This window comes from Rutidosis leptorrhynchoides, chromosome 8, assembly GCF_046630445.1.
Source record: "Rutidosis leptorrhynchoides isolate AG116_Rl617_1_P2 chromosome 8, CSIRO_AGI_Rlap_v1, whole genome shotgun sequence".
Taxonomy (NCBI): domain Eukaryota; kingdom Viridiplantae; phylum Streptophyta; class Magnoliopsida; order Asterales; family Asteraceae; genus Rutidosis; species Rutidosis leptorrhynchoides.
In genome coordinates this window covers 220111996-220184084 of record NC_092340.1, presented here as the reverse complement: position 1 = coordinate 220184084, position 72089 = coordinate 220111996, and the positions used below count along the sequence as shown (strand labels likewise).

General features: G+C 33.8%; 1 protein-coding gene across 3 annotated transcripts; it reads right to left on the bottom strand.

Annotated features, from left to right (window-relative positions):
* Positions 1-48518: 48518 nt before the first annotated feature.
* LOC139862855 (type I inositol polyphosphate 5-phosphatase 10) lies at positions 48519-53065 on the bottom strand. Of its 3 annotated transcripts, XM_071851486.1 has the most exons (11): positions 52949-53065; positions 52494-52572; positions 52297-52378; positions 51788-51851; positions 51591-51695; positions 50917-51511; positions 50463-50656; positions 50257-50365; positions 49596-49744; positions 48922-49048; positions 48519-48829 (listed from the first exon to the last, which is right to left on the bottom strand). In XM_071851486.1, exons 2-10 carry the CDS (start codon positions 52521-52523, stop codon positions 48928-48930), a joined length of 1449 nt encoding a protein of 482 aa, XP_071707587.1. In that variant the 5' UTR covers positions 52524-52572; positions 52949-53065; the 3' UTR covers positions 48519-48829; positions 48922-48927. The 3 variants fall into 3 exon arrangements, with proteins under 3 accessions (XP_071707587.1, XP_071707588.1, XP_071707586.1); XM_071851487.1 differs by lacking the exon at positions 52494-52572 and having other exon boundaries at positions 52949-53056; XM_071851485.1 differs by lacking the exon at positions 52949-53065 and having other exon boundaries at positions 52494-52689.
* Positions 53066-72089: the final 19024 nt, after the last annotated feature.

The window sequence follows — 72089 nt, the reverse complement described above, 5'->3', positions numbered from 1 at the left end:
TATATATATATATATATATAATATATTTATACAAATATAGTTTAAAATAAATATACCGTTAAATTTAGTTGTATCCCTGTAGAACGAACCAGACTTACTAAAAACTACACTACTCTACGATTAGGTACACTGCCTATAAGTGTTGTAGCAAGGTTTAGGTATATCTCATTCAATAAATAAATAAATAACTTGTGTAAAATTGTATCGTATTTAATAGTATTTCGCAATAAAAATATATCTATTTCGTATACACCTCGCATAACATCAAGAATTTTTGGCGCCGCTGCCCGGGAACTTCAACAACGCCGAAAGTGAAACGCGTTAAAAAAATTTATTAAGTTTTTAAGCCATTTTTGTAAAAATATATTTATATAAGTTTTAAATATTAAAAACAAAAATATAAAAACAAAAAAAAACGCCTGAAATGAAAACTGAACCTGCATGCCATGCGACCACATGGTTTTCTCACCTAAACCCCATACGATCGCATGGGGTGGTCTGACAGAACCTGGTACACAATTAATTACGGAGTAGGGTTTAATTATTTTTATTATTATTTATTAATTAGGGTTTAATTTTTTATTATTAATTAACTAGTATTTAGTTTTAATAATAATTTGTAATTTTAAGTTTATGTATTATTATTAATTATATAGTTTAATACTTTTATAAAATATAATATAAAAATAATATTTTTATAAAAATTGTATTTTTATCAACTTAGTTCATTTTTGTATTTTGTATTTTTATTTATAATCGTTTAATTCGTAATTTGTATTTTTTATCGTTCGTAATTAGTTTTAAACTTAGTTTTTGCCGTAGTTATTTTATATTTCTAGATTTTTAGGCTTTGCTGTAAAATCCCTTAAGTGCTTTTTCTTTAGATTAAGATTTAGGCGCTTTAAAATTTTACGACGTCGCTTATCGCTTTTGTTTTAAATAGATTTTAGTGCCTAATTAAGTAATTGCCGTTTTGGATATAGAATTTCTTTTAAGTTTTAATACCTTTAGACGCAACTTTTAGACTTAAGTTTTTAGAATTCTAAGTTTCGACGCTATATTTTCTTATTTTTATTTTTCGACTGTTTGTTTTTCGACATTTGTTTTTCGACTCTTGTTTTTCGATGCAACCTTTTTCTTTCTCATTTCTACGCTCTAATTTTTAGGACATAGATTTTATTTTCTTTAAATTTCGACGAAAAATTATTTTAAACGGTTAAATTGATAGACATCCAAAATTTTCTGGTTCGTAGTAATAGTTGGATTTGTTAGTGGCGAGTTGTGGGCTTCCGATTTAAAGGGTCCTGGCTACCTGCTGCATCTATTGGCTATTCGAAACGTGAGCAAAATCAGGAAAGTCTATTAATTTGATAACTTATATAATTTTTATCTTTATAACTAATAGAATATTCAGTGAATGCACCGAGCAAAACGTTCACCACCTTTCATATGTTCACCACCTGTAACTCGATCAAGACATCTAGCCAATATTGTCGCCGTTGATTTTTCTTTAGAATCGTCATCTAGTCGACCAAGTACTCCAATTCAAATTTCCGATAATCCATTTTTTTAACCCGACCTCACAATTGAGAATCCAGAGGATATTCAGGGACAATTCAGAGATCCTGAACCACTAATCATTCCTCCTGAACCACAAATCACTCACCCAGAGATTGTCGAGAAAGAAACCATTAAGTCAGAATCCTCTAGTGATTCAGATTCAACAAATTCAATCATGGAAATCTAGAACCTCTAAGTATGGAAGACCGAATGAGGACTAAACGTACTGGCCAAGGTCACGCAATTACTCAACCAGACATTAGTGCGCCAGATTATGAAATCAAAGGACAAATCCTACACATGGTAACTAATCAATGCCAATTTAGAAGTGTGCCGAAGGAAGATCCAAACGAACATCTTCGTACCTTTAATAGGATTTGTACTCTATTCAAAATAAGAGAAGTTGAGGATGAACAGATCTATCTCATGTTATTTCCCTGGACATTAAAGGAAGAAGCCAAAGATTGGTTAGAATCATTACCTGAAGGGGCGATTGATACATAGGATGTCTTAGTTGAAAATTTTCTTAAACAATTCTTTCCGGCATCTAAAGCCGTGAGACTTCAAGGAGAAATTGTTACGTTTACGCAAAAGCCAAATGAAACTCTATATGAGGCGTGGACAACATTTGAAAAATTGTTGAGAGGATGTCCTCAACATGGTTTAGACACTTATCAAATAGTACAAATATTCTACCTAGGATGCGACATTACTACACGCAAAGACATCGACATAGCAGCTGGTGGTTCCATTTTGAAGAAAACCGCAACTGAAGCTTATAAAATTATTGATAACACTGCTTCCCACTCACATGAGTGGCATCAAGAAAAAGACATCGTTAGATCATCTAAAGCGGCTAGAGACGATTCTAGCCATGACTTTGATTCCATTTCCGCAAATTTAGATGCTTTCGAGAGACGAATGGAAAAGATGACTAAGGATATTCACGCAATACGAATTAGTTGTGAACAGTGTGGAGGACCACATTTGACAAAAGATTGTCTCAGTATTGTACAAACAATGGAACAAAGAGAGAATGTTTCATACATGAACCAAAGGCCTGGAAATAATTATCAGAATAATTATCAACCGTCAAGACCAAACTACAATCAAAATCAGAATTATAATCGAAATATTCCATACAACAACCAACAAGGTCCTAGTAATCAACAAGTATCTAATAATACTTACAATCAGCAAAGACCTATTTTTCAAAATAAACCACCACAAACCGATGATAAAAAGACAAATTTAGAAGACATGATGTCGAAGCTAGTTGAATCTCAAACTCAGTTTTTTACATCTCAGAAACAAACCAATGAACAAAATGCTCAAGCATTTAGAAATCAACAAGCTTCTATTCAAAATCTGGAACAAGAAGTGAGCAACCTAGCAAGGTTAATAGGTGAAAGAAAATCGAGAAGTCTACCTAGTGATACAAATGCTAACCCCCGGAATGAAACAGCTAAAGCCATTACCACGAGAAGTGGTATTACACTTAAATCACCTGAAATGCCTGTAGTTTCTGATGACGGTATTCCTACAACACAAGCACCACAGCCTGAGCAAGATAAAGAAAAAGAACCGATAGTTGAAAAGGTTAATGAAGATAACACAGTTAAGGCTAAACCTTATGTTAAACCATACCAACCACCACTTCCTTACCCGAGTAAAATGAGAAAAGAAAGACTTGAAGCCAAGCAATCCAAATTCTTGGATATATTTAAACAAATAAATGTCAATCTTCCTTTCATTGATGTGATTTCAGGAATGCCTAGATATGCTAAATTCTTGAAAGATCTAATCACAAATAGAAAGAAAATGGAAGAACTCTCGGCTGTTACTATAAATGCTAATTGTTCTTCAGTACTGTTAAATAAACTACCAGAAAAACTCTCTGATCCAGGAAGTTTCACAATTCCATGTTTTCTGGGTAGTCTTAGTTCAATAGAAGCATTAGCAGACTTAGGTGCTAGTATTAATTTAATGCTGTATTCACTATACGCTAAATTAGACCTTGGAGAATTGAAACCAACAAGAATAAGCATACAACTAGCAGATCGATCAGTAAAATATCCTAGAGGGATAATGGAGAACATGCTAGTTAAAGTTGGTACTTTAGTATTTCCAGTAGACTTTGTTATTCTAGACATGGAAGAAGATTCTCGAGTTCCTCTCATACTAGGAAGACCATTCTTAAACACGGCTAAAGCAATAATAGACGTGTTTGGTAAGAAACTGACCCTAAGTATAGAGGACGAGAGTGTTACCTTTTCTGTTGATAGAGCCATGCAACAACCACAATCTGCAGATGATACATGTTATTATATTCAAACTATAGATTCACATGCATAATTGTTAGAAGAATTTCCAGAATTACAAGGAACAGGAGAATGTTCTTTAGGAGAAGAGACTGAACCAATTGATGAAGCTGAAATGTTAGTCGCACTCATGGCTAATGAATATGAAACAACAACAGAAGAACTTCAAATGCTAAAAGAAGAAGACAGATATTGATACAAATCATCGATAGAAGAACCACCGATATTAGAGTTAAAGCCACTTCCAAAACATTTGGAATATGCTTATTTACATGGTGAATCTGAATTACCTGTAATAATATCGTCTTCTCTTACGAAAAATGAAAAATTTCAACTCATTTCTGTGTTAAAAGCTCATAAACCAGCTATTGCATGGAAGATTCATGACATTAAAGGAATATATCCTTCGTATTGCACACACAAAATCCTTATGGAAGAAGGTCATAAAACATATGTGCAACGCCAACGAAGACTAAATCCAAATATGCAAGATGTTGTTAAGAAAGAAATTATTAAACTGCTAGATGCAGGTTTAATTTATCCAATCTCTGATAGTCCATTGGTAAGCCCAGTTCAATGTGTACCTAAGAAGGGTGGCATGACTGTCATCACAAATGAACAAAATGAGCTTATTCCTACTAGGACTGTAACAGGAAGGCGTATCTGTATTGATTATATAAAATTAAATGACGCCACCAGAAAAGATCACTTTCCCTTACCTTTCATTGATCAAATGTTGGAAAGATTAGCCGGGAATAATTACTATTGTTTTCTTGACGGTTTTTCCAGATACTTTCAAATTCCAATCGCACCCGAGGACCAAGAGAAAACCACTTTCACGTGCCCATATGGTACTTTTGCTTACAAACACATGCCATTTGGACTTTGCAACGCCCCTACAACCTTTCAAAGGTGCATGATGGCGATTTTTCACGACATGATAGAAGAATGCATGGAAGTTTTCATGGATGACTTTTCTGTCTTCGGTGATACTTTTGAAACATGTCTAGTTAATCTTGAACGAATGCTTATTAGGTGCGAATAATCAAATCTAGTACTTAATTGGGAGAAATGTCATTTCATGGTTAAAGAAGGCATCGTTCTTGGTCATAAAATTTCAAAGGAAGAAATTGAAGTGGATAGAGCTAAAGTAGATGTAATTGCTAAACTTCCATATCCCACCAATGTTAGAGAAGTTAGGAGTTTTCTAGAGCATGCCTGTTTTTACCGACGTTTCATAAAAGATTTTTCTAAAATTGCCACTCCGATGAATAAACTCCTATAAAAGGATGCTCCATTCATCTGTTTGGATGAATGCATCAAATCTTTTAATATTCTTAAAGAAAAACTCACTAATGCGTCGATCATGATAACTCCAAGTTGGAATCTACCATTTGAACTCATGTGCGATGCAAGTGATTTTGCAATGGGAGCCGTTTTAGGACAAAGGATTGAAAAACGATTTCAACCTATCTATTACGCTAGTAAGACATTAAAAGGAGCACAAACGAATTACACAACTACTGAAAAAGAACTCCTTGCTATTGTCTTTGCTTTTGACAAATTTCGTTCATATCTTGTTATAGCTAAAACGGTGGTCTATACCGACCATTCTGCTCTTAGATACCTATTTTTGAAATAAGATGCCAAACCACGATTAATCCGTTGGATCTTACTCTTACAAGAGTTCGATATTGAAATCCGAGACAAAAAGGGAGCAGAAAATCTCGCCGCTGATCATCTTTCTCGTCTTGAAAATCCTGAATTAGAAGTTCTAAATGATTCGGCTATACAAGATAACTTTCCTGATGAATATCTTTTGAAAATCGATTATAATTAAATTCCATGGTTTGTAGACTATGAAAACTACTTAGTATGTGGATTTCTTGAAAAAGGGTTGTCGTACCAAAAACGAAAAAAATTCTTTAGTGATATAAAATACTATTTTTGGGAAGATACACATTTGTTTAAAAGTTGTCCCTAATGGAATAATATGCCGATGCATATTCGGAGATGAAGCTAGTCAAATCTTAAACCATTGTCACACAGGACCAACAGGAGGGCATTATGGGCCTCAACTCACGGCAAGAAAAGTCTACGACGCTGGATTTTATTGGTCAACAATTTTCAAAGACGCACACCTTCTCTGTAAATCCTGTGATGCTTGTCAAAGGGCTGAAAAAATAAGTTAACGTGATGAAATGCCACAAAATGTCATTCAAGTATGTGAAGTATTTGACATTTGGGGTATTGACTTTATGGGTCCATTTCCAAAATCTCATAATAATCTCTACATTCTCGTTGCCATTGATTATGTATCTAAATGGGCGAAAGCACAAGCTCTCCCAACTAACGATGCACGAGTTGTAGTCAATTTTTTAAAACATCTTTTTGCAAGGTTCGGAACACCGAAAGCTTTAATAAGTGATCGGTGTACTCATTTTTGTAATAATCAACTTGAGAAAGTTCTCAAAAGATATGGAGTAACTCATAAAATCTCAATCACTTATCATCCACAAACAAGTGGACAAGTTGAAAATACCAACCGAGCTTTAAAACGTATTCTAGAGAAAACCATAGGATCAAATCCGAAGGAATGGTCCATGAAATTGGAGGATGCACTTTGGGCTTTTAGAACAGCCTACAAAACTCCAATTGGAACCACACCTTTTAGACTCGTTTATGGAAAAGCATATCACCTTCCAGAAGAAATTGAACACAAAGCATTTTGGGCTTTGAAAACATGTAATCTTGATTTGCATGAAGCCAGACGTCTACGGTTAAGTCAACTAAACGAATTAAAAGAATTAAGACATGAGCCATATGAAAATTCGTTAATCTATAAAGAAAGAACGAAGAAATGGCATGATAAAAGAATCAGAAGTTCAAAAGAATTTAAGGAAGGAGACAGAGTTCTTCTTTTCAATTCATGATTCAAGCTATTTCCTGGAAAATTGAAATCAAGATGGTCTGGACCATTCATAGTCAAAAGAGTTTTCCCATATGGAACAGTAGAGTTAATAAATTCAAATGGGATTGAATTTAAGGTTAATGGTCTCAGAGTTAAACATTACATAGATAATCCAATGGAAGTTGAAGATGAAGTTAATCACAATTTCGACACCACAGCTAACTAAGTGTGGGAAGATTCGAATCTTTTAAGGATAATATATATTTCTGTTATGAAATGTCCCGTTCATATTGATTATAAACATTCCATATTAATTGATTTCTTCGCGAGGTTTTGACCTCTATATGAGACGTTTTTCAAAGACTGCATTCATTTTTAAAACAACCATAACCTTTATTTTATCTATAAAGGTTTAAAAAAAGTTACGTAGATTATCAAATACTGATAATCTAAAATATACCGTTTACACACGACCATTACATAATGGTTTACAATAAGAATATATTACATCAAAAATAAGTTTCTTGAATGCAGTTTTTACATAATATCATACAAGCATGGACTCCAAATCTTGTCCTTATTTTAGTATGCAACATCGAAAGCTCCTAATAATCACCTGAGAATAAACATGCTTAAAACGTCAACAAAAATGTTGGTGAGTTATAGGTTTAACCTATATATTATCAAATCATAATAATAGACCACAAGATTTCATATTTCAATATACATCCCATACATAGAGATAAAAATCATTCATATGGTGAACACCTGGTAACCGACATTAACAAGATGCATATAAGAATATCCCCTATCATTCCGGGAAATCCTTCGGACATGATAAAAACAACATCGAAGTACTAAAGCATCCGGTACTTTGGATGGGGTTTGTTAGGCCCAATAGATCTATCTTTAGGATTCGCGTCAATTAGTAGATCGGTTTACTAATTCTTAGGTTACCAAGAAAAATGGGCATATTCGTCTTCGATCATTCACCCATATAATGTAGTTTCATTTACTTGTGTCTATTTCATAAAACATTTATAAAACTGCATGTATTCTCATCCCAAAATATTAGTTTTTAAAAGTGGGACTACAACTCACTTTCACATATTTTTACTTCGTCGGGAAGTGAGACTTGGCCACTGGTCGATTCACGAACCTATAACAAATATGTACATATATATCAAATTATGTTCAAAATATATTTACAACATTTTTAATACGTTTTAATGTTTTAAGTTTATTAAGTCAGCTGTCCTCGTTAGTAACCTACAACTAGTTGTCCACAATTAGATGTACAGAAATAAATGGATATATATTATCTTGAATAAATCCACGACCCAGTGTATACACGTCTCAGGCTAGATCATAACTCAAAGTATATATATTTTTGGAATCAACCTCAACCCTGTATAGCTAACTCCAACATTACTGCATATAGATTGTCTATGGTTGTTCCAAATAATATATATACATGGGTCGATATGATATTTCAAAACATTTGCATACGTGTCTATGGTATCCCAAGATTACATAATATATTAAAATATATGTATAATACAATATAAGTTAGCTAGGATATGATTTGTATAGAATTGTTACAATATTCCCGTAGCTACAATAATCAAAAAATATCCAATCTTGTTTTACCCATAACTTCTTCGTTTAAAATCCGTTTTGTGTGAATCAAATTGCTATGGTTTCATATTGAACTCTATTTTATGAATCTAAACAGAAAAAGTATTGATTTATAGTCGGCAATATAAGTTACAAGTCATTTTTGTAAGAGGTAGTCATTTCAGTCGATAGAACGACGTCTTGATGACCATTTTGAAAAACATACTTCCACTTTGAGTTTCATGTTCATAAGAAAAATCATTTTCCCAGAAGAACAACTTTTAAATCAAAGTTTATCATATTTTTTAATTATCAAACCCAAAACAGCCCTCGGTGTTACTACGACGGCGTATGTCCGGTTTTACGGTGTTTTTCGTGTTTCCAGGGTTTAAATCATTAAGTTAGCATATCATATAGATATAAGACATGTGTTTAGTTGATTTTAAAATTCAAGTTAGAAGGATTAACTTTTGTTTGCGAACAAGTTTAGAATTAACTAAACTATGTTCTAGTAATTTCAAGTTTAAACCTTTGAATAAGATAGATTTATATGTATGAATCGAATGATGTTATGAACATAATTACTACCTTAAGTTTTGTGTATAAACCTACTAGAAAAGAGACAAATGGATCTAGCTTCAAAGGATCCTTGGATGGCTTGAAAGTTCTTGAAGCAGAATCATGACACGAAAACAAGTTCAAGTAAGATCATCACTCGAAATAAGATTGTTATAGTTATAGAAATTGAACCAAAGTTTGAATATGAGTATTACCTTGAATTAGAAAGATAACCTACTATAAATAACAAAGATTTCTTGAGGTTGGATGATCACTTTATAAGATTGGAAGTAAGCTAGCAAACTTGGAAGTATTCTTGATTTTATGAAACTAAAACTTATAGAATTTATGAAGAACACTTAGAACTTGAAGATAGAACTTGAGAGAGATCAATTAGATGAAGAAAATTGAAGAATGAAAGTGTTTGTAGGTGTTTTTGGTCGTTGGTATATGGATTAGATATAAAGGATGTGTAATTTTGTTTTCATGTAAATAAGTCATGAATGATTACTAATATTTTTGTAATTTTATGAGATATTTCTTGCTAGTTGCCAAATGATGGTTCCTACATGTGTTAGGTGACTCACATGGGCTGCTAAGAGCTGATCATAGAAGTGTATATACCAATAGTACATACATCTAAAAGCTGTGTATTGTACGAGTACGAATACGGGTGCATACGAGTAGAATTGTTGATGAAACTGAACGAGGATGTAATTGTAAGCATTTTTGTTAAGTAGAAGTACTTTGATAAGTTTCTTGAAGTCTTTCAAAAGTGTATGAATACATATTAAAACACTACATGTATATACATTTTAACTGAGTCGTTAAGTCATCGTTAGCCATTACATGTAAATGTTGATTTGAAACCTTTAGGTTAACGATCTTGTTAAATGTTGTTAACCCAATGTTTATTATATCTAATGAGATGTTAAATTATTATATTATCATGATATTATGATATATTAATATATCTTAATATGATATATATACATTTAAATGTCGTTACAACGATAATCGTTACATATATGTCTCATTTCGAAATCATTAAGTTAGTAGTCTTGTTTTTACATATGTAGTTCATTGTTAATATACTTAATGATATGTTTACTTATCATTATCATGTTTATATATAATGTAACAATATCTTAAAATGATTCATATGTAATTAGTAAAACATTGTTATAACGATAATCGTTATATATATCGTTTTCAAGTTTCTTGATTCAATAGTCTCATTTTTATGTATATAACTCATTTTTAAAATACCTAATGAGATACTTACTTATCATAATATCATGTTAACTATATATATATATATATATATATATATATATATATATATATATATATATATATATATATATATATATACATATACATATACATATATATGTCATCATATAGTTTTTACAAGTTTTAACGTTCGTGAATCACCGGTCAACTTGGGTGGTCAATTGACTATATGAAACCTATTTCAATTAATCAAGTCTTAACAAGTTTGATTGATTAACATGTTGGAAACACTTAATCATGTAATTAACCAATTCATTTAATATATATAAACATGGAAAAGTTCGGGTCACTACATGTTAGAATTAGATTTTCTGTTTTCGTGTAGTTCTCAAAAATGGAATCCGAATGGTCTTTCCCTAACAGACCCTAAAGAAATTGTCTTCTCCCTCCATTATGAATTTTTATTTTTTTTAGGTTTTACGAGATGAAGAATTCCTTTGATCTTAACCATGGTCTACTACTACACGCTATGATTACTAAACGTAATAATAACATCTTCCCGAGTGAACTGGTATCATTCATAAGAGGCAAAATGGACGAAGTGAGGAAAGAGCTCAGGAAAGATCATCATAAGACACATTTTGGTAAAGGAAAATCAAAATCCGCAACAAAAAGAAGAGCTCGACACCTTGAAAGATGTCATAAATGCGGAAAATGGTCACACGAAGGTAAACGTTCGAACAATCAAACATATTCAAATACCGAATTTGTTACTCTATGCAGAGAAGGACCGTTCATAAGTTTAGAAGAAAAGTTATTGAAGAATCGAGGTTACGCTTATGTAGCTATGGAAAACCAAATCACACGACTCTCCTATGAGTCGGCTAAAGCAGGTCTCTGAGAATTCTATCTCACAGGTAAGTATGTACAGTTTTATTTTTATTTTATTGCTTTTAACCTTTTGATAATAAATGATGAATCGTTCGCTATAAAGTATTAAATTGATATTCAATAAAATTAGGTGTGCGAAACCAAAATTATTGATATCATACAAAAATTTATTACATCACTGCGAAATTTACCGTTTATTCATAAGGTATAAATATCTGGAATCAATCAATCCAAAATATTTCAGAAATTCGTCAGGAGTAAAACTAGGTAATTTAGCCGAAATTACTTTACCCAAAAAAGGGCGTATATTTTTAATAATATTTGATTGATTAAAGTAGGATAAAAGAACAAAAAGATTTTTAATTTTATTTTTTTACCTTGTTTTTAAAATTAATATATAAATATTTTTAAAATTAATATTGTAAATTTCTAAAACCAATATATTTAAGTTTTTAATATTTTAAAAATTAATATTTTCAATATAAGTTTGTAAAATTAATGTATATAAATATTATTAATATTTATATGAAATTTTAATATGCATTTTAAATTTAAGTTTGGTGTGAATTTAAAAACAAAAATGTACTTTATTTCATTAAGTTAAAAATTAGATATTTAAAATTCGTCGTGAGTTGAAAACTAGGACGTTGAACCGAAATTGCTTTACCCGAGGGCGGGACGAGAAATTTTATTATCACTATTTTTAATTTTATTAATCTAAAGTATGCCAAAAACATTAAAAAAAACTCAAAAATCTTTTCTTTTAAAACAAACGCTTCAAAATGACAAATTTCAAAATTTTGTCGAGGGACGAACTAGGTAAACGTACCGAAACGCCCTCAATCTAAAAAGAAATAAAATTTTAAATAAAGTAATTATTTGTTTTATAAGTTAAAGTTTTTATATAAAAAAAAACCCTGGACCCCATGCGATCGCATGGGGTTTACACTCAATAACCATGCGATCGCATGGAGCCTAAAATCTGGCCAGGATCAAAAGCAATCGAGCTGTGTTCTCTGTCTCATAACACCCACACACACAAATACGAAAATACTCTCAAAACTCTCCCTAAAATCATCATTTATAAACCAAATTCAACAAAATTTAGTGCTATAATCCGCTATAATCATGCCTTTCTTCAGATGGGGAAGCAAAAAGGTAGAAATTTCACCCCTAAACTCTTTAATTTCTCAGTTTTAGTGATAATTACAACTATTTTACCTAATTTAATTTTGATGATTTCTAGCTTAATTAGAGTTAAATTGTTAGTATATTATGCATGTATAACCTAGATATATGCTATTTAACATGATTTGAAGCCTTAAACTTCAAAAATTTTAGAAATCTAGGGTTTGTGTTCTTGAGCAATTTGGGGCTTTTTGATATAAACAGGTTATGGCCGATTTTTGTTATGGATTATTGCTAAATTAAGTAGTGTAACATGTTTAGGTAGCTAAATGATCCAAACTTTGATCTTAAACATGATTTTTGAGCATCAAAGAGGACTTTTTAAGTCTAAAATTCATGAACTTGATTAAATTGATGTAATTGCCATTTGAAACTTGTTTAATTGCAAGTAATGGTTATTTTAGCATGTTATTTGAGTTGAATGCTTATGAACTTTGTATACCTTTTCATATATACTTATTTGAAAATTTGTAAAATTGATAAAAATATGAAAATGAGTATAAGTTTAATATGAATTAAACATGTTATTGTAATTGTTTTAATTTGTTACTTTGCTAACACTAATGCATATTTGGATGCACAAATTTTGTGTTTAATGTGTTTTGCAGATAAATATAGATACAGACGGTGCATCATCATCTAGACATCATAAACAAGAACCTGAACAAGAACCTGATCAAGAACAACTATCGGAACCACAACCTGAACAACATAATGATCAACACATGCTATATTATGAGCCGGAACCACTGTTTTACGCTCATTATCGTCAGTTTCAGCCTCACCCGAGGATTGTGCACCCACTTATCGATGACCAACAGTTACATCCCAACCTAAGATTCGATCGTTGTTGGACAGAATACCCAAAATTTCAAAAGAACATGCACATTCTTTACCGCAAAAATATTGAAATGCCTCGGGTAATCGATTGGGAGCCTTTGGAAGAGGTTCACCTAGCCGAACCGGTTAGGGATTTACTAGTCCAGAGGTATGGTAGCTCTACATTTAACGATTTTATCCGCTTATTTACTACGCGTAGAAATATATATAGAGAATGGTGTGTTGAATTGCTTAGCACTATAGAGTTAAATAATGAAGTTACTATGATAGGAGATAAAAGATTTATTAGATTTCTTTTAAGAGATACAATGTATAGAATGTCCATGTTGGACATGGCTAGAGCTCTATTAATCTACACCCCCGCTGAGATTATTACACCTGATTGTAATAGTTTAATTACTGAAGGTGAAAGAGTAGATAGGAATTTTGACGCTAACGCCATATGGAGACGTATGTCAAAATTTAGGGAATTTATGTGGGGTGGAAGACACACCTACTTAGATATTGATAGATAAGAGCTTCGGATAATACATAGATTCTTAGCGAACTCGATTACACAACGGGGTAGAAATAAAGAAAAAATTACCCTAAACGATTTATTTTACCTTAAGTGTATTCGAGACCCGAGGAGCTTTGTTAACATTCCTTATTGCGTAGGCCACTATTTATCTAAAATGGTTGAGGGTATGCAAGCAGGAAGTATTATATGGGGTGGACTTTTTGTTACTCTCATGGGAGAGTACTTAGGTGTAGATAAAGAACATGGGGGTCCGATGGTGGAGATTGAGGAACAAGCTGAGAGCATAGGCTTACAGGTTTATCAAAGTGCCAAGGTACTAAAACGGAGGCACAATATGCCAATACCATATCATGGCACCCATCCACATGTAGAGAGAGGTTCGGATGAGGAGATGGAGGAAGTAGATGACATTAGGGATGTCATTAGGGATAGTTATACTGATGTCTTCCAGCATGTAGATGAAGTAGAAATGAATAACCAAGATAGGCATCATCAGTATGAGCAGTGGCAAGACGCGAATGAGTATGAGACTTCCAGGCGACACCAACACGATAGCTGGCAAGTTCATCAGCACCAAATCATGAGCCATCAATCATATCAGGTACCAAATAACTACATTCTGACTCGACCTGCTTACTATCCACCACATCAGCCCGACATGCGACCACCCTTTGACCTGTACGACCCCAATCAAGCCTACCAGAACACCTATCACCAACCATGGAACCCGAGCGATGATATGAACTGGAACCCCTATCCAAATCAATAGTGTTCCATTGGTGATGTCTTATCTTTTATTATTTTTTTTATCTAGTTATGTTTAAACATATAACATTTTGATACTTTAATGTAATGTTTAATATTTTTATTATTTTGTACTAATATTTCATTTTTGTAATTTGAAAATGGGATATTAAGTCCCATTTTAAATTACCATGCATGTTTATAATTGTATTGTATGTATTTTATCTCATGTACACAACAGGGTAAAACAGCGCATTTTCAAAGACTGGCATTAAGTTCAACAAAAGCAACCAATTTTGACGACAAGATGTAAAATAAATGTGAAATAACAACTGCATGAATGATCAAATGATGTGCACCATTTATCATTCAACACAAATAACAATATGTTTGGAAACTTTGGTAAAATTTAATCATTTTTCTACGCTAATCGCCCTCAATAATTTAAATTGTTACTGATTTCTTGCAAATGAGGGCATTGCAAGATCTTAAGGGTGGGAAGGGATTAAATTCTTTCGGTTTTAAATTTTTTTGACTTATACACTTGGTTGAATAGCCACCGTTAAACTTTACTAGTAATGCAGTAGTTGTATTAGAATCTAGTGCTCTCTGATAATAAAGAACAACCCTAGTCTTATATACTGACTACCCACTTCTAGTAAAATTTTTAAAATTTTTTTTAACTAAATGAACTCAAAATCATATTTATACATATTTATGAACGATAAAACTATGTGTTAACACCAAAATTATTGTTACCTTGGAAAAGACATAAATTGAGAAACAACCCAAAACGCTTGAATTCATTTAAAATGGAATAGAGGGGAATAAAAGGGCAAAGAAAGAAAAATAAAAGTCAAGTGTAGGAAAAATTTACCAAGTTATTTAGAACAAATATCACATATTTTTCTACAAATAAGTGAAGATACTTTTATTTTGCACGATATTAATCAGTTTTACCCAATTTATTGTAATATAAATAGAATTTATAAGGAAGTACATTCTTCCGAGAAAAAGACACGCGCTTCTTGATTTAGGTCAGGAAGTTGTCGTCCAGACCAGTTGTAGAGTCTACAAAAACCTTGAAAAGTTTTCTCGAAAGTCAGCTAGAAATCCACGGACCTCAGCATCAAACAGGGTCACCAAGTGATCAGACTTATCCTAACCTTGAGAGGATCTGTCTCGTACAATGGGGGGCACCGTGCAAATTAGCTTATAAGACTAATAAATCAGATCCCCAGAAAGGATAATCTCCTTAAAGATCAAAAAAATCAGCTTTTAAGACTGAAATTACTCAATCCTTGAGATTGACCTTAAAGATTGAGAATTTAAACTCACGGAATTCAATGATATCTAAACTCGAGCTTGAACGAGAAAATATTTTGATCAAAATTACAAACCGATTTATTTTCTAAAACCCTATTTTCAATGCGTTCGTTACCATTGAACGAAAAATCCTAGGAATTCACCTGGAATTCATTATGTCACCTGAATCAAATCGGGTGTCAACCGTAAGAACGGTGGTTAAATAGCATGGTCGAAGACAGGACCTTGTGTCAGACCGAAAAACTATAGGGTGATCTTTACTATTGCTCCTACAAAGGATAGTAATTGCATTCGATACTCTTTTGACCATAATTATCTGCATGTCAAGGGACATTGCCTTAACAGTTGCTTGTTCAACGCTTTCCTTTACAACTGGATGGTAGTTTACCGAAAGGTAATATACGGAACAAGTAAACTAGACGTGTTGCTTTCCTAATACAAGGTTAGCAAGTGGGTGACACAAAACCATAAGTTTTGAGCTAAGATTTTCAAATCTGAAATCCACAAAACCCACAAAAACATTTTACAAACACCGGTGAAGGGTTATTCCGGAAAACTTGTCTAGGGTAAAATCTAGCTTGAAATTTTCAAAAGATAAAATGTTTTCATAAAGATCCAATTTCCTTAAGGATCTAAATTTTCATAGTCATGTGGGACTGTAAACCACATCATTACTATCATTGTTTATACCGCCGTATCAAAATCACTAATGTATAAAGTGTGAGAATAAAAAGTGATTCGAGTGAAGTGTGATTTAATTTCAAGTTCTGTATTGCTTGAGGACAAGCAACGCTCAAGTGTAGGGATATTTGATAGTGCTCCAAATGAACATATATTTAGGCACAATATCCTTCCAATATAGAAAGCTTTTAGTTGCAATTGTTCTATTTTTATGTAATATTCGTTTAAATAAACAAGTGCGAAGACAAAAGAAGAAAACGACGATTTAAAGACGCAAATGACCAAAAAGCTCAAATGTATAAGATATAATTCAAGTGGTTCAATTTAATGATGAGAAACGTCTAAAAATTACAAGAGTGCAAGCCGCGAAACGCAAAGTACAAGATATCTACGTGTACGAAAAGACGTTCCAAAATCCGGAACCGGGACATAAACCGAGCATCAACGCGTGAGTCATCGGACCTAAAATTAAAAGTCTACTATGCACAAGAATATAATATAATATATATTATATTATATAAAATTATATATATTATATTATATATTATTATAATACGTCGAAAACTAGAATACAAAGTGATTGAGCTGGATCCAGCTGGCCATGTGATCACATGGCCTGGCTGCTTTATTCCCATGCGATCGCATGGCAGGGAAATGGTGGCCAGGTTCAATAAAAGGCGCCAGTTTCAGTCGAGTTACACACTCTCTTTTCATTTCTTTTTCTGTAAGAATATATATATATATATATATATATATATATATATATATATATATATATATATATATATATATATATATATATAATATTAAGTTTAAATTAAGTTTAATAATAATTGGGTTAATGTAAGAAATGTTTTAAGGTTTTGTAAGTCGGAACTCTGTCCGTGTAACGCTACGCGATTAATCACCACTGTAAGCTATGTTCTTCCTTTTTAAATTAATGTCTCGTAGCTAAGTTATTATTATGCTTATTTAAGCCGAAGTAATCATGATGTTGGGCTAAATATTAAAGACGGGGTTATTGGGCTTTGGATCATAATTGGGGTTTGGACAAAAGACCGACACTTGTGGAAATTAGACTATGGGCTATTAATGGGCTTTATTTTTGTTTAACTGAATGATAGTTCGTTATATTAATATAGAGATTTACAATTTGAGGTAATTATAAACAACCACATACACTCGATCGGACACGATGGGCGGGATATTTATAATTACTAATAATCGTTCATTTAATCGGATACGGGAATGGATTAATAGTCAATGGACTCATTAAAACAAGGGTGGATTACGTATAAGGACACTTGGCATAATTGTTAACAAAGTATTAAAACCTTGGATTACACGCAGTCGATATCCTGGTGTAATTATTAAACAAACTATTAAGACCTTGTTACAGTTTAAGTCCCCAATTAGTTGGAATATTTGACTTCGGGTATAAGGATAATTTGACGAGGACACTTGCACTTTATATTTATGACTGATGGACTGTTATGGACAAAAACCAGATGGACATAATGAATAATCCAGGACAAAGGACAACTAACCCATGGTAGTAAATTAAAATCAACACGTCAAACATCATGATTACGGAAGTTTAAATAAGCATAATTCCTTTATTTTATATCTCATCGCACCTTTAATTATCGTACTTTTAATTATCGCAATTATATTTATCGTCATTTTATTTATCGCACTTTAAATTATCGCACTTTTATTATCGTTATTTACTTTACGCTTTAAATTAAGTCATTTGTATATTTAATATTTTACATTAGGTTTTAATTGTGACTTAAGACATAAAATCGACAAAACGGTCACTAAACGGTAAAAAACCCCCTTTTATAACAATAATAATATTACTTATATATATATATATATATATATATATATATATATATATATATATATATATATATATATATATATATATATTATACAAATATAGTTTAAAATAAATATAGCGTTAAATTTAGTTGTATCCCTGTGGAACGAACCGGACTTACTAAAAACTACACTACTCTACGATTAGGTACACTGCCTATAAGTGTTGTAGCAAGGTTTTGGTATATCCCATTTAATAAATAAATAAATAACTTGTGTAAAATTGTATCGTATTTAATAGTATTTCGCAATAAAAATATAACTATTTCGTATACACCTCGCATAACATCACATTCACTAAGCTTTCATAGCTTACCCTCTCGTTGTTTACCTTTTTACAGGAATTGTGTTGTGAAGCTAGCTAGTTGATAGACTAGTTGCGTAGGAGCGCTTGGGCTCGATGGGGTAGCTTTCGGATATGGATGTGGATTGGGGATTTGGTAGATCCTCTGGATTATGCTCTTGGTATCGGGTTAGGCTATTGTGTCTTAACCGTGGTGTTGAATAAATGTTTTGAGGTCGTATTGTTTGGTTGTGTCGAGTCAAACCTTGAATGTGAAATACATTCTCGTAAGGATGTATGATGTCAATTGTAAACCAAGAGTCGAGATAAAATGTTAACGTGTTGTTATGATAAATGGTATTCGGTTAAACTATTTGAAATGGTTTATGTAAAGTGGATATTTAATGGGACCTATCTTATACAAAAAAAAAGGTGCTCCGTTTTTGGTTAAACAGATTGGGGTTGTTACAGTGGGTGTTTGATCGGCGTGCTGGTAAACTGCTAGATAATGGATGGCGTGCTGAGTGGTGTGTTGCTGGGTAGGGGTGAGATATTTTTAATTTCTTTTTCATTTTTCTTGATTTTAATTTATTTTGTTTAATTACTGTATATTATTATTTTGTAAATTATAAAAAAGAAACAAATAAATTATATAAAACACACTAAAATTAAAAATAAAATAATACGATTACATAAATCCTATAAAAAAATTACACTAATAAAAAAACCTAACTTAATTTATTTTTAAAAAGTCCTAAAAATTTTAGAAACACAATACAAATATAAATAATAAAACTACTCGTCGTCATCATCATCCGACAATTGAATTAAGTCGGTGTACTCTGCGAGAAAGGTCTTCTTCATCTTCAAGCAACGTTTCTTTTCCTTTGGGTTCCTTATGTTTGTGATGTCAAAGGACGAAATCCCTTTTGTGGCTTCGAGTGCGGCTTTCATACGTTGTGCCTTGGTGATTGTGTCAATTTGTTCAAGCTCTTTCTTTGCAACTCCGCTCTTGAACGTGTTAACCGATTCACATAACTCCTCAAATCTTGAAGACTTTGTAGAATGGGAGCTTTGTGATGCATCAGAAGATGTGAAAGTTCTCTATTCCTTCCAATGATCCGTTCAGTCGGATCATCACCTAAAAGCACATTATCATGATGATCATCAGTGATATCAATCATTTGGACCATGTCCTCCTCATCCTCTCCGCACACACCTTTACCATAAACAGTTCTGAAAGGACCCATTCACATACATTATAAACGATTCACAATAGTTGATTACATCCCGAGGTATTTGACCTCTATATGATATATTTTACAAACATTGCATTCATTTTTAAAAGACAAACTTTATTCACATCTAAAGTTGACGGCATGCATGGCATGCATACCATTTCATAATTCATCCAACTATAATTGACTTAATAATAATCTTGATGAACTCAATGACTCGAATGCAACATCTTTAGAAATATGCCATGAATGACTCCAAGTAATATCCTTAAAATGAGCTAATGCACAGCGAAAGATTTCTTTCAAACCTGAGAATAAACATGCTTTCAAGTGTCAACCAAAAGGTTGGTGAGTTCATTAGTTTATCATAATCATTCATTTCCATTATTTTAATAAACCACAAGATTTTTATTAAACATAATTCCAATAGCAGAATCCTCTCGTCTGCATAAAGGTAAAATCATTTCCAATAATATAATAGACCACAAGATTTTCATTTTTTAATAAACATAATCCTCAAGCAGAATCGTCTCGTTTGCATTAAGGTAAAATTATTAATATGGTGAACACCTGGTAACCGACATTAACAAGATGCATATAGAATATCCCCAAAACAGAATCCTCTCGCCTGTATAACAGAATCCTCTCGTCGGTATAAAACATATTTCAATTAATCAAGTCTTAACAAGTTTGATTGCTTAACATGTTGGAAACATTTAATCATGTAAATATCAATCTCAATTAATATATATATAAACATGGAAAAGTTCGGGTCACTACAGTACCTACCCGTTAAATAAATTTCGTCCCGAAATTTTAAGCTGTTGAAGGTGTTGAAGAATCTTCTGGAAATAGATGCGGGTATTTCTTCTTCATCTGATCTTCACGCTCCCAGGTGAACTCGGGTCCTCTACGAGCATTCCATCGAACCTTAACAATTGGTATATTGTTTTGCTTAAGTCTTTTAACCTCATGATCCATTATTTCGACGGGTTCTTCGATGAATTGAAGTTTTTCGTTGATTTGGATTTCATCTAACAGAATAGTGAGATCTTCTTTAGCAAAACATTTCTTCAAATTCGAGACGTGGAAAATGTTATGTACAGTCGCGAGTTGTTGAGGTAACTCAAGTCGGTAAGCTACTGGTCCGACACGATCAATAATCTTGAATGGTCCAATATACCTTGGATTTAATTTCCCTCGTTTACCAAATCGAACAACGCCTTTCCAAGGTGCAACTTTAAGCATGACCATCTCTCCAATTTCAAATTCTATATCTTTTCTTTTAACGTCAGCGTAGCTCTTTTGTCGACTTTGGGCGGTTTTCAACCGTTGTTGAATTTGGATGATCTTCTTGGTAGTTTCTTGTATAATCTCCGGACCCGTAATCTGTCTATCCCCCACTTCACTCCAACAAATCGGAGACCTGCACTTTCTACCATAAAGTGCTTCAAACGGTGCCATCTCAATGCTTGAATGGTAGCTGTTGTTGTAGGAAAATTCTGCTAACGGTAGATGTCGATCTCAACTGTTTCCGAAATCAATAACACATGCTCGTAGCATGTCTTCAAGCGTTTGTATCGTCCTTTCGCTCTGCCCATCAGTTATTGGATGATAGGCAGTACTCATGTCTAGACGAGTTCCTAATGCTTGCTGTAATGTCTGCCAGAATCTTGAAATAAATCTACCATCCCTATCAGAGATAATAGAGATTGGTATTCCATGTCTGGAGACGACTTCCTTCAAATACAGTCGTGCTAACTTCTCCATCTTGTCATCTTCTCTTATTGGCAGGAAGTGTGCTGATTTGGTGAGACGATCAACTATTACCCAAATAGTATCAAAACCACTTGCAGTCCTTGGCAATTTAGTGATGAAATCCATGGTAATGTTTTCCCATTTCTATTTCGGGATTTTGGATTGTTGAAGTAGACCTGATGGTTTCTGATGCTCAGCTTTGACCTTAGAACACGTCAAACATTCTCCTACGTATTTAGCAACATCGACTTTCATACCCGGCCACCAAAAATGTTTCTTGAGATCCTTGTACATCTTTCCCGTTCCAGGATGTATTGAGTATCTGGTTTTATGAGCTTCTCTAAGTACCATTTCTCTCATATCTCCAAATTTTGGTACCCAAATCCTTTCAGCCCTATACCGGGTTCCGTCTTCTCGAATATTAAGATGCTTCTTCGATCCTTTGGGTATTTCATCCTTTAAATTTCCTTCTTTTAAAACTCCTTGTTGCGCCTCCTTTATTTGAGTAGTAAGGTTATTATGAATCATTATATTCATAGATTTTACTCGAATGGGTTCTCTGTCCTTCCTGCTCAAGGCATCGGCTACCACATTTGCCTTCCCCGGGTGGTAACGAATCTCAAAGTCATAATCATTCAATAATTCAATCCACCTACGCTACCTCATATTCAGTTGTTTCTGATTAAATATGTGTTGAAGACTTTTGTGGTCGGTATATATAATACTTTTGACCCCATATAAGTAGTGCCTCCAAGTATTTAATGCAAAAACAACCGCGCCTAATTCCAAATCATGCGTCGTATAATTTTGTTCGTGAATCTTCAATTGTCTAGACGCATAAGAAATCACCTTCGTTCGTTGCATTAATACACAACCGAGACCTTGCTTTGATGCGTCACAATAAATCACAAAATCATCATTCCCTTCAGGCAATGACAATATAGGTGCCGTAGTTAGCTTTTTCTTCAATAACTGAAACGCTTTCTCTTGTTCATCATTCCATTCAAATTTCTTCCCTTTATGCGTTAGTGCAGTCAAGGGTTTTGCTATTCTAGAAAAGTCTTGGATGAACCTTCTGTAGTAACCAGCTAGTCCTAAAAACTGGCGTATGTGTTTCGGAGTTTTCAGGGTTTCCCACTTTTCAACAGTTTCTATCTTTGCCGGATCCACCTTAATACCTTCTTTGTTCACTATGTGACCGAGGAATTGAACTTCTTCCAACCAAAATGCACACTTTGAAAACTTAGCATACAATTCTTCCTTCCTCAATACTTCTAACACCTTTCTCAAATGTTCACCGTGTTCTTGGTCATTCTTTGAGTAAATAAGTATGTCATCAATGAAAACAATGACAAACTTGTCAAGGTATGGTCCACACACTCGGTTCATAAGGTCCATGAACATAGCTGGTGCATTAGTTAAACCAAACGGCATGACCATAAACTCGTAATGACCGTAACGTGTTCTGAAAGCAGTCTTTGGAATATCATCTTCTTTCACCCGCATTTGATGATACCCGGAACGTAAGTCAATCTTTGAATAAACAGACGAGCCTTGTAGTTGATCAAATAAGTCATCGATTCTCGGTAGTGGGTTGCGGTTCTTGATGGTAAGTTTGTTCAACTCTCGGTAGTCGATACACAACCTGAATGTACCATCTTTCTTCTTGACAAACAAAACAGGAGCTCCCCACAGTGATGTGCTTGGTCGAATGAAACCACGCTCTAAAAGTTCTTGTAATTGCCTTTGCAGTTCTTTCATCTCGCTGGGTGCGAGTCTGTAAGGAGCACGAGCTATTGGTGCAGCTCCTGGTACAAGATCTATTTGAAATTCAACGGATCGATGTGGGGGTAATCCCGGTAATTCTTTCGGAAATACATCGAGAAATTCTTTTGCAATGGGAACATCATTGATGCTCTTTTCTTTAGTTTGTACTTTCTCGACGTGTGCTAGAACATCATAGCAACCTTTACTTATTAGTTTTTGTGCCTTCAAATTACTAATAAGATGTAGCTTCGTGTTGCCCTTTTCTCTGTACACCATTAAGGGTTTTCCTTTTTCTCGTATAATGCGAATTGCATTTTTGTAACAAACGATCTCTGCTTTCACTTCTTTCAACCAGTCCATACCGATTATCACATCAAAACTCCCTAACTCTACTGGTATCAAATCAATCTTAAATGTTTCGCTAACCAGTTTAATTTCTCGATTCCGACATATATTATCTGCTGAAATTAATTTACCATTTGCTAATTCGAGTAAAAATTTACTATCCAAAGGCGTCAATGGACAACTTAATTTAGCACAAAAATCTCTACTCATATAGCTTCTATCCGCACCCGAATCAAATAAAACGTAAGCAGATTTATTGTCAATAAGAAACGTACCCGTAACAAGCTCCGGGTCTTCATGTGCCTCTGCCGCATTAATATTGAAAAATCTTTCGCGGCCTTGTCCATTCGTGTTCTCCTGGTTCGGGCAATTTCTAATAATGTGGCCCGGTTTTCCACATTTATAACAAACTACATTGGCATAACTTGCTCCGACACTACTTGCTCCGCCATTACTCGTTCCGACACCATTTGTTCCTTTCGTTCTATTAACCCCTGGTCGGTAGACCTCACACTTCACCGCGCTATGACCATTTCCTTTACACTTGTTGCAAAATTTGGTGCAGAACCCCGAGTGATACTTTTCACACCTTTGGCATAGCTGCTTCTGATTGTTGTTGTTGTTGCGGTTATTATTGTTGTTGGGATGATTGTTGTAGTTGCTATTGTTGTTGTTGTTGTTGTTGTTGTTGTTGTTGGGCCGTTTGTTGTAGTTGCGATTGATGTTGCGATTGTTGGGATAATTGTTGCGATTATTGTTGTAATTGCTGTTGTTGTTGTATTGGTGATTCTTATCACCGTTTTCCTCCCACTTTCTTTTGACTTGCTTCACATTGGCCTCTTCAGCAGTCTGTTCTTTAATTCTTTCTTCAATCTGGTTCACTAGTTTGTGAGCCATTCTACATGCCTGTTGTATGGAGGCGGGCTCGTGTGAACTTATATCTTCTTGGATTCTTTCCGGTAATCCTTTCACAAACGCGTCGATCTTCTCTTCCTCATCTTCGAATGCTCCTGGACACAATAGGCACAATTCTGTGAATCGTCTTTCGTACGTGGTAATATCAAATCCTTGGGTTCGTAACCCTCTAAGTTCTGTCTTGAGCTTATTGACCTCGGTTCTGGGATGGTATTTCTCGTTCATCAAGTGCTTGAATGCTGACCACGGTAGTGCGTACGCATCGTCTTGTCCCACTTGCTCTAGATAGGTATTCCACCATGTTAACGCAGAACCTGTGAAAGTATGCGTAGCGTACTTCACTTTGTCCTATTCAGTACACTTACTTATGGCAAACACCGATTCGACCTTCTCGGTCCACCGTTTCAATCCGATCGGTCCTTCGGTTCCATCAAATTCCAAAGGTTTGCAGGCAGTGAAGTCTTTGTAGGTGCATCCTACACGATTTCCTGTACTGCTAGATCCAAGGTTATTGTTGGTATGTAGCGCAGCCTGTACTGCGGCTATGTTTGAAGCTAGAAAAGTACGGAATTCCTCTTCATTCATATTCACGGTGTGTCGAGTAGTCGGTGCCATTTCCTTTAAAATAGTCAAATGGAACAAGTTAATCATACAGAATATTAAGAGTAGTTAATAGTATTTCGTAGCATAATATGAACTCATTTATAAAAGCTTTTTCTTCATATTAGCGTTTTATAAGTTTAAATTCGGGTAGTACCTACCCGTTAAGTTCATACTTAGTAGCTAATATACAATTCAACTACTACAATTCTATATGAAAAACTGATTATAATAATATTTCGCGTTCAAACTTTTACACAATATTTTACAAACTTACAATACCGCTTATTTCACATATAGCATGAAATATAGCACACAATAAATTTGATACAAGATGGTTCTGAAGATAATTCTAGCTAGTACACAAGTCATTCAGCAAAGGCAATAAAGACATGTAATTCATACGTCCAGAAACAAGTCATGCATTCTGGTTTTACTAGGGTTACTTCCCATCCTTGGTCTTGTGTAACATAACCGTTATGGCCGTTGATAAGACATCGTGTTGTAACGTCGTCAAAGGGACGAGGGTTACGTAATGTCCAACAGTCCCGTAACAATCTAAAAACCTCATTTCTTACCCCAATTACCGACTCCGTCACTTGTGGGAACGTTTTATTTAATAGTTGTAGCCCGATGTTCTTGTTCTCACTTTGGTGAGAAGCGAACATTACTAATCCGTAAGCATAACATGCTTCTTTATGTTGCATGTTAGCCGCTTTTTCTAAATCACGAAGTCCAATATTCGGATATATTGAGTCAAAATAATTTCTTAACCCATTGCGTAAAATAGCATTTGGGTTCCCCGCAATATATGCGTCAAAGTAAACACATCGTAACTTATGGATTTCCCAATGTGATATCCCCCATCTTTCGAACGAAAGCCTTTTATAAAACAAGGCATTCTTTGAACGTTCTTCGAATGTCTTACAAACTGATCTCACCTTAAATAGTTGTACCGAAGAATTCTGACCGACTCTAGACAAGATTTCATCAATCATGTCTCCGAGTAGGTCTCTTAAAATATTGGGTTGTCTATCCATTTTGTGTTTTTATACTGTAAAATAGACAAGAGTTAGATTCATAAAAAAAAATACTTATTAATACAAGCAATTTTTACATATATCATAAAGCATAAGCACACTATATTACATATATTACACCACACGAATACAACTATCTTATTCCGACTCGCTTGTTTCTTCTTCTTTGGTTTTGGTTCGTTTTGCCAAGTTTCTAGGGATATATGATGTTCTCCTAATACGAGCCGTCGTTTTCCACATTGGTTTAGAAAAACCTGGTGGTTTAGAGGTTCCCGGGTCATTGTTACAACTTAAGGACTTCGGGGGTTGACGATGCATATAAAGTTCATCGGGGTTGGAATTAGATTTCTCTATTTTTATGCCCTTTCCCTTATTATTTTCTTTTGCCTTTTTAAATTCAGTTGGGGTAATTTCTATAACATCATCGGAATTCTCGTCGAAATCCGATTCATCGGAGAATTGGTAATCCTCCCAATATTTTGCTTCCTTGGCGGAAACACCATTGACCATAATTAACCTTGGTCGGTTGGTTGAGGATTTTCTTTTACTTAACCGTTTTATTATTTCCCCCACCGGTTCTATTTCTTCATCCGGTTCTGATTCTTCTTCCGGTTCCGATTCTTCTTCCGGTTCCGACTCTTCTTCCGGTTCCTCTTCGGGAACTTGTGAATCAGTCCACGAATCATTCCAATTTACATTTGACTCTTCATTATTATAAGGTGAGTCAATGGGACTTGTTCTAGAGGTAGACATCTATCACATAATATCAAACGCGTTAAGAGATTAATATATCACATAATATTCACATGTTAAAAATATATAGTTTCCAATAAAATTTGTTAAGCAATCATTTTTCAAGTAAACACGGTCGAAGTCCAGACTCACTAATGCATCCTAACAAACTCGATAAGACACACTAATGCAAAATTCTGGTTCTCTAAGACCAACGCTCGGATACCAACTGAAATGTCCCGTTCTTATTGATTAAAAACGTTCCATATTAATTGATTTCGTTGCGAGGTTTTGACCTCTATATGAGACGTTTTTCAAAGACTGCATTCATTTTAAAACAAACCATAACCTTTATTTCATCAATAAAGGTTTAAAAAGCTTTACGTAGATTATCAAATAATGATAATCTAAAATATCCTGTTTACACACGACCATTACATAATGGTTTACAATACAAATATGTTACAACAAAATAAGTTTCTTGAATGCAGTTTTTACACAATATCATACAAGCATGGACTCCAAATCTCGTCCTTATTTAAGTATGCGACAGCGGAAGCTCTTAATAATCACCTGAGAATAAACATGCTTAAAACGTCAACAAAAATGTTGGTGAGTTATAGGTTTAACCTATATATATCAAATCATAATAATAGACCACAAGATTTCATATTTCAATACACATCCCATACATAGAGATAAAAATCATTCATATGGTGAACACCTGGTAACCGACATTAACAAGATGCATATTTAAGAATATCCCCATCATTCCGGGACACCCTTCGGATATGATATAAATTTCGAAGTACTAAAGCATCCGGTACTTTGGATGGGGTTTGTTAGGCCCAATAGATCTATCTTTAGGATTCGCGTCAATTAGGGTGTCTGTTCCCTAATTCTTAGATTACCAGACTTAATAAAAAGGGGCATATTCGATTTCGATAATTCAACCATAGAATGTAGTTTCACGTACTTGTGTCTATTTTGTAAATCATTTATAAAACCTACATGTATTCTCATCCCAAAAATATTAGATTTTAAAAGTGGGACTATAACTCACTTTCACAGATTTTTACTTCGTCGGGAAGTAAGACTTGGCCACTGGTTGATTCACGAACCTATAACAATATATACATATATATCAAAGTATGTTCAAAATATATTTACAACACTTTTAATATATTTTGATGTTTTAAGTTTATTAAGTCAGCTGTCCTCGTTAGTAACCTACAACTAGTTGTCCACAGTTAGATGTACAGAAATAAATCGATAAATATTATCTTGAATCAATCCACGACCCAGTGTATACGTATCTCAGTATTGATCACAACTCAAACTATATATATTTTGGAATCAACCTCAACCCTGTATAGCTAACTCCAACATTCACATATAGAGTGTCTATGGTTGTTCCGAAATATATATAGATGTGTCGACATGATAGGTTGAAACATTGTATACGTGTCTATGGTATCTCAAGATTACATAATATACAATACAAGTTGATTAAGTTATGGTTGAAATAGATTTGTTACCAATTTTCACGTAGCTAAAATGAGAAAAATTATCCAATCTTGTTTTACCCATAACTTCTTCATTTTAAATCCGTTTTGAGTGAATCAAATTGCTATGGTTTCATATTGAACTCTATTTTATGAATCTAAACAGAAAAAGTATAGGTTTATAGTCAGAAAAATAAATTACAAGTCGTTTTTGTAAAGGTAGTCATTTTCAGTCGAAAGAACGACGTCTAGATGACCATTTTAGAAAACATAGTTCCACTTTGAGTTTAACTATAATTTTTGGATATAGTTTCATGTTCATAATAAAAATCATTTTCTCAGAATAACAATTTTTAAATCAAAGTTTATCATAGTTTTTAATTAACTAACCCAAAACAGCCCGCGGTGTTACTACGACGGCGTAAATTCGGTTTTACGGTGTTTTTTGTGTTTCCAGGTTTTAAATCATTAAGTTAGCATATCATATAGATATAGAACATGTGTTTAGTTGATTTTAAAATTCAAGTTAAAAGGATTAACTTTTATTTGCGAACAAGTTTAGAATTAACTAAACTATGTTCTAGTGATTACAAGTTTAAACCTTCGAATAAGATAGCTTTATATGTATGAATCGAATGATGTTATGAACATCATTACTACCTTAAGTTCCTTGGATAAACCTACTGGAAAAGAGAAAAATGGATCTAGCTTCAACGGATCCTTGGATGGCTCGAAGTTCTTGAAGCGGAATCATGACACGAAAACAAGTTCAAGTAAGATCATCACTTGAAATAAGATTGTTATAGTTATAGAAATTGAACCAAAGTTTGAATATGATTATTACCTTGTATTAGAATTATAACCTACTGTAAGAAACAAAGATTTCTTGAGGTTGGATGATCACCTTACAAGATTGGAAGTGAGCTAGCAAACTTGAAAGTATTCTTAATTTTATGTAACTAGAACTTGTAGAATTTATGAAGAACACTTAGAACTTGAAGATAGAACTTGAGAGAGATCAATTAGATGAAGAAAATTGAAGAATGACAGTGTTTGTAGGTGTTTTTGGTCGTTGGTGTATGGATTAGATATAAAGGATATGTAATTTTGTTTTCATGTAAATAAGTCATGAATGATTACTCATATTTTTGTAATTTTATGAGATATTTCATGCTAGTTGCCAAATGATGGTTCCCACATGTGTTAGGTGACTCACATGGGCTGCTAAGAGCTGATCATTGGAGTGTATATACCAATAGTACATACATCTAAAAGCTGTGTATTGTACGAGTACGAATACGGGTGCATACGAGTAGAATTGTTGATGAAACTGAACAAGGATGTAATTGTAAGCATTTTTGTTAAGTAGAAGTATTTTGATAAGTGTCTTGAAGTCTTTCAAAAGTGTATTAATACATATTAAAACACTACATGTATATACATTTTAACTGAGTCGTTAAGTCATCGTTAGTCGTTACATGTAAATGTTGTTTTGAAACCTTTAAGTTAACGATCTTGTTGAATGTTGTTAACCCATTATTTATTATAACAAATGAGATGTTAAATTGTTATATTATCATGATATTATGATATATAATATATCTTAGTATGATATATATATAGTTAAATGTCGTTACAACGATAATCGTTACATATATGTCTCGGTTCGAAATCATTAAGTTAGTAGTCTTGTTTTTACATATGTAGTTCATTGTTAATATACTTAATGATATGTTTACTTATCATAGTATCATGTTAACTATATATATATATCCATATATATGTCATCATATAGTTTTTACAAGTTTTAACGTTCGTGAATCACCGGTCAACTTGGGTGGTCAATTGTCTATATGAAACATATTTCAATTAATCAAGTCTTAACAAGTTTGATTGCTTAACATGTTGGAAACATTTAATCATGTAAATATCAATCTCAATTAATATATATAAACATGGAAAAGTTCGGGTCACTACATAAACACCCTTTAATTCAGATTATTAGTGTTCTTGAACAAAAATATACCTAATTTGATTTTGATGATTTCTAGTGTAATTGTGCTTAAATTGATTGTATATTATGCTTGTATAACCTAGATTGATGCTATTTAACATGATTATAAGCCTTAAACTTCAAATTTTGAGTAATCTAGGGTTTGTGTTCTTGAGCAAAATTGGGGCTTTTTGATATAAACGGGTTATGGCCGAATTTTGATGTTAGTTTATACTAAATTGAGTAGTGTAACATGTTTAGGTTGCTAAATGATCAAAACTTTGATCCTAAACATGATTTTCAAGTATTAAAGTAGACTTTTTGAAGAAAAAAATGCATGAACTCAATTTAATTGATATGAAGGCCATTTGGAACTTGTTTAATTGCTAGTAATGATTATTTTGACATGTTATTTGAGATAAAAGTTAAAGAACATTGTATACATTCTCATATTTGTTCATTTGTAAAAGTGTAGAATTGTTAATGTTATGAAAATGCGTATAAAGTTTAATATGGATTAAACATGTCATTATGATTGTTTTGGTTTATGATTTTGCTAACACTAATGCATATTTGGATGCACAAAAATTATGTTTAATGTGTTTTGCAGACTGAAAGGGGTGAATCTTCATCCGCATCTCAGGCTCACAATGCTCCTCCTGAGAATGCAGAAGAACAGGAGATTAATGACCAATATAGACAAGATCTACCGCATCAATTCATTTCATATTCAAATATAGAATTGGCAGATTTACATCCTAATTTAAGGTTTGATCGACATTGGATAGATTATCCAAAATACCAGAGGAACTAGCATACACTTCAGTCTAATGTTGTTGAAGTACCTAGAGTAATAGATTGGGAACCGTTAGAAACAGTTGGATTTGCCGGTCCAATCAGAGAATTACTTACACAAAGGTATGGTAATTCTACTTTTACTGATTGGGAACGTTTGTTTAATATACGTAGGCGTGTATATAGAGAATGGTGTGTAGAATTATTATGTAGTGTTGAAATAAATGATCGGGTATCTACCTTAACCGATCGTAGTTTTATTAGATTTTTATTAGGAGGTGTGATGCGCCATATGTCTCTACTAGACATGGCTCAGGCTTTGTGTATATATACGCCTGAGGAACTAGCATCTGCTGATTGTCAAAGGTTGATAGTTGAGGGTAGGAGGGTTGATGAGAATTTTGATATGAATGGTGTATGGAGTAGAATGACTAGGCATAACCGATTTCGTGGAGGGAATAACTCTTATACTGATATTGATAGAGCTGAGCTAAGAGTAATCCATAGGTTCTTAGCAAACTCGATTACACAGCGATGTAAGAACAAAGAGAAAGTAAATGAAAATGATTTATTTTATCTCATGTGTATTCGAGACCCACCGAGCGCTGTGAGTATACCTTATTGTGTGGGTTATTATTTATCATCTATAGTTAAGAGTATACGGCTTAATGGTATAATAGGAGGTGGTATCTTTGTTACTTTAATTGCTGAGTATATTGGTGTCGATAGAAATCGGGGGGGATTAATAATTGCAGCACCAGAACCCCGTGATCCAATTGGTTTGAAAGTATATCATGGTGCTAAGGTTTTAAAGAAACGACATAACGCTGCAGCACCATATGATGGCCAGCATCCACAGGTCGAAAGAGATCAGCAGCAAGGTAACGCGGGTGGGGGGAATGAGATGACAGAAATGCAACTTTTTATGGCTCATCATGAGTATGAAATGGCTAGACAACGAGCATTTCAAGATTGGCAGTATCATCAAAACCAAATCATAAGTCATCGTGTACACATAAATGCAAACTACATTGCTACTCCAATGCCCGTATTTCCTCCCTGGACTATACAGACCCGAACACCGTACCCTACATATGACCCAGCTCAAGCACTCTACAGTACATACGGCTATGAATGGGATCCCTACTGGCACCATCCTTATCAACCCTGATTTTTTTTATGCTTATTTTTATTTATTTGGTAACTTGTAATTTTATACTTTTAATATTTCTTTTGATACTTTAATAGTTTTTATAATTTTCTAACTTTTCTTATTAGATTTTTAATAATTTTTGAATGTGGAGTGATATATCCAACTTCAAAAATATGTATATATATGTTTTTAGTTTATCTCATGTACAAAACAGGGTAAAACAACGCATTTTCAAAGACTGTCATTAAGTTCAGCAAAAGCAACAAATTTTGACGACAAGATGCAAAATATATGTGAAATAACAACTGCAGGAATGAACAAATGATGTGCACCATTTATCATTCAACAAACAAACGCCAATATGTTTGGAAACTTTGGTAAAATTTAATCATTTTTCTACGCTGATCACCCTCAATAATTTAAATTGTTACTGATTTCTTGCAAATGAGGGCATTGCAAGATCTTAAGTGTGGGAAGGGATTAAATTCTTTCGAATTTTTAAAATTTTTTGACTTAAACACTTGGTTACCATTAAAAATACTAGTAATGCAGTAGTTGTATTAGAATCTAGTGCTCTCTGATAATAAAGAACAGCCCTAGTCTTATATACTGACTACTCAATTCTAGTAAAATTTTTCAAAATTTTCAAATAAATGAATTCAAAATCATGTTCATACATATTTATGAACGATAAAACTAGCTGTCAACACCGAAATTATTGTTACCTCGGAAAGGACATAAATTGAGAAACAACCCAAAATGTTAGAATTCATTTAAAATGGAATAGAGGACAATAAAAAGGCAAAGAAAGAAAAATAAAAGCCAAGTGTGGGAAAAATTTACCAAGTTCTTTAAAACATATATCACATATTTTGTACAAAGATACTTTTGTTTTGGACAAAATTAACTATTTTACCCGAAAAATTATAATATATTTGAAAGAAAGATGGATCTACACGATGAATCAATTTCATCATTAAAAGGAAGTAAAGTCTTCCGAAAAAGACACGCGCTTCTTGATTTAGGTCAGGAAGTTGTCGTCCAGACCAGCTGTAGGTTGACGAAAAATCTAGAAAAGTCATCACTAAAATCAGCAGGAAATCCACGGACCTCAGCATCAAACAGGGTTGTCGTCAGACTTATCCTAACCATGAGAGGATCTGTCTCGTAAAATGGGGAGGGCGCCGTGCAAATTAGCTTGATAAGACTAATGAATCAGACTCCCAGAAAGGATAATCTCCTTAAAGATCAAAAATCAACTTTTAAGCCTGATATTACTCAATCCTTGAGATTGACTTTTAAAAATTGAGAATTACAAACTCATGGAATTCGATGATATCTAAACTCGAGCTTGAACGAGAAAATATTTTGATCAAAATTACAAACCGATTTGTTTTCTGAAAACTCATTTTTAATGCGTTCATTACCATTGAACGTAAAATATTAGAAATTCACCTGGAATTCATTAGGTCACCTGAACCAAATCGGGTGTCAACCGTAAGAACGGTGGTTGCATAGCATGGTCGAAGACAGGACCTTGTGCCAGACCGAAAAACTATAGGGTGAGCTTTACTATTGCTCCTACAAAGGATAGTAATTGCATCCGACACGTTATAGACCATAATTAAAAGCATGTCACGGGACATTGCCTTAACAGTTGCTTGTTCAACGCTTTCCTTTACAACCGGACGGTAGTTTATCGAAAGGTAATATACGGAGCAAGTATACTGGACGTGTTGCTTTCCCAATACAAGGTTAGCAAGTGGGTGACACAAAACCGCAAGTTTTGAGCTAAAATTTTCAAATCTGAAATCCACCAAACCCACAAAAACAATTTCACAAACACCGGTGAAGGGTTATTCCGGAAAACTTATCTAGGGTAAAAGCTAGATTTAATTTTCAAAAAAAGATCAAATGTTTTCATAAAGATTCAATTTCCTTAAGGATCTAAAATTTCATAGTCATATGGGACTGTAAACCACAACGTTACTATCATTGTTTATATCGCCGGATAGAAATCACTGATGTACAAAATGTGAAGAATAAAGAAGTGATTCTAGTATTTTTATTTCAAGACTATATTGCTTGAGGACAAGCAACGCTCAAGTGTGAGAATATTTGATAATGCTAAAAACGAACATATATTTCAGAGCATTATCCCTCAAGAAAGACAAGCTTTTAGTTGCAATTATTCTATTCACAAGTGATATTCGTTTAAATAATAAAAGGTGAAGATAAAAGACATATTCGACAAATTAAAGACGCAAACGACCAAAAAGCTAAAAAGTACAAAGTACAATCAAAGTGGTTCAAATTATTGATGAGAAACGTCTCAAAATTACAAGAGTACAAGACGCAAATCGCAAAGTACAAGATATTAAATAGTACGCAAGGACGTTCGAAAATCCGGAACCGAGACATGAACCAATTTTCAGTGCGCGACGCAACGGACCAAAAATTACAAGTCAAATATGCACAAGAATATAATATAATATATATATAATTATATAAATTATATATATATTATATATATATATATATATATATATATATATATATATATTAAAAAAAATACAGCAGCCCACGTTTAAATCAAGAGATGAGCTGTAATCCATACCTCCGCACTCGCGGAACTTTTGTGAACAAAATATCCGCACTCGCGGAGGTCTACAGTGAAATGTGGGGCTATAAAAGTCGCGCATTCTGATCGATTTTTTTACATCTTTTTCTATTTCCTACTATATATACATAATATATGTATCAATTATCACTCCAAATATTAATCTCAATTTGTAATTTTAATTTTAAGTTAGTGATAATAATAAAGTTAGGTTAGTCGAATGTTTTAAGGTTTTGTAAGTCGAAACTCTGTCCGTGTACCGCTACGCTAATAACACCCACTGTAAGTTATGTTTAATTTTGTTGTTAAATTAATGTCTCGTAGCTAAGTTATTATTATGCTTATTTAAATTGAAGTAACCATGATGTTGGGCTAAATATTAAAGACGGGGTATTTGCGCTTTGTACCATAATTGGGGTTTGGACAAAAGAACGACACTTGTGAAAATTAGACTATGGGCTATTAATGGGCTTTATATTTGTTTAATTAAATGATAGTTTGTTAATTTAATATAAAGATTTACAATTGGACGTACCTATAAATAACCATATACACTCGATCGGACACGATGGGCGGGATATTTATAAGTACTAATAATCGTTCATTTAACCGGCCACGAGAATGAATTAATAGTTAATGGACTTATTAAAACAGGGGTGAATTATATACAAGGACACTTGGTGTAATTATAGTTTACGTCCCCAATTAGTTGGAATATTTGACTTCGGATATAAGGATAATTTGACGAGGACACTCGTACTTTATATTTATGACTGATGGACTGTTATGGACAAAAACCAGACGGACATATTGAATAATCCAGGACAAAGGACAATTAACCTATGGTAATAAACTAAAATAAACACGTCAAACATCATGATTACGGAAGTTTAAATAAGCATAATTTATTTTATTTCATATTTAATTGCACTTTTAATTATCGCACTTTTATTTATTCTCATTTTATTGCACTTTTAATTATCGTACTCTTTAATTATCGCAATTTTATTTTATCGCACTTTTATTTATCGCAATTTCATTATCGTTATTTAATTTACGCTTTAATTTAAGTTATATTTATTTTTAATATTTTACATTAGGTTTTAACTGCGACTTAAGTTTTAAAATCGACAAACCGGTCATTAAACGGTAAAAACCCCTTTTATAATAATAATACTACTTATATATTTATATATTTACAAATATAGTTTTAAAAATATAGCGTTAAACTTGGCGAGTTCCCTGTGGACGAACCGGACTTACTAAAAACTACACTACTGTACGATTAGGTACACTGCCTATAAGTGTTGTAGCAAGGTTTAGGTATATCCATTCTATAAATAAATAAATATCTTGTGTAAAATTGTATTGTATTTAATAGTATTTTCTTGTAAAAATATAACTATTTTGTATACACCTCTACGCACATCACTCGTTCGGGTTTGACATTGTTAATAATTTTGTGAGATAAAGTGTTTGAAAATAAATATGAGATGAAGTGTTTGAGTTGTGAAAAAGTGTATATGTTTGAAGTGTATATAGAGGGGTGTTTAATTATTTTAATTAATTAATTTATGTTACAGTCAACACCAACACCAAACTAGCCGTTGTATTTGAATTAGCCAATAACATCCGAAAATTCATGTGGCACGTTGTAACTCCACTCGTGCCGGGAACGAGCACGCCGAACTCTATACCCACCAACACGCTGCGTTAGCCACGTGTTGGTGGCGTGTTGGTGGCACTACGGTGGTCTTATAACATTTCGCCGAATATGTGTACATTTACACATAATCAACTTGTGAACTTAAAAGTGTAATTTCATATATATATATATATATATATATTTGTTTTTGTTTTTTATGCCTTTACTTATTTTGTTGATTTGCGTTTGAGTAAATATGTTAATGATTGTTCCATTTGGATATATATGTTAATTGTTTGTTTTGATGTTTGAATATACTCCATATATATATTGGTACATGAAAGTGGTTGTGAAGTTAATTAGGGTTATTTTTTTATTTTTATTTTTTTTGCGCTATACAATTTTTATATAAGTTGAGAGCGGCACATGCTAAAGCGATAGTTAGGGTTTCTCAAGTTGGAATGTTAAAATTGATATTGAAACTCAAAAGAGCTTTAAAATCATATGTTATATGGCGATTTCGATGAAATCCGGGTGAATGAATGTTATAATAGAGATCATGGATTAGATTTAGCAAAAGCACTAACCGACTCGGGTTGTGTGATCGTGTTAGGAGTCGTCATGTTCTCAAAATTGAACTGGTTGGATTTCTAATCACAATAATTTTATTATTAGCAGATAACAAAATAAAATATATACTAAAAAAATTGTTGCTTTTGTTTTTATGATTTGTTGATATGAAGCTTATGCTTCTAGAAGTCACTTAACAATGTTTGGTGATATTTCCTAGGCTGAGAGAGGACTCACCATCTTCTTTCAAAAAGGCGAACACAAAACTCGAATCGTTTAATTTATTTTTGTTGCATTCGTTATCAAACATTGATTTTGAATAACGTATGACCTGTTATATGTAATATGCATATTTATATAAATAATTTGATTTTTGTTTGTACTTATTGCCAAAGGCCTTTGTATAGAGATTTTAGTGAAGATCCTTCAAGAATGAATCTGGAACAATCCTTGATGTTGATGTTTGTGAAATGATTAATGTTTTGCTGATGAGTTGGAAGAAGTGATCTGGTATCCTCAACTGCATATTAAGGATTACAGATTTACAGAGTATTAATTATTATTGTTTAGTTGCATAAAAAATTTAAATAAAATAAAATAGTTTACAATGTGCTCTGATTATATGTAATACTTCTGCCCTTGCTAAGGCCGATGGTGTTCCAAGAAACTCGACTGTTACAAACACATTATGAGGCGGATACTTTTGGTAGTTTTCTGAGACGTATTAAACATGCCGCATGCTGTATTCAGCCAAATGTCAAACGATTGTGCTGGGTAAAACAGAGTATTAATTATTATTGTTTAGTTGCATAAAAAATTTAAATAAAATAAAATAGTTTACAATGTGCTCTGATTATATGTAATACTTCTGCCCTTGCTAAGGCCGATGGTGTTCCAAGAAACTCGACTGTTACAAACACATTATGAGGCGGATACTTTTGGTAGTTTTCTGAGACGTATTAAACATGCCGCATGCTGTATTCAGCCAAATGTCAAACGATTGTGCTGGGTAAAACAGAGTATTAATTATTATTGTTTAGTTGCATAAAAAATTTAAATAAAATAAAATAGTTTACAATGTGCTCTGATTATATGTAATACTTCTGCCCTTGCTAAGGCCGATGGTGTTCCAAGAAACTCGACTGTTACAAACACATTATGAGGCGGATACTTTTGGTAGTTTTCTGAGACGTATTAAACATGCCGCATGCTGTATTCAGCCAAATGTCAAACGATTGTGCTGGGTAAAACAGAGTATTAATTATTATTGTTTAGTTGCATAAAAAATTTAAATAAAATAAAATAGTTTACAATGTGCTCTGATTATATGTAATACTTCTGCCCTTGCTAAGGCCGATGGTGTTCCAAGAAACTCGACTGTTACAAACACATTATGAGGCGGATACTTTTGGTAGTTTTCTGAGACGTATTAAACATGCCGCATGCTGTATTCAGCCAAATGTCAAACGATTGTGCTGGGTAAACGTGATCTAGAGTTGGTCTAGCAATACAACTAGATCCCATTTTATATTTCCTTCCGTATCAGAATTCTTACATAAGTAAAAGAATTCCTAGATGCCTTCTATGAATCCACTTTAATGAAATGTAATATCCGCTAGGAAAATAAAGACTACTTGTAGTCTGGACTTTAGATAGACCAACTGGACTTTAGATAGACCAATCAACACGTTCCCTACCTATATGTCAAAACAAATGCTGCAAGTTTTACAGGACATCGAGTGGCAAACAAATATACTACTCACAATGCTAGCTAAGAGGAAAACTACCTAAAGAATGTTATAAATCCATGAGACCCCCTAAATAGCTTTAAATCATAGAATCATAGCTGTGATCACAAAGGGATATTGGGTCAACCCTAAGTGGCCATTGTAACATCCCGCGTTTTTCCGTTAAATTTATTTTTAACACCGTCTTTTTTTTTTAAAATAATATCCCTCGTTATTTAATTTTAACGTCACCCGTTTACACGAGCGTTTTTTTTTAAAATATTCGATCGGTTAAATCCCGCACCCGCTTTGAAACTCGAGGGACCGGAGTTGCCAAATGGGCAAACTAGTTGACTAGGTCAACTAGTCAACCCATTTTTCCACCATTTCCATCATCTCCCTCTCCCTCTCTTTCTCTCTTTCTAGCAAGAACACACACAAACCCCAACTTCATAGATTCATAATCTAAATTCGGATCGGGAAGCAAACTTCAAAACAAATTACATATTCGTGATCCTCTCATCATCCTCTTCGATTTGGTACCAATTTCATCCATTTTGGGTAACATTTCTAAAACACTAAATTTCTCTAAATTCGTTTTATATACTTGAAATTGTGTTAGTTAGTGTCTATGGCTCGTGTATAACATGAATATATGTTTGGTTTGCTCGATTTGTTGTTTTTGGAGTAACTAGCATGAACTAGAAATGGGTGTGCTTAATCCTTGATTTTGGATGAGTTAATGTTGTTAGATTGTTAAAGTGCATGTTTTAATTGTGTTACTAGTATCACTAGCTTCGTTTTGATGCGTAGGTTGATTAAAGAAACTTCAAAAACATGAATATTGAATTTTGCGGATTTTGGTTAGGGTTTGATAGACTTAAAACAAGCTTTTGATGTTTCGAATGCCATGAAATGTTATTAGTAAGTGTTTAGTTGTAATGTATGCTTCATTACCTTCAAAACGGCACATCGTATGTGTAAATTGGATTCCCGAATCATAAAATACGTTTTACGAACTTGAAACTTTGAAAATAAACTTTTCTTGATCAATTGACGAGTTTTCAGTTATTGTAAATGATGTTTTTGATTGATGATACATGTTTAGTTGTGTTCCTTGTCAAAAGAGCTTTCCAACGGTATAAGATACGCCTTCTAGTTGTTTACGGTTTGCGTTTTATGGTTGTTTGAAGTTTTGACCAAGACTTGAACTTTTGAAACTGACCAGGCACCAGACCACGTTATTTGTCGCGCCGCGGAGCAATTTGTCGCGCCGTGGCCCAAAGGGTGATTTTAGAACATGTTTTTCAGGCTTTCTGACCTTCAACATAGGCATTTGTCGCGCCGCGGAGCAATTTGTCGCGCCGCGACAATTGCCTGTTTCATCCGAACTTCAGCAAACTTGTTTTGGCCATAACTTTTTGACCGTAACTCCGTTTTCGATGAACCAAATATCGTTGGAAACGTAATAAGATTTCCTTTCTAATGGTAAGGTTTTGAAATGTCAACTCAAACTTTATTACAATCGTTCTAACATGCTTTTATACTTGATTCTTGCATGAAACTTGACAACGTGATTCACATGCTATACTATTCGAGTCGTAACGAGCCATAGGACTAATTGAACACATTTCACCCGACCTTGTGTCGTAACCGGTTAATTGATATAACTTACTTGTTTAGGTCAAGGCTAAGCAACTTTCATGCACACGTTTACTTGTTGAAGTACTTTTATACTCGTGCACTCGAGGTGAGATCATAGTCCCACCTTTTCAACAACTTTTATTCTTTTAAATCGTGGGCTGAGAAACATATACATTACATACTTATATACATTTCACATGTATATATACTTTTCATACTTTTATACTTTGAACACAAATACGAATACAAAGATACAGACGAGTTAGAACAAAAGTCCTCAATCCAATTATCATTAGTTCCACTTGCAGGGTGTAAGTGTAAGCGAGTGATTATGTTGTGTGGCCATACGGGTTTAACGAACCCTCATTCAGACTGTTCGCTACCGTTAGTGGATGAAATATAATTTCAACGTGCATAGTGTATGTTCTAACACTATATTCAAAATTCAGAGGGAAGATTCAGTTAAGTTTTGGTAATTGGGTGCTCGTAATACAAACTACATTCTTCGGAATAAATACGATTTGGATAATCATCTATACAAACTATTGTGGTTCAAAGTATACTTTTACAAATACATTTATGATCTCACCAACGTTTTTCGTTGACAGTTTTCTACATGTTTCTCAGGTTCATACATGGCTATTTGATACATGCTTCCGCGTACATTCATACTTGCTTGGGGTCAAGCATACATGCATACACTCTGATTTCATGCTTGGAGTCAAGCATACATACATACATACGCTAGGGATAGCACTTTTGGATTCAAACTTTTGTTTACATACTTACGCTATTTATAGCAACTGTGTTTTTCAACTAATTATGTCGCAAGTTATTTCATTTATACTTTATGACTTTTGTAAACTTAGACTTGCTGTCGAACGGTTTTGTAAACTAAACTTGCAAGTCTTGTACCTTTCAAATGAATGCAACATAATTTTGGTCAAACGAGTCTCATATAGGGACTACGACCACGTAACGGGACCTAAGTTAGCGGCGCCGTCAATGACGATTTTGTCGGGTCGCTACAGATGGTATCAGAGCGTTGGTTGTAGGGAACTAGGATGTGCATTAGTGTGTCTGACAGAGTCGTTAGGACGCATTAGTGAATCTAGACTACAACCGGATAGTTAGCCATTGCATTCTGACATACATTTGCTATAGATAGCACTTACTTGACTACTTGTGCATTATACTTGAATCATTCTTAATCAAACTTTTTAATGGTACCCAACCTTCATCATACGAACTCGTATTCCGCCACTTTTTGGTAACACACGTGAATTCAAGGTTCATACGCGTACGGATGACCACGACTTCGTTAGTCACTCTAGTTCGGGAATTCTGACTCCTTGGTTGTTATCCACCCCGTCTCAGCTTACTATCCACAAGTGTTGTAAAGTTACCACCACCACTATAGATGAGTATCGTCATCACTGTTTATCACTACGGTTGCGTACTACTTGTTATCATGACTCGTTACTTTTTTTTCATATCTAAATACATTATTGTCTGACTCGAACCGCATTGACGTGAACAATCATTTATACACTTCCCTCGGGGAACGCTTCCTTAGAGTTGCAGAAATTCTTTCGATTTAATACGAGTCACGTTTGAGACGTCGTTACATTTTGTTCATTTTAGATTTTCACGATGACACGAACTTGAACTCATGGAGTGATGTGGGAATGGAAGTATGATTTGGCGTAATATAACGACACTCGATCAACGTGGTTATATTACGGTAAGACATACCAAAGTTCTAGTGACGCGTGATGGTGGTTAGACTCGATCAACCTAAACACCACCATGTGCCATGTACATGACTTCATCTTTTCATGTTTGGACATCCGAAAACTCCGAGAATATTTATAACAACCATACCGGGGACACACCTTCAATTATTGTCAAATTATATTTATGCTTCCGAATGAATTACCGATTCCATTCGACTTCAACCGTATGTCACACGGGTATACTAGCTCGTCCTCGCGCAGTCTTATTGACTAACTACAATTTACTCGTTATGCTCACATCGGGGCGGGAACTTCTTTTGCATCACCCTCGTACTTCCGGTTCAGGAGGTCCTTATTCTAAATTCTCAATGGAGAGCGACTCTTCACGTCATACAAGTATTCGCCGCGAGGGTGGATAGTCCTAACAATCGTTTTCAAAACCCGATAAGAACTTGCCCCGACGAACGTTTTTGGGAACCGATAAATCTTCCGCGACGCGAATTTTCTTGAGAAACTTGTCCTAGCTAACGTTTTCAATTCCTAGCAAACGTGTTCAATATGCCTTAGGGAAATGTACCCCGTTTCGGATTGAGATCCTCGTTCCACTTCTAGATTTTGGAGTACCTTACAAAAAGCCTCGGGACCGCGTTTAGACATGAGTACCGCGTACCATCCACAACCCGACGGACCGAACAAACATGCGATTTAAACCTTGGAAACCATAATACAAGTTTGTATTACCAACTTCAAATTTACTTGAGAAAAGTATTTTCCTTTAACCGAATCCTCGTACTACAATGATTTTCATTCAAGTTTTAACGTCACTCCTTTTGAAACCACATGTGACCGGAAACGTCATTCTCCTTTGTCGAACCAAGTAAACGATGATCAATTCACCGGGGCCGAGGTTATTCATGAACAACCGAGAAAATTTATTCATATTCAGGTAAAACCCTACGCGACTCGTAATCACCAAGAGTTACGCCGATGTTAGACGTAAACATTTCAAATTCCGCGTGGGAAACCGTGTCACGTTAAGAGTCGCACCTTGGAAAGGTACAATCCGTTTCGGGAAAACGTAGGAAGCTAAATCCACAATATTTTGATCCTTTAAATTCTTGGCGTGTTTTGGACCCGTCGCTAGCCGTTTAGATTTTCCGGCTCATTTCGAGTCTCCGTTTATCCTACATTCGATGCATCAACTCAAAGACGTGTTTTGCGAAACGAGAACTTGTTATCTCCTTTGATGAACTCACTATCGACGATAACCCTCACTTCCTAGGAGGACCGGTTGAAACCATGAATCATGGAAGCCAAACCTTAAAACAACATATGATCCCGACCGTCAAAATTCGTGGAAATACTCAAGGACGTACCTTCACTTATTCGTAGAATTTACAACGCAAGATCTCGAGTAAGATTCAACAACTACTACTTCCAACTAAATTTCGGGACGAAATTTCTTTTGAGGTGTGGATAATGTAACATCCCGCGTTTTTCCGTTAAATTTATTTTTAACACCGTCTTTTTTTTTTAAAATAATATCCCTCGTTATTTAATTTTAACGTCACCCGTTTACACGAGCGTTTTTTTTTAAAATATTCGATCGGTTAAATCCCGCACCCGCTTTGAAACTCGAGGGACCGGAGTTGCCAAATGGGCAAACTAGTTGACTAGGTCAACTAGTCAACCCATTTTTCCACCATTTCCATCATCTCCCTCTCCCTCTCTTTCTCTCTTTCTAGCAAGAACACACACAAACCCCAACTTCATAGATTCATAATCTAAATTCGGATCGGGAAGCAAACTTCAAAACAAATTACATATTCGTGATCCTCTCATCATCCTCTTCGATTTGGTACCAATTTCATCCATTTTGGGTAACATTTCTAAAACACTAAATTTCTCTAAATTCGTTTTATATACTTGAAATTGTGTTAGTTAGTGTCTATGGCTCGTGTATAACATGAATATATGTTTGGTTTGCTCGATTTGTTGTTTTTGGAGTAACTAGCATGAACTAGAAATGGGTGTGCTTAATCCTTGATTTTGGATGAGTTAATGTTGTTAGATTGTTAAAGTGCATGTTTTAATTGTGTTACTAGTATCACTAGCTTCGTTTTGATGCGTAGGTTGATTAAAGAAACTTCAAAAACATGAATATTGAATTTTGCGGATTTTGGTTAGGGTTTGATAGACTTAAAACAAGCTTTTGATATTTCGAATGCCATGAAATGTTATTAGTAAGTGTTTAGTTGTAATGTATGCTTCATTACCTTCAAAACGGCACATCGTATGTGTAAATTGGATTCCCGAATCATAAAATACGTTTTACGAACTTGAAACTTTGAAAATAAACTTTTCTTGATCAATTGACGAGTTTTCAGTTATTGTAAATGATGTTTTTGATTGATGATACATGTTTAGTTGTGTTCCTTGTCAAAAGAGCTTTCCAACGGTATAAGATACGCCTTCTAGTTGTTTACGATTTGCGTTTTATGGTTGTTTGAAGTTTTGACCAAGACTTGAACTTTTGAAACTGACCAGGCACCAGACCACGTTATTTGTCGCGCCGCGGAGCAATTTGTCGCGCCGTGGCCCAAAGGGTGATTTTAGAACATGTTTTTCAGGCTTTCTGACCTTCAACATAGGCATTTGTCGCGCCGCGGAGCAATTTGTCGCGCCGCGACAATTGCCTGTTTCATCCGAACTTCAGCAAACTTGTTTTGGCCATAACTTTTTGACCGTAACTCCGTTTTCGATGAACCAAATATCGTTGGAAACGTAATAAGATTTCCTTTCTAATGGTAAGGTTTTGAAATGTCAACTCAAACTTTATTACAATCGTTCTAACATGCTTTTATACTTGATTCTTGCATGAAACTTGACAACGTGATTCACATGCTATACTATTCGAGTCGTAACGAGCCATAGGACTAATTGAACACATTTCACCCGACCTTGTGTCGTAACCGGTTAATTGATATAACTTACTTGTTTAGGTCAAGGCTAAGCAACTTTCATGCACACGTTTACTTGTTGAAGTACTTTTATACTCGTGCACTCGAGGTGAGATCATAGTCCCACCTTTTCAACAACTTTTATTCTTTTAAATCGTGGGCTGAGAAACATATACATTACATACTTATATACATTTCACATGTATATATACTTTTCATACTTTTATACTTTGAACACAAATACGAATACAAAGATACAGACGAGTTAGAACAAAAGTCCTCAATCCAATTATCATTAGTTCCACTTGCAGGGTGTAAGTGTAAGCGAGTGATTATGTTGTGTGGCCATACGGGTTTAACGAACCCTCATTCAGACGGTTCGCTACCGTTAGTGGATGAAATATAATTTCAACGTGCATAGTGTATGTTCTAACACTATATTCAAAATTCAGAGGGAAGATTCAGTTAAGTTTTGGTAATTGGGTGCTCGTAATACAAACTACATTCTTCGGAATAAATACGATTTGGATAATCATCTATACAAACTATTGTGGTTCAAAGTATACTTTTACAAATACATTTATGATCTCACCAACGTTTTTCGTTGACAGTTTTCTACATGTTTCTCAGGTTCATACATGGCTATTTGATACATGCTTCCGCGTACATTCATACTTGCTTGGGGTCAAGCATACATGCATACACTCTGATTTCATGCTTGGAGTCAAGCATACATACATACATACGCTAGGGATAGCACTTTTGGATTCAAACTTTTGTTTACATACTTACGCTATTTATAGCAACTGTGTTTTTCAACTAATTATGTCGCAAGTTATTTCATTTATACTTTATGACTTTTGTAAACTTAGACTTGCTGTCGAACGGTTTTGTAAACTAAACTTGCAAGTCTTGTACCTTTCAAATGAATGCGACATAATTTTGGTCAAACGAGTCTCATATAGGGACTACGACCACGTAACGGGACCTAAGTTAGCGGCGCCGTCAATGACGATTTTGTCGGGTCGCTACAGCCATACCCATTTTGACCTCTATTAAAAGGTTACCCATTTCGACATGTTACGAGTCCAGTCGGCTAGAACTAGATGCTATTCACGCACACACAGTCATTCTCGATTATTGAGGACATACATTTATTGTGCGCAAACACATAACGACGTTTCCTTATATTGAAGTTTTCAAACACGAGTACATACAACGTTAAAGAAGACATTTGAAAGTTATGGGTTGTGCAAATCTCTTTGTAGTTTTGAAGTCTTATTTTTTTAGAAGTGGCTTATGAATCACAGGACTAATGTAAATTATGTTAACTGTCAAAATTGCTAATAATTCATGAAGTTTTGTTTGACATTCATATTCATTAGCCGTATTAATTGACCTTTAACTTCATGGGCCGTGCATAATACAAGTCCAGAACACACTAATATATATATATATATATATATATATATATATATATATATATATATATATATATATATATATATAGTGGTTGGATCAAGAGGGAAGTAACCATTCGGGGGGAAGCGGGGGGAAGCAAAAACTTTTTTTTTCGTTTTTTGAAAAAACTTTATTCACGAACATTATAGATGAGATGAAAATATGAACATTTAGTAGAGACACTTTGTGATAAATATTTTTATTTTGGCGGGAAAACGCTCGAAGAAGTAATATATAACAATTATCGTGTTTTTCGAGCGTATTTTGAGGTTTTAGCTATTGGGGTTTAGATATTAGGGTTTAGATATTAGGGTTTATAGGGTTTAGATATTAGGGTTTAGAAATTTAGGGTTTAGGGTTTAGATTTAGGGTTTAGATTTAGGATTTATATTGAGTTTTTAACACGAACGGTTTAGAGTTTAGGGTTTAGGGTTTAGGGTTTGGTGTTTTGGGTTTATGGAATAAACCCAAAACAGCAAACCCTAAACCCTAAACCCTAAACCCTAAACTCTAAATCGGGCTAAATTTTACTTCACAAAACATGAAAAAAAACCCTCCATATTCTTCACGAACAATATTATCTTGAATGTTATTTATGTCGATCGTTTTCTCGCCTAAATAATAACATTCATCACGAAGTGTCTCTTCTAAATGTTCATATTTTCGTGTGATCTTGATGCCGAAAAAAAAAATTTCAAAAAAAACGAATTTTTTTTTTTGCTTCCCCCCGATTGGTTACTTCCCCATTGATCATGCCCCTATATATATATATATATATATATATATATATATATATATATATATATATATATATATATATATATATATATATATATATATATATATATATATATTAAAGGGATCAAATGAGAACTATTTTTAGAATGAGAACTCTGAGATTTAAGGTAGTCGAGCAAAAAGTGGGACGCGGCCGAACAAAAATTGTTCTAGTCGAACAATTTTTATTTTTCATCTTTTAGATGCATTGTTTGTTTGGTTCTACATTTTATGTAGAACATGATGTAGAACAGCATGTAGAACATGCTTTTCTACACTTGTTCTACATCAATTTTCATCAAATTAAGTTAGGGTTTAGATTTAGATTTAGGGTTTAGATTTAGGGTTTAGAATGAGTTTTTTACACGAACGGTTTAGAGTTGAGGGTTTACAGAGTAAACCCGAAAACCGTAAATCCTAAACTCTAAATTGTGCTAAATCAAAAAAAAAAAAAAAAAATGTTGATTTTTGAAAAAAACAGGTGAAAGTCGAACACTTACGTTCTACACTTTTGTAGAACATGATGTGTAGAACAGAAATGTAGAACCAATTTTGATTTTGTGCTTGTAGAACATGGTGATATTCGAACAAAAACACTAGCGGCCGAACAAAAATTGGAAATTCGAACATTTTTAAGTTCTACATTTTTGTAGAACATGATGTGTAGAACAGAAATGTAGAACCAATTTTGATTTTGTGCTTTGAAATTTTTGTTCGACTTTCCCTTTTTTGTTTGGCCACGTGATTTTATTTTTGTTCGAATTCCCTTTTTTGTTCGGCCTCGAGTTCTCACAGTTCTCACTGGATATATATATATATATATATATATATATATATATATATATATATATATATATATATATATATATATATATATATATATATATATAGCCTACACAAGGCTTGAACTCTAGGCTCCTTACATAACGCTACACTATAAATCCTTGGATATTTAGAGAACTTGTAACAAATATGCAAAGAGTAATGTTGTATTGTTGTGATAAAGGTTGAGCTTTTTCTAAGCACAGATGGAGCCGACTTGCTAATAGTCATATTTAAACTACTTTAGATACAGTTTCAAAAAGTAATAATTGAAGTATAATAGAAAAAAAAAAAAATACTAACCCTGTAAACAATTATCATTGATTTCCTAATACTTAAAGATAATGAGGATGCAATCTTTTTTCTTTTCATTTCTTGCTTTTTCTGTTATACTTGCAAAACTGCTATCTACAGTTGAAAGAACTTCAAAGTTGATTATCATGCTTCTTCTTTCTGTCCTTATTGTCTGCACAAAACCATACGTTTTAGTCTCGATTTAGATCGTGATTATAACGAACCCAAATGACGACCTCAGCCAATATTTTCCAATTTACTCACCTTTATTTAGTTACGTAAAAATACTAAAAACTTTGCACAAACAGGGCGATGGTCAGAGAAGCGTGAGTCCCAACGTGAATACGACTTCTGATGGATTCCTTCCCCGTACCATAATATTCTGTCACACCTGCAGTTTTTTTGGTTAAGTTATTTTGGGACATCTCAAAAAGAAATACAGTAACATACAATTAAATTGGGACGGGACGGAGAGAGTATAAGCTTTGACTTTTGAAGTCATGGGCGAAACTACTTGGGGGTAGGGTGGGCGCCCGCCCCTAGTGGATTTTCAATTTTCAGTGTTAAAAATTTGGGTTTTTCGACTTTGCCCCCGGTGGATTTTTTTTTTCCCCCAAAATCTACATATTTTGCCCCAAAACCGTAGAATTTTGCCCAAAAACCGTCAGATTTTACCCAAAAACCTCCATAATTTGCCTAAACACCTCAATTTTTCCCCCAAAATCTCCGTAGTTTGCCCTAAAAAATTGGTACGGTTTTAACTGTTTTTTGCCCCCAGTGAAAAAAAATTCTAGTTCCGCCCCTGTTTGAAGTTAAAAGAATTTCAACTCGTTTGTAGCCTAAAAGTGAAGTCTTTGACCAACGAAAGTTAAAGCATACATCTTTATCAGGATTAATTAAACAAGTGACCTCTAAATCGAAACATGTTGGGTGATTACCATGCAGGGGTTCTGCGTTTGCTCTTTGATTTGATGGTATCTCCAGCATACAAATCCGAGTTGTAGGAGTATTTGTACGTCGGTGGAAAAAAGATTTTGCCTTCTTTCCAACCCTCAAATACTCTTCCAGCTTCCCTTTCGATCTTCAGCTATCCAAAATTTAAAAAAAAAAAAACAGATCCATCTTAAGTAAGAGAAAACATTAAATGTATAAATTAAGGGGTTATCTTTCATGTTACTATAATTTATTATTGTTGATTGTTAATGTAGTAGTCGTGTGTGCTTCTTTTCTACTAATAACACTTATATGATCCATTAATGAACAATTTAAATCTAATCTCAAGTGATACTGATGAATGTTATTTGTAGTTAATATGCAGGGCTTAAAATGAACGATACACGAATCTGTCCGAACATAGAGGTGACAATTATTCGGCTAGTTAAACCTTTGGTTGATCTGGGTTTTCTTTTCGAATCTCCAAACATTAAATGAGTGAATTTTAAAATTAAGCAACAAGAGTTATTTAACAAATGCAATTATTTAATATTATATAGTACATCTGGTTGTTAACTGGTCGGTTGATCATGTTTTCAATCTGCTCATTTTTTCACCTCTACTCATATATCATTTATCATATATTACTATGAAAAAAAAACGTACCTGATCTTTACTTAGAAGAGCATCCCAATCATTCTGCTCTAAAAGTTTCTTAGTTTCATGGTAACTAAGGGCTATTCGGTAATTCAAATCCCCCAACCAAATAACACGGCTGGTGAATCATCAAAACATGAGATTAACTTGTTGAATGTTAATATTACTCATTCGTAAATATAAAATATAATAAGAACGTAAAGTAAGATGCTTACTCATGATCTAAAATCTTGTCTGGCACCTTAGTATTGGGTATTTTACAGATCCTGGGAAACTGTGTGCTTTTAAGAATCTCGATAACGTCTGAATTCCTACGAAGCTCGTCCCCTTCTTTCTCTCCTGATGCCAAGTGGCTGCACACAAAGCAAAAGCTTGTTTGCTTGAAACTCATGCTCACCGAGATACAACCCTGTAAACAATTAAATTGTGCAACACATTAAAGCGTGTTAACGATGGGCCCTAATGGATGTTGTGAGCAAAATCCTTAATAAAAATACAGTAAATATGAGATGTCCACATTTAGAACCAATATTTGAGCGCTTATTGTTTATTTTTTAGCGCAAATAAGAATTCAACCACTTTTTCTGAAAAACTGCTTATTGCAAAAACTAAGCAGGTGGGTTTATAATTTAAGCAATCGCTGTAAAAATAAAATACATAGATACATACCTTATTCCCTAAATAACCCAAAATCCCTCGACTTATGCAAGAAGTTCGTAAGTGGCCAATGTACTGAACAAGCTCCTTTTTGACCCAAATCGTAACAAAAATTCCGACCATTTGCTTGCTCTTAATAAGACAATATCTCAAATGTTGGTTTTTTCCAGCTGGTACAGCAACGCTGACGTCAGAAGCCAAGGCGGTATTGTTAATCGTGTCATCATCCTCCGAAGAAGAAGGATAATCGAAACCGTTTGACTTTGACTTTTGACATGTAAAGCATGAATCCCGACCGTAGCTCCTTCTTTCAGCCTCAATATTGTTGCAGTTGCAACTCTTAAACTTTCTTCGACTCTCTGAACGATACAATCTGCTGGCCGCTTTGAGTGAAGTTCGTTGCAAGAACGTTGAACTGCTGCTACCACTGAACTTTCTCTCCAAATAATTTGAATTCGTATTTGTATTCGATCTTTTTAGACCACAAAAATCATTATTACTTGGTTTATTAAGCGACTGACTGATTAACCATAGCCATTTTGCAGCAGAACCGTTATCTTCGATAACTAACACATTTCCAGCATTCAAAGGGACTATTTCCTGAAAACTAAGAAATAAACCACTTCAACTACTTTTATCAACAAATAATACAATATTGCAGAATATTGACATTTTATAAAACACACCCTAGAATGTATATATCGGACTGGCAATGGATTTGCAGAAGATTATCGAGATTTAAATCACTCGAAGGAGATTTTCCAGCAACGTTCCAAGTTGCTGTGAACACCCTAATTAAAAGGGAAATAAAAAATAATCACAAAAACATAAGTAAAACTTGCGAAATATCCAAAAAACCGAGAAAAATGTCATGATTTTGCACCTGAGGGACTGCACATCATGACTAACAGCCATAGTATCTCCTAGCAAGTTTGCAACCTGAATTTCTGCAAAAGTAAGGGGACACGTTTTGAACTCAACACGATGGTTTATTTAGAACCCGTGATTAATTAACGGTGGATATAAAGATCACGTGGATATAAAGATCATGTGGATATAAAGTTAAAAAGATTTAAAGCCATTAAATGGTCTTCTGAAAGTATCAAGTGATCTTGAACTCTCTGTCTATTGTATGTTCCTTAGTGAAGTTAAAAAGCTAAATATTTGAACATATTCTCACTTTTTCTTTACATCAACTTGATATATTCCTCATTATCTTATTATCTACATAAAATCAAATTGTGGTCTCTAATTCGCAGGTATTATGGAGATACTTTGACCAAAGCTTAAATGTCACACAACTTTCAAGCCAAAAGATACATTTAATTAAACAAATATAAAAATAACTAATAAATACAAAAGCATAAGTTGGAGGCTCAAGAGGTACTCAACCTGTGGGATCATAAGAATTTTTCAGTACTTTTCCTTCATCTCCATTATTCAACCTCATTGACAAAATTTTATGAATAAAAGACTGCAAATCATCATCACACATATTTAAATCAAAAAATAAACATTAAAAATCATATAATACTAATCAGATAACAAAAACAAGAATTATAATTTTGAAACAATGACATTATGCAAACCTTTCTATTTTCTTCATTTTTACCAGTCATTTTATTTTAACATGGGTATGATACAAATACCAGAATCACAATTCCTCCACTGAAAAAATCAATTTACAGTTCATGATCATATAACATCCAATCCTAAATTCATAATATTTCAGAAAATTACACATCCAACACTAAAGCTTATAATAAAAATAAATAAAGCAAACTAATTTTTATAACGAAACTGGGGAAAAAAAAAAAGAAGGAAATTGTTCCTGAAAAATCACCAGAAACCATGTTTCTTGATTTCTGGAAACAAAAAGTTGGTTTAAAATATGGAGACATTGAAAACCCCACATGGGTTTTGTAAAAAAGAAGTCAACTTGATGCAAAATTTTATGTGGGGTTTAATGTGTGGATATCAAGAAACAGAGAGATAGAAGTATTAGATAGATATAGAGATATAGATACAGAGATATTTAGGGGACCTGAAAAAATCATTCTTCTGTACTTTTCTTGAATCTCAAATTTTCTTCAAATCAGTTTTCTGTGTTTTTATGTATTAATTAAACGAGAAGAAAGAGATTGAAATTTGACGCGAAATGTTTAGAAAGAATCCGTCAAAATTGGGAATATATATATCTTCCAATTCAACTGTTGGTTTGTTTACTGGCATCAAGACGTGTTCAAGACTTATTATATACCACCTCCGTCTCACAGAAATGTCCACTTTGACTTTTGACAGTCTTTATTTGTCAACTTTGACTATAAATATATATGTCCGTGTAATATAATATTTGATAAAAATAATATGAATGAATTGAGTTTTAGTTGTGTTTTCATTGATATAATTTTCATCAAATATTATATAACATCAACAAAAATATCTAAAGTCAAAATTAAATAAGTAACACTGGAAAAAGTTAAAGTGGACACTTCTGGTAGGACGGAGGGAGTACTTATTTTCTTTTATACCCTTGTAGTTTATGTTATTTCATATATATCGTACTTATAGAGATAAAAAAAAAGGAGGACAAATTACATATAAAAAATAATAATAATAATCTATTTTCACTATTTTCTTATTCTATGTAATCTATTTAATTCGGTTATAAAAAAGGATTGTTTTTTCAAAAGTTAATCAAAACGAGGGGTGTCGTTAACTTTTGTTAAATTTCTCACTTAAGTGTCACGCATAACATGTGAAGTCCTTTGTCGACCAACATTTTCTACTCGCGATTTCGATGCGCGATTCCTACATGCGTCTTCAACCCGCGTTTTTTGAGGCGCGTTTTCGACGCACGTTTTTTAGGCGCGTTTTTTACAAGAGAAAAATGCTCCTCGTAAACGCGCCTCGAAAACGCGGCCAAAAAAGTGTCTCGTAAACGCACCTCGAAATCGCGAATTGAAAATGCGCCTCCAAAACGCCGGTCTAAAACTCTGGTAAAAATGCGCCTAAAAATGCGCGTTGAAATTGTTCCTTAAGAAACGCGCGTCGAAAACGCATGTCGGAATGCGCGTCGAAATCGCGAGTTGAAAATGTAGGTCGATAAAGGACTTGACATGTTATGCAAAGTTGACACTTAACAAAGAAAGTTAACAAAAGTTAACGACACCCCTTGTTTTGATTAACTTTTGAAAAAAGGCTCCTTTTTATATCCGAATGAAATAGATTACCTAGAATAGGACAACAGTGAAAATATGTTATCTTTTTATGTAATTTGCCCTTAAAAAATGTTATAATTTGAAAATAAATATTTTGTTGGAAAAAATGTGTTACTAATTCTCAACACACGCCTAATGAAAGACAATAAAAAAATAAAGTTTAGAAATTAGGGGACAATGTGATTGTGTCTGAACGACAGAAAACCAATGAAGAAGTTGAGGTTGAGAAAACCAAAGATGCAGAGTTTGAACAATTGATCAAGACCCTGAACGGAACACGGAGGGAGAAGGCAGTGATGTTGCACAACCATCACCTGATCTTGAGATTATCGAAGTTACCCCTGGTCCGCCTAGCGCGAAGAAGTCCGCCAAGCGCTCAAAGCGTGCAGGTAAGCGCCCAGTGGTTGAAACTGCTGCTCAACCCAAGAAAAGAAGTATGTTTTACACTTATGTATTTCAATAATGCACATATCATATCATTGTGCTCGTTTGTATCATTATCCTTTAGGAATGATTCTGCAATAGGAAGAAGATAATGAAACCACTGCTTGTCGTAATGATGACAATGAAGCTGCTTGTGTTGATGATGATGATGACGCTGATGATGATGATGAAACCAATGATGATAACACTGTGGAGACACCACCTTTTTCTACTCCTTTATTATCTAAGGATGTTGGCACTACATAATCTTCTTCTTCCTCCCAACCGCCATCCATTTTGCCGTTGGCCGGTTTAAAGACATTTTTGGAGGATCCCCTCAATAAATCTGATAGATTTGTTGAATTCTTGAAGGTAAATCTTGTGCTTGAACTATTGAAGTCAGTTACCATTTCTCTGATAGATAATAATTTGCTTATTGTAATTATATATTTTATATGTAGGAAAACACAATTTCTGATCTATCCTCCTCACTTTCCACCATGACTCACAAGCAGAGCTGCCAATCTACTGCCGCATCGTTGTTGCTACTTACGCATCATGTGGTTCATGGGCTCAAAATGCAGGAGGCACAGGAAGCTGTTATTGCAAATTCCTTTTACAACTCCACCAAGTTGAAGAAGCTAAAGATTGAAATGTTAGATGTGCATAAGAAGTGGAGGACTGTAACAGAGCTTGTGCAGAATAGAGATGAGTCTTTGAAGCTAGTGGAAAGTAATTGTGTTGAGGAAAGATCTGAGAAGGAGAAGTTGATGGTAGATAATGAAAAGCTTGTGAAAGAAATTGAGGAATTGAAGAAGGTTGTAGAGGAGGAGAGACGTGTAGCTGGAGAGAATGCTACTGCTGCTGCTGCTGCTTCCCAAAAGGATTTTACATATTTGAAAGCTGGTATCCCCAGTCTCATACAGAGAGTACTGGATTCTGAGCTTGTTGGCCAGACCTTCCACAAGTACCTTGAAGCATCTACTGCAAATGATATTTCCACTGTGGTAGAAGAGGTCATCAATCTCATCCCCCAACAAGTCGAATCCTTTACCTGCTGGTATTGCGAAACATATTAAATGTGACGACCAAGAAAATTTCGACTAATTTTAAATCAAACTCTCGATACGATTTAATATTTTGACACGATAAGCAACGCATGTTATCCTAAGTCTCAAAAATTTTGAACTGTTTTCATGATTTCATTTGACCTTCGACTAGTTCCGACGATTCACGAACAACTAATTGTTAATAGATATATATTTATATATATATATATATATATATATATATATATATATATATATATATATATATATATATATATATATATATATATATATATATAACAATTTAAAATATTATTTGATATAAGATATGATTTAATTGTTGGAAATAAATATGTAAAATAATATGCGATGTAATGAAAACTATTATTATAAATATATAGAGTTATATATATAAAAATATGTATATAAATATTACTTGTAAATATATAAAATTATATTAAATATAATTGTTTAAAAATATATAACATATTTATTTTAGTAGTTAAACTTGCTACTTAAAACTGTTTATATATAGAAAAAGAATATATTAAAAATAATTGATTTCGAGCGTAAATAGTAAACAATTGTAATACTCGGTTGGCATTTCGTCAGTGTTCATATAGATCTAATACATATATATGAAGGATTAAGATAAAAGTTGGACTGTAAATTGTTTACGAAGATTTTAAATTTGTTAAAAATATATTTACCTTTTTAGTTTGAAGTTAAGTACTCCGTACATACTATTTGAGACAGAAAATAAATAATTAACGAACCTTTTTGATCAGGTTTCATACAGTTAATGACCAGAATAAATAAATGGTCTTAATTTAAAAATTGGGGATTTTTCTGAATACATTTATATATTAACTGTTTAGCAATGGACACGTTAGTACCCCGTAATTTAAAACTGTTGGTACATATAAACAAAACACCCGGCTGCTTAATTATTGATTACTATTTGGGTACTGTGCTTAATTGAAATTTGATTTACTTTTTTCGTTCTTTTCATATCCACTATCACTTATATATTATATATATATATACACCATCTACATAATGAAAATTCATCACCAACCTTGTGTTTGTTTGTTGTTTGTCAAGCTACACAAACACCCACCACCTCATAACCATTAATATAACGACCCTCATTTTTTCATTCTATATTTTTCCAATATTAAAAGCCCAAACAATATAATTAAAACTTAATGATTAAACTTTAATCAACAATTGTTAAGTGTTAAGAGTTAGAAAACATATGAATTAACTTTGTGCAAAAATTGACAAGTTAATAAAAGGTAAAAATAATAAACTGTTAGTCGACACTCACTGCTAATTAAAATTTATGCATTTATGTAATATTATAATTAATAACCTATAAGTAATAAATAAAAAGTGACATTTATATAAATAATAAAACAATTGGGAACTAAATATATACAAGTCTTGAATTAGTAAAAAGAAAATAATACTTATCATGTAGTAAATGTAAAAATAATAATAATAATAATAATAGTAATAATAATGAGACTAAATAATCTTAAACAATTACATCCTTATGTTGACTAAAAATAAAGTATAAACTAGTACATCCTTATGTTGACTAATTATAAACTAGTACCACCTATTGTTGACTAAAAATTATAAAACAAAATAAAATCATTAATTAGAACATCCTTATGTTGACTAACACTCTAATACTTGCACTGTATAAACACTCCTAGACTCCTAGTTTCTCATTCACAAATCACACCAAAATCCTATCTCAAAAACAATCTCTCCCTTTCCCTCTCTTGTAGTATTCGAATCTTTAAGCTTGTTCTTCGTGTTCTTCAAGAATCTTCAAGGAGTTCTTCAAGATTTTCAAGGCTTTGATCTTCCATCTTCATCGTGTTCATCTTTTCTTTGTTAATTATCTTGAATCTTCAAAGGTATAACATAAACCCTAAACTATTTACATAAACTTTGATCTTTGTTAATTCATATTCATATTATAAACTTGTTATTCATAAGTATATACATAAACACACCTAGATTTATATATACGTATATACATGTAAAATATATATTTTTATATATATATACATATATATACGAATTATATATACATATACATATTAAAACCTTAAACCCTAATTACACCTAAACTATAATTCTTAAACCCTAATTAATTAAACTCTAAACATTTATGAAACCCTAGGACATTAATTACTAAACCCTAGTTATTAATTACTACTTTATTTAACTAAACCTAATTAATGAAACCCTAATACTACTTATACTAGTACTTAACATGTATACACTATTACTATTACTAGCACCTATAACCTACTACTTATATTGTAGCAAAAAAACATTTTGGGATATGTATTAGAGATGTATAGATCTTCGAACTTTCTTGACGAATGGTTTCTATGAGATTCTAGGCAGAGGGTTTGGATTTCCGATTTAAAGGGTCCTATGGCTCAAGCCCCTAGATCTAAATTAGTCATTCGAAGGGAAAGAGGTGATTGGAAGCTTATCTAATACGGTAAGTATCCTAAAATGGAAAACACTGATAAAAGTAGAAACTCTCTAGTCATAGAAACTTAGTAAAATAAGAAACTTTCTAAAAATAGAAACTTTATAAAAATAGTAACTTACTAGGAATAGAAACTTAGTAAAACAAACTATACTTAAACACATACTTAAACTTAAACATGGGCAAAACACTTAACTACTCTTAAATGTCAATAGGTTGACTTTCCTGCTCATTCGTTCAACTCTTTATTCCGAGGAATAACTCTCTCTCTCCTTACTAAGGTGAATTCATAGCCCCACTCTTTATTGCTAGCAAACTTATTTAACTTTTTGGGGTGAGACACATGCTGCTTTTACTATTTCATTACTGTTTTGAAACTATGGGGTGAGACACATGCTTGCTTTTAAATTTTTAACATGCAATATTTTAATAACTGTTTTACAATATTTATATACGTGAATTCATAGCCCCACTTTTTACTGTTTCATAACTGTTTTATAACTTTTGGGGTGAGAATACATGCACAACTTTTATAATTATTTTAGACGTATTAACTATTAAACTGTGATATGTTGGGCTATGACCAGCAAGCCCCCAACTGATAAGTATAAACGATAACTTGTTACGGGGTAAACTTGAAAGTCTAGTCTAAATATCAGTACTTACACGTATCTACTATTAAACTGTGATATGTTGGGCTATGACCAGCAAGCCCCCAACCGACAAGTATAAACGATAACTTGACACGGGGTAAACTTGAAAGTCTAGTCTAAATATCAGTACCAACTGTTAAAACTATGCTATACCCGGCTATGTCCGACTAAGTCCCTACAGTGATATTTTTAATTGCTGCGGCATGCTTAATTATTGGGGGTAGGCCTATCGGGAGTAACGTCCCCGATATATTTGACTAAGTCTTTGTATTACTTGATAATGAAATTAAACCGACAAGGACATACACAACTTGTCATGGGGCAAACTTGAACGTTTAGTCTAAATATCACGCACTGGCATAACTTTTTGATCCTGCGGGAGATCAACGTTACAAACTAAATCTTGTGGTCTAAAACAACGATAACTACTTTTGTTAAACCTATGAACTTCACTCAACCTTTTTGGTTGACACTTTAGCATGTTTTGTCTCAGGTGCCGTTTGATTCAAGCTTTCTTATCTACTACTTATGTGATGCTACTTAGACTTAGGATCAAGTGATATCGCATTTATTACTTCTGCATATGAACAATTACTTTATCGTTATTTCCATTATTGTAATGACATTTCATTTTCCACTGCGTACTCAATAAAGTTAAATTTTCTCATTTAGTATTGTTCTCGTATTATAATATGTTAGTTTATTTGATATCTGTAACGTCCTCCCAATAGGATCTGGAAGAAACGTTACTAATATCAAATAAACCAACATATTATAATACGAGAACAATACAAAATGAGAAAATTTAACTTTATTGAGTACGCAGCGGAAAATGAAATGTCATTACAATAATGGAAATAACGATAAAGTAATTGTTCATATGCAGAAGTAATAAATGCGATATCTCTTGATCCTAAGTCCAAGTAGCATCACATAAGTAGTAGATAAGAAAGCTTGAATCAAACGGCACCTGAGACAAAACATGCTAAAGTGTCAACCAAAAAGTTTGAGTGAAGTTCATAGGTTTAACAAAAGTAGTTATCGTTGTTTTAGACCACAAGATTTAGTTTGTAACGTTGATCTCCCGCAGGATCAAAAAGTTATGCCAGTGCATGATATTTAGACTAAATGTTCAAGTTTGCCCCATGACAAGTTGTGTCTGTCCTTGTCGGTTTAATTCCATTATCAAGTAATACAAAGACTTAGTCAAATGTATCGGGAACGTATCCTCCTCTCAGGCCAATTAAGGCTGAATTCAAACGATCATTACATAGTTGAAAGTCACTGCTTTAGCATTTATTTATACTTGTCTATGCGACTGCCGGATTATTCATGCCGAGTTCTCAAACTCTCACTATCACTCGAACGATTCAAAGTTGCAAATCTTATTTGAAGTTCTTTCATACATAACTCTAAATCCGAGGAATTTACTCATTTGATGATAATCACATTATCATCTTTCTTACTTCAATGTTAACATTATGAGTCTAAAGACTCACGCCCTGATAAAAGTCAATTCGTTAATTATCATTACCTCGAAACAATTATTACACAATTATCCTCCAGAATTTTAAATCTTCAATCAATTTTTCTCAAACAAATAAACCCTTAAATACAAGTACCCTGTTTTCCGAAGATTTCTTACACGAGTCTTTATTTTCAAATTATCTCGGAATTTATAAAAAAAAAATGATTTTTCACTTATACGATTTATGAAATCTAATCAAATTATACTTTCACTTTTACAAATTTCCACTTTGATTAAATCAAAATTACTTTACAATTTTACGTAACCCTAGTTTTACTACGAACATCATTTTGTCACCTCCTCTAAAATTATCAATTATAAAAACACTTTCGCAATTTATCAATTTACCTTTGTTTTATCAAATTAAACATTCTTTTATTCAAATCTTTTTCGTATTGTTCGAATTATTTCACATACAATAGTACGTGTTGTACATAACTCAAGTTTTACAAATAGCTCCGCTTCGTTTATATTGTAACATCAAACGTCGCAACTTTTCAAGAATTACTTTGATTATTATTAAAACTTTCGTATTACTCTCCAATGTGTTTGGATCACCTTTATTTTCTTTCTTCGTGCAAGAACGAGACTTACCTCTTTACGTATATCATCTCTTCCTTGCTATGCTAATCATTAAGAAGTTTTTACTTCCGGTATTTCACGGTTAAACCACGACGCTCTCGTAAACGTTAAATCTATGATCTTTCGAACAAGGTGTAGTGACCCGAACTTTTCCATGTTTATATATATTAATTGAGATTGATATTTACATGATTAAATGTTTCCAACATGTTAAGCAATCAAACTTGTTAAGACTTGATTAATTGAAATATGTTTCATATAGACAATTGACCACCCAAGTTGACCGGCGATTCACGAACGTTAAAACTTGTAAAAATGACATGACGATATATATATGGATATACATATGGTTAACATGAGATTATGATAAGTAAGTATCTCCATAAGTATATTAACAATGAGTTATATACATATAAACAAGACTACTAACTTAAGGATTTCGAAACGAGACATATATGTAACGATTATCGTTGTAACGACATTTAAATGTATATATATCATATTAAGATATATTAATATATCATAATATCATGATAATATAATAATTTAACATCTCATTAGATATAATAAACAATGGGTTAACAACATTAATTGAGATCGTTAACTTAAAGGTTTCAAAACAACACTTACATGTAACGACTAACGATGACTTAACGACTCAGTTAAAATGTATATACATGTAGTGTATTTAGATGTATTAAAATACTTTTGGAAGACTTCAAGACATATATCAAAACACTCATAATTAACGAAAATGGTTACAGTTACTTTCCCATTCTTTTCTTTCATCAAGAATTCTAGTCGTATTCTTACCCGTATTATACACAGCTTCAAAACGTACTTACTATCGGTATATACCAATAGGAACTAGCATGGGATTCCACTCTTGATTATGTCATGTATGACTAATCAATTTTAACTTCTACCATGAGCTAGTCAACTAACTAGAACTCCTTTTAACCCCACTCACCACTCACCAATTACCACTCATCATTCACTCCATTTCACTTCCAATTCTCTTTCTAATTCTCTCTCAACACACCCACACTATTATGAACGTATTTTTATCATCATCTTCATCAAAAATCACTTCAAGAATCAAGCTATAATCATCATAGGAAGAATACTTCAAGAACACTTCAAAAATCCCTTCAAGTTTACTAATTTACTTCCAAGCTTTCTAATCCATTCCAAGTAATCATCTAAGATCAAGAAACCTTTGTTATATACAGTAGGTTATCTTTCTTATTCAAACTAATATTCATATTCAAACTTTGATTCAAATTCTATAACTATAAACTATCTTAATTCGAGTAAAAATCTTACTTGAACTTGTTTTTGTGTCATGATCCTACTTCAAGAACTTTCAAGCCATCCAAGATCCTTTGAAGCTAGATCATTTCTTGTCACTTCCAGTAGGTTTACCTACTAAACTTGAGGTAGTAATGATGTTCATAACATCATTCGATTCATATATATAAAACTATCTTATTCGAAGGTTTAAACTCGTAATCACTAGAACATAGTTTAGTTAATTCTAAACTTGTTCGCAAACAAAAGTTAATCCTTCTAACTTGACTTTTAAAATTAACTAAACACATGTTCTATATCTATATGATATGCTAACTTAATGATTTAAAACCTGGAAACACGAAAAACACCGTAAAACCGGATTTACGCCGTCGTAGTAACACCGCGGGCTGTTTTGGGTTAGTTAATTAAAAACTATGATAAACTTCGATTTAAAAGTTGTTATTCTGAGAAAATGATTTTTATTATGAACATGAAACTATATCCAAAAATTATGGTTAAACTCAAAGTGGAAGTGTGTTTTCTAAAATGGTCATCTAGACGTCGTTCTTTCGACTGAAATGACTACCTTTACAAAAACGACTTGTAACTTATTTTTCCGACTATAAACCTATACTTTTTCTGTTTAGATTCATAAAATAGAGTTAAATATGAAACCATAGCAATTTAATTCACTCAAAACGGATTTAAAATGAAGAAGTTATGGGTAAAACAAGATTGGATAATTTTTCTCATTTTAGCTACGTGAAAATTGGTAACAAATCTATTTCAACCATAACTTAATCAACTTGTATTGTATATTATATAATCTTGAGATACCATAGACACGTATACAATGTTTCGACCTATCATGTCGACACATCTATATATATTTCGGAACAACCATAGACACTCTATATGTGAATGTTGGAGTTAGCTATACAGGGTTGAGGTTGATTCCAAAATATATATAGTTTGAGTTGTGATCAATACTGAGATACGTATACACTGGGTCGTGGATTGATTCAAGATAATATTTATCGATTTATTTCTGTACATCTAACTGTGGACAACTAGTTGTAGGTTACTAACGAGGACAGCTGACTTAATAAACTTAAAACATCAAAATATATTAAAAGTGTTGTAAATATATTTTGAACATACTTTAATATATATGTATATATTGTTATAGGTTCGTGAATCAACAGTGGCCAAGTCTTACTTCTCGACGAAGTAAAAATCTGTGAAAGTGAGTTATAGTCCCACTTTTAAAATCTAATATTTTTGGGATGAGAATACATGCAGGTTTTATAAATGATTTACAAAATAGACACAAGTACGTGAAACTACATTCTATGGTTGAATTATTGAAATCGAATATGCCCCTTTTTATTAAGTCTGGTAATCTAAGAATTAGGGAACAGACACCCTAATTGACGCGAATCCTAAAGATAGATCTATTGGGCCTAACAAACCCCATCCAAAGTACCGGATGCTTTAGTACTTCGAAATTTATATCATATCCGAAGGGTGTCCCGGAATGATGGGGATATTCTTATATATGCATCTTGTTAATGTCGGTTACCAGGTGTTCACCATATGAATAATTTTTATCTCTATGTATGGGATGTGTATTGAAATATGAAATCTTGTGGTCTATTGTTACGATTTGATATATATAGGTTAAACCTATAACTCACCAACATTTTTGTTGACGTTTTAAGCATGTTTATTCTCAGGTGATTATTAAGAGCTTCCGCTGTCGCATACTTAAATAAGGACGAGATTTGGAGTCCATGCTTGTATGATATTGTGTAAAAACTACATTCAAGAAACTTATTTTGTTGTAACATATTTGTATTGTAAACCATTATGTAATGGTCGTGTGTAAACAGGATATTTTAGATTATCATTATTTGATAATCTATGTAAAGCTTTTTAAAACCTTTATCTATGAAATAAAGGTTATGGTTTGTTTTAAAAATGAATGCAGTCTTTGAAAAACGTCTCATATAGAGGTCAAAACCTCGCAACGAAATCAACTAATATGGAACGTTTTTAATCAATAAGAACGGGACATTTCAGTTGGTATCCGAGCGTTGGTCTTAGAGAACCAGAATTTTGCATTAGTGTGTCTTATCGAGTTTGTTAGGATGCATTAGTGAGTCTGGACTTCGACCGTGTTTACTTGAAAATTGATTGCTTAACAAATTTTGTTGGAAACTATATATTTTTAACATGTGAATATTATGTGATATATTAATCTCTTAACGCGTTTGATATTATGTGATAGATGTCTACCTCTAGAACAAGTCCCATTGACTCACCTAATAATAATGAAGAGTCAAATGTAAATTGGAATGATTCGTGGACTGATTCACAAGTTCTCGAAGAGGAACCGGAAGAAGAGTCGGAACCAGAAGAAGAATCGGAACCGGAAGAAGAATCGGAACCGGATGAAGAAATAGAACCGGTGGGGGAAATAATAAAACGGTTAAGTAAAAGAAAATCCTCAACCAACCGACCAAGGTTAATCATGGTCAATGGTGTTTCCGCTAAGGAAGCAAAATATTGGGAGGATTACCAATTCTCCGATGAATCGGATTCTGACGAGAATTCCGATGATGTTATAGAAATTACCCCAACTGAATTTAAAAAGGCAAAATAAAATAATAAGGGAAAGGGCATAAAAATAGAGAAATCTAATTCCAACCCCGATGAACTTTATATGTATCGTCAACCCCCGAAGTCCTTAAGTTGTAACAATGACCCGGGAACCTCTAAACCACCAGGTTTTTCTAAACCAATGTGGAAAACGACGGCTCGTATTAGGGGAACATCATATATCCCTAGAAACTTGGCAAAACGAACCAAAACCGAAGAAGAAGAAACAAGCGAGTCGGAATAAGATAGTTGTATTCGTGTGGTGTAATATATGTAATATAGTGTGCTTATGCTTTATGATATATGTAAAAATTGCTTGTATTAATAAGTATTTTTTTATGAATCTAACTCTTGTCTATTTTACAGTATAAAAACACAAAATGGATAGACAACCCAATATTTTAAGAGACCTACCCGGAGACATGATTGATGAAATCTTGTCTAGAGTCGGTCAGAATTCTTCGGCACAACTATTTAAGGCGAGATCAGTTTGTAAGACATTCAAAGAACGTTCCAAGAATGCCTTGGTTTAAAAAAGGCTTTCGTTCGAAAGATGGGGGATATCACATAGGGAAATCCATAAGTTACGATGTGTTTACTTTGACGCATATATTGCGGGGAACCCAAATGCTATTTTACGCAATGGGTTAAGAAATTATTTTGACTCAATATATCCGAATATTGGATTTCATGATTTAGAAAAAGCGGCTAACATGCACCATAAAGAAGCATGTTATGTTTACGGATTAGTAATGTTCGCTTCTCACCAAAGTGAGAACAAGAACATCGGCCTACAACTATTAAACAAAACGTTCCCACAAGTGACGGAGTCGGTAATTGGGGTAAGAAATGAGGTTTTTAGATTGTTACGGGACTGTTGGACATTACATAACCCTCGTCCCTTTGACGACGTTACAACACGCTGTCTTATCAACGGCCATAACGGTTATGTTCCACAAGACCAAGGATGGAAAGTAGTCCTAGTAAAACCAGAATGCATGACTTGTTTCTGGACGTATGAATTACGTGTCTTTATTGCCTTTGCTGAACGACTTGTGTACTAGCTAGAATTATCTTCACAACTATCTTGTATCAAAGTTATTGTGTGCTATATTTCATGCTTTATGTAAAATAAGCGGTATTGTAAGTTTGTAAAATATTGTATAAAAGTTTGAACGCGAAATATTATTATAATCAGTTTTTCATATAGAATTGTAGTAGTTGAATTGTATATTAGCTACCAAGTATGAACTTAACGGGTAGGTACTACCCGAATTTAAACTTATAAAACACTAATATGAAGAAAAAGCTTTTATAAATGAGTTCATATTATGCTACGAAATACTATTAACTACTCTTAATATTCTGTATGATTAACTTGTTCCATTTGACTATTTTGAAGGAAATGGCACCGACTACTCGACACACCGTGAATATGAATGAAGAGGAATTCCATACTTTTCTAGCTTCAAACATAGCCGCAGTACAGGCTGCGCTACATACCAACAATAACCTTGGATCTAGCAGTACAGGAAATCGTGTAGGATGCACCTACAAAGAATTCACTGCCTGCAAACCTTTGGAATTTGATGGAACTGAAGGACCGATCGGATTGAAACGGTGGACCGAGAAGGTCGAATCGGTGTTTACCATAACTAAGTGTACTGAAGAGGACAAAGTAAAGTACGCTATGCATACCTTCACAGGTTCTGCGTTAACATGGTGGAATACCTATCTAGAGCAAGTGGGACAAGACGATGCGTACGCACTACCGTGGTCAGCATTCAAGCACTTGATGAACGAGAAGTACCGTCCCAGAACCGAGGTCAATAAGCTCAAGATAGAACTTAGAGGGTTACGAACCCAAGGATTTGATATTACCACGTACGAAAGACGATTCACAGAATTGTGCCTATTGTGTCCGGGAGCATTCGAAGATGAAGAAGAGAAGATCGACGCGTTTGTGAAAGGATTACCGGAAAGAATCCAAGAAGATATAAGTTCATACGAGCCCGCCTCCATACAACAGGCATATAGAATGGCTCACAAACTAGCGAACCAGATTGAAGAAAGAATTAAAGAACAGACTGCTGAAGAGGCCAATGTGAAGCAAGTCAAAAGAAAGTGGGAGGAAAACGGTGATAAGAATCACCAATACAACAACAACAGTAATTACAACAATAATCGCAACAATTATCTCAACAATCGCAACATCAATCGCAACTACAACAAACGGCCCAACAACAACAACAACAACAACAACAACAGCAACTACAACAATCATCTCAACAACAATAATAACCGCAACAACAACAACAATCAGAAGCAGCTATGCCAAAGGTGTGAAAAGTATCACTCGGAGTTCTGCACCAAATTTTGCAACAAGTGTAAAAGAAATGGTCATAGCGCGGCGAAGTGTGAGGTCTACGGACCAGGGGTTAATAGAATAAAAGGAACAAATGGTGTCGGAACGAGTAATGGCGGAGCAAGTAGTGTCGGAGCAAGTTATGCCAATGTAGTTTGTTATAAATGTGGAAAACCGGGCCACATTATTAGAAATTGCCCGAACCGGGAGAACACGAATGGACAAGGCCGCGGAAGAGTTTTCAATATTAATGCGGCAGAGGCACAGGAAGACCCGGAGCTTGTTACGGGTACGTTTCTTATTGACAATAAATCTGCTTACGTTTTATTTGATTCGGGTGCGGATAGAAGCTATATGAGTAGAGATTTTTGTGCTAAATTAAGTTGTCCATTGACGCCTTTGGATAGTAAATTTTTACTCGAATTAGCAAATGGTAAATTAATTTCAGCAGATAATATATGTCGGAATCGAGAAATTAAACTGGTTAGCGAAACATTTAAGATTGACTTGATACCAGTAGAGTTAGGGAGTTTTGATGTGATAATCGGTATGGACTGGTTGAAAGAAGTGAAAGCAGAAATCGTTTGTTACAAAAATGCAATTCGCATTATACGAGAAAAAGGAAAACCCTTAATGGTGTACGGAGAAAAGGGCAACACGAAGCTACATCTTATTAGTAATTTGAAGGCACAAAAACTAATAAGAAAAGGTTGCTATGCTGTTCTAGCACACGTTGAGAAAGTACAAACTGAAGAAAAGAGCATCAATGATGTTCCCGTCGCAAAAGAATTTCCCGATGTATTTCTGAAAGAATTACCGGGATTACCCCCACATCGATCCGTTGAATTTCAAATAGATCTTGTACCAGGAGCTGCACCAATAGCTCGTGCTCCTTACAGACTCGCACCCAGCGAGATGAAAGAACTGTAAAGCCAATTACAAGAACTTTTAGAGCATAGTTTCATTCGACCAAGCACATCACCGTGGGGAGCTCCTGTTTTGTTTGTCAAGAAGAAAGATGGTACATTCAGGTTGTGTATCGACTACCGAGAGTTGAACAAACTTACCATCAAGAACCGCTACCCACTACCAAGAATTGACGACTTATTTGATCAACTACAAGGCTCGTCTGTTTATTCAAAGATTGACTTACGTTCCGGGTATCATCAAATGCGGGTGAAAGAAGATTATATTCCAAAGACTGCTTTCAGAACACGTTACGGTCATTACGAGTTTATGGTCATGCCATTTGGTTTAACTAATGCACCAGCTGTGTTCATGGACCTTATGAACCGAGTGTGTGGACCATACCTTGACAAGTTTGTCATTGTTTTCATTGATGACATACTTATTTACTCAAAGAATGACCAAGAACACGGTGAACATTTGAGAAAGGTGTTAGAAGTATTGAGGAAGGAAGAATTGTACGCTAAGTTTTCAAAGTGTGCATTTTGGTTGGAAGAAGTTCAATTTCTCGGTCACATAGTGAACAAAGAAGGTATTAAGGTGGATCCGGCAAAGATAGAAACTGTTGAAAAGTGGGAAACCCCGAAAACTCCAAAACACATATGGCAGTTTTTAGGACTAGCTGGTTACTACAGAAGGTTCATCCAAGACTTTTCCTGAATAGCAAAACCCTTGACTGCATTAACCCATAAAGGGAAGAAATTTGAATGGAAGGATGAACAAGAGAAAGCGTTTCAGTTATTGAAGAAAAAGCTAACTGCGGCACCTATATTGTCATTGCCTGAAGGGAATGATTATTTTGTGATTTATTGTGACGCATCAAAGCAAGGTCTCGGTTGTGTATTAATGCAACGAACGAAGGTGATTGCTTATGCGTCTAGACAATTGAAGATTCATGAGCAAAATTATACGACGCATGATTTGGAATTAGGCGCGGTTGTTTTTGCATTAAAGACTTGGAGGCACTACTTATATGGGGTCAAAAGTATTATATATACCGACCACAAAAGTCTTCAACATATATTTAATGAGAAACAACTGAATATGAGGAAGCGTAGGTGGATTGAATTGTTGAATGATTACGACTTTGAGATTTGTTACCACCCGAGGAAGGCAAATGTGGTAGCCGATGCCTTGAGCAGGAAGGACAGAGAACCCATTCGAGTAAAATCTATGAATATAATGATTCATAATAACCTTACTACTCAAATAAAGGAGGCGCAACAAGGAGTTTTAAAAGAAGGAAATTTAAAGGATGAAATACCCAAAGGATCGGAGCAGCATCTTAATATTCGGGAAGACGGAACCCGGTATAGGGCTGAAAGGATTTGGGTACCAAAATTTGGAGATATGAGAGAAATGGTACTTAGAGAAGCTCATAAAACCAGATACTCAATACATCCTGGAACGGGGAAGATGTACAAGGATCTCAAGAAACATTTTTGAGGGCCGGGTATGAAAGTCGATGTTGCTAAATATGTAGGAGAATGTTTGACGTGTTCTAAGGTCAAAGCTGAGCATCAGAAACCATCAGGTCTACTTCAACAACCCGAAATCCCAGAATGGAAATGGGAAAACATTACCATGGATTTCATCACTAAATTGCCAAGGACTGCAAGTGGTTTTGATACTATTTGGGTAATAGTTGATCGTCTCACCAAATCAGCACACTTCCTGCCAATAAGAGAAGATGACAAGATGGAAAAGTTAGCACGACTGTATTTGAAGGAAGTCGTCTCCAGTCATGGAATACCAATCTCTATTATCTCTGATAGGGATGGCAGATTTATTTCAAGATTCTGGCAGACATTACAGCAAGTATTAGGAACTCGTCTAGACATGAGTACTGCCTATCATCCACAAACTGATGGGCAGAGCGAAAGGACGATACAAACGCTTGAAGACATGCTACGAGCATGTGTTATTGATTTCAGAAACAGTTGGGATCGACATCTACCGTTAGCAGAATTTTCCTACAACAACAGCTACCATTCAAGCATTGAGATGGCGCCGTTTGAAGCACTTTATGGTAGAAAGTGCAGGTCTCTGATTTTTTGGAGTGAAGTGGGGGATAGACAGATTACGGGTCCGGAGATTATACAAGAAACTACCGAGAAGATCATCCAAATTCAACAACGGTTGAAAACCACCCAAAATCGACAAAAGAGCTACGCTGACATTAAAAGAAAAGATATAGAATTTGAAATTGGAGAGATGGTTATGCTTAAAGTTGCACCTTGGAAAGGCGTTGTTCGATTTGGTAAACGAGGGAAATTAAATCCAAGGTATATTGGACCATTCAAGATTATTGATCGTGTCGGACCAGTTGCTTACCGACTTGAGTTACCTCAACAACTCGCGGCTGTACATAACACTTTCCACGTCTCGAATTTGAAGAAATGTTTTGCTAAAGAAGATCTCACTATTCCGTTAGATGAAATCCAAATCAACGAAAAACTCCAATTCATCGAAGAACCCGTCAAAATAATGGATCGTGAGGTTAAAAGACTTAAGCAAAACAAGATACCAATTGTTAAGGTTCGATGGAATGCTCGTAGAAGACCCGAGTTCACCTGGGAGCGTGAAGATCAGATGAAGAAGAAATACCCACATCTATTTCCAGAAGATTCATCAACACCTTCAACAGCTTAAAATTTCGGGACGAAATTTATTTAACGGGTAGGTACTGTAGTGACCCAAACTTTTCCATGTTTATATATATTAATTGAGATTGATATTTACATGATTAAATGTTTCCAACATGTTAAGCAATCAAACTTGTTAAGACTTGATTAATTGAAATATGTTTCATATAGACAATTGACCACCCAAGTTGACCGGCGATTCACGAACGTTAAAACTTGTAAAAACGACATGACGATATATATATGGATATACATATGGTTAACATGAGATTATGATAAGTAAGTATCTCCATAAGTATATTAACAATGAGTTATATACATATAAACAAGACTACTAACTTAAGGATTTCGAAACGAGACATATATGTAACGATTATCGTTGTAACGACATTTAAATGTATATATATCATATTAAGATATATTAATATATCATAATATCATGATAATATAATTATTTAACATCTCATTTGATATTATAAACATTGGGTTAACAACATTTAACAAGATCGTTAACCTAAAGGTTTCAAAACAACACTTACATGTAACGACTAACGATGACTTAACGACTCAGTTAAAATGTATATACATGTAGTGTATTTACATGTATTAAAATACTTTTGGAAGACTTCAAGACATATATCAAAACACTCATACTTAACGAAAATGGTTACAGTTACTTTACCATTCTTTTCTTTCATCAAGAATTCTAGTCGTATTCTTACCCGTATTATACACAACTTCAAAACGTACTTACTATGGGTATATACCAATAGGAACTAGCATGGGATTCCACTCTTGATTATTTCATGTATGACTAATCAATTTTAACTTCGACCTTGAGCTAGTCAACTAACTAGAACTCCTTTTAACCCCACTCACCACTCACCAATTACCACTCATCATTCACTCCATTTCACTTCCGATTCTCTTTCTAATTCTCTCTCAACACACCCACACTATTATGAACGTATTTTTCCAGTAGTTAATCATCATCTTCATCAAAAATCACTTCAAGAATCAAGCTATAATCATCATAGGAAGAACACTTCAAGAACACTTCAAAAATCCCTTCAAGTTTACTAATTTACTTCCAAGCTTTCTAATCCATTCCAAGTAATCATCTAAGATCAAGAAATGTTTGTTATATACAGTAGGTTATCTTTCTTATTCAAGGTAATATTCATATTCAAACTTTGATTCAAATTCTATAACTATAAACTATCTTAATTCGAGTAAAAATCTTACTTGAACTTGTTTTTGTGTCATGATCCTACTTCA

Coding starts and splice junctions, on each gene's coding strand:
- LOC139862855 (XM_071851486.1), bottom strand. CDS start 52,523: ATGACTGGTAAAAATGAAGAAAATAGAAAG. Junction 52,379..52,493: donor AAAATGAAGAAAATAGAAAG/GTTTGCATAATG, acceptor GATGATTTGCAG/TCTTTTATTCATAAAATTTT. Junction 51,852..52,296: donor AAATTCTTATGATCCCACAG/GTTGAGTACCTC, acceptor TTACTTTTGCAG/AAATTCAGGTTGCAAACTTG.